Below are 72,089 nucleotides of genomic sequence, written 5' to 3' on the forward strand. Positions count from 1 at the left end.
CAATATGTCATTTATGTATAAAGATATCATTATGAACATATACAGACTTTCTGGAAAATGTCATAATTTACCACTGGGTGATAGGGCTCCAGTTTGAACAGCATTCCAAAATGCTGTTGGGGCTATGTTTCAATTATGAAGGTATTTTATTCACTAGTTATTTTATCTTCCTGAACAATTAAAAAAAAGAGCTTTGTAGAGATTGGAAGCTAGAATCAGAATTTAAAAATCAAAAATTGAAGTTCAGGTGACCACATAAGGTTCTCATTATAACTTAATGAAAGTGACACTTTGGACTGAAGAGATGGCTCAGAAGTTAAGAGCACTGACTGCTCTTGCAGAGGTCCTGAGTTCAATTCCCAGGAACCAAATGGTGGCTCACAACCATCTATAATGAGATCTGGTGCCCTCTTCTGCATACATATTAAATAAATAAATAAATAAATAAATAAATAAAATTTAAAAAAAAGTAAATTGGCACTTCTACTTCTCAGTTAAAACACAGAGAAGATTAGCTCCAAGACACTATGGTCTGAGAGGGTTGGGTTAGCATTAAGAAACTACTCCTTGATTATCAGGTGACCTAAGGCATGTGACTTTCCATAAGGAAAATTCTAAATAACAGTGGTTTAAAGATGACAGAATTTCCCCCCCCCCCTCTATCATCACAAAAGATAATTCTAGGGCTGCTATGGTGGCTCCAACTCCATGGTCATCAGGAACACAAACTGTTGTACCCTCCTTCTTCATCCTCCTGGAAAATGCTTCCATTTTCCAGTTACCTCATGATCCAGTGGCATCTGGAGCACCAGCACTGTATCAGGATACCAAGTGGTAAGCAGGTATACGGAAGAAAGGATGAAAAAGGCAACTTTTCATTGATTAAACTTTCTTCACATGGTCCAAGAAGTCTCACACAAGAGCTTGGCTTGGCTCTTGCTAGAAAAATACTAATATCATGATCATGCCTAGCTGCAAGGGGGGTAAGGGACTGTAGTCTTTTAGCTGATCACATTGTTAGCCTGAATAAACCCAGCCTTCTGATAATGAGAGAGAAGAGCTTACAAGATGGACACAGTCCCCAGAAACAGCAATGCTCATTTGAATATAGATGTGTGTGTGTGTGTGTGTGTGTGTGTGTGTGTGTGTGTGTGTGTGTGTGTGTGTGTTTGCATGTAGCCCAGATTAGCTTCGAAATTACTATGCTGCTGACAATGACCTTGATCTTTTGATCCTCTTGCCTCCACTTCCAGAATGCAACCTAGGGCTTTGTGAATGCTAGGCAAAGCACTCTACCAACTGGGTCACATCCTCAGCCCTGGACCTTGATTTAAAGTCATGTTCGTCTTACCAGTGATCAAGTTGATATTTGCATGTCTATTATTTGGACCCTGATTTAGTTTACAACTCCTCTTAAACTTGAGTAGAAAAACAGGACTGAAATGTATTAGCATCTTAATCTCCATAGATGATTATGTCTATGGATTGACTGACTTCCTTGGTGTTTTTTTTTTAAAGTGGAAAACAGAAAAAGGAGATGTATTCAATGTGGCCACATTGGGAAGACGGACAAGGAGATCCTGTGAACTAGTGAATCCCCTGTGGTTGCTTGGAAGAGAATGGCTCCCATAGGCTCTCTCTCTTCCTCTCTCAGTTTTTGTGGCTTTAATTAAGCCCAAATAAGACGTGCATGTGTACCGTGTATCCATTTTCTTTGTTTTGAAGGCTGGTGTCGGGATTGGTGACTTCGATGGCCGGCTTTGCTCTTCTCTCTATGATGGCTTTTCGGTTCTCGGAGGAAACACGAGCAAATGTCAGCACAGTAAGATTGGTTGCACATCAGCAGCACTTCCAGCTCCTTGATGCGTGGACCACGACCTTGAGGAAGCTCTTGTGCAGCATGTGCTCGGTTTTCTCCTGTAACTCATGGTGGACGTCAGGAGTCGGCCTTTCTGTTTTCTCTGCACCCTGTTGCCCACACCTCTGGTTTCTGCCAGCGTGGCTTCATTTTGCCATATCTGTCTTGTTGGTGTCGGATGAAGTTCTTGGTCCTCTATTTGATGATCATGATGTCATGAAAGAGAGAGCAACCTCCTCGAGGGCAGCGTGGAGGAAGAAGACAAGAGTGTCTTTAGAAGATCTTCGTTTTTTCTTAGGCTTTTAAACAATCCAACAAACAAAATGAGACTCTATTAATGCCAAGTTTGTGGAATGATATATTTTCAATGTTTTATGGGCTTGGCATACATTAATTATACACAATAATGAGTTTCATACATACACATTTTCCATTTATTTACCCCATTACCCTTTCTCAATTTCCCTATCCCTCTTGTTTGGAATGCTATTTTATAGCTATATTTGCTCAGTATATTTTGTTTCCTTATACAACAAACACAAAATATTCTGTCAGAATTCTCCTTTTCCAACTAGAACAAAACCCACTTTTTTCTGGAAAGATGACATAAAAGAACTGTGCTGGCAAATGTACATGATGGATTAATAGTCTTCTCTTCATAATTTGGGCAACAATGGTCTTTTGTGACCTAGAGAGACACACTATCTTCTAAGACAGAAATGACATATGTGCACGTCTACCATAAAAAGAATCTTGTGCAGGGAGTGCCACATACCCCAGGGAAAGTGGAAGGGAGTGACATAAGAGAGAGCAGCCATGCCTTTTATGGCTTCCTTTCAGAAACTTGCTTCTTATGCCCTTTGCGTTTCACTTCCTGCATAATGAGTTTCGTGCATAATGAGATTCTCTGCTACTTGTGTTGTTTCTATTTGGTAACTAGTTCTATTTCTACTGTACTTCAAAGGAAAAAAAAGACCCTTGAAATATCGTAGGAAATGGTCCTAAGCAAAAATAGAAAGGAAATTGACTACTTGTAGGGAAATGAAAAGTCGGAAAGAGCAAGTTACTATAAATGTGGCACAGGTGGGCAGGAGATGTGAGTTGGGAATCAATGATGGGCACAGTCTGCTGTGGCTTTGGCTTCCCTTTATCTATTTTCTTTTAATCTCTGTCTGTCTGTCTGTCTGTCTGTCTGTCTGCCTCCCTCCCTCCCTCCCTCTCTCCCTCCCTCCCTCCCCACCCCCATGTGTGTGTTGTGATTCATGTACGTGAATGTGTGTGCACATGTGCCACAGTACATGTGTGGAGGTCAGAAGACAACCTTGGATGTTGGTCCTTGCCTTCCATCTTCAACTTTGTTGGAGACAGGGTCTCTTGCCAGCCACAGTGTCCAGCAGGCTAGCTGGCTTGTGAGTGTCTGGGGATTCTCTTGCCCCTGCCTCCCATCTCACTATAGAGCACTGAGATTACAGACATGTGCTAACATGTCTGGCTTTATGTGCGTTCTGTGGATCTGAACTCAGGTCCTTATGCAGCAAGTGCTTTATCCACAGAGCCAGCTTTTAAAATTTTGTTTTGAGCCAGGATCTCCCTATAAAGTCCAGCCTAGCTAGCCTTGAACTCATGATCCTTCCAGAGCAGCACCCAGCTCACTTCCCTTCATTTTTAAAAGCCCAGATCCTCAACATCTTCATCGGGGGCTTTCTCTCACCATGGCTGGCAACTGATCAAAATTGATTAGGTACAGCTGCAAGTAACAGACTCTAGACTCCAAATCATAGCAGCTCAAGGAAATGAAACTTCCTCTCATGCAAAAAGTCAGAACTGGGTAACTCAGAGTCGATATGGCTATTATGCTTTATCCAGTCCTGAGGATGCAGACTCATTTCATTTTTCCAGTGTTCCCAGAGCATGACGTCTCACCTGTGGTTGAAAATCATGGTCAAGAGTCCAACTACTATGTAAGAATTCAGGGCAGCAGAAGGAAGAGATGAAGAACAATGCTTTAGTGTACATGTGCCAGCTGTCTTTCAAAGAAGCCTGGCAGCAGCCATGGGAACTTTTTGCTCACATCTCATTGGCTAGAATGTAATCACACGCCACAACTAGCAGCAAGGGGTAATGGGAAATGCAGTCTTTCCCTGTAATCAGCTTTTAAAAAGTCAGTTTTCAGTCTGATCAATTTTCAGACTTCTGGCTAAGATCAAGCATGACATCTACTCCAGTGGAAGAACATCACATAGTAGAGATAATCAAGACGAGCCAAAATTGCTCACCGTGCCTTCTTTATGTTGGTCTCCAATGCTGGTTTTTGGGATCAGTGTCAACCAGTAAGTAAGAAAGAACTTACTGTGTTCTTTTGAAATGTAAACACATCTGTGTCAATGTGGCAACCTTTAAACAGTTTTAAGCTGTCCTTCTCTATGTCAAGGCTCTATATGACTTGACTTCGTCTCAGCTTTCAGTTTCTTCTTGGGAACATAGGAATGTCCTGACATGTCTTCATTGAGATGGGCCATGGAAACTCAGCTCCCCAGGACACTGTCCATTTTCAGGTGCATGGAGACACAGGCATGCATGTTGCACCCATGCATGGCATGCCTCAGACCCTTCTTCTAGAGATCATGAGCCATGGTTTAGAAGCTTGAGGCTACAGGTCAAGTGGCTTTCATGGAGAGGTATAATTTTATGACAAGGTAGGAAGTGGACAGATTAATTCAGGTATTCAGCTCTGCTAAGCCCTCTTGGAACACTCTCTCCTGACCACCCAAAATTGGAAGGAGTGGGTCTTTGCTTTCTTTCAAGGAGGAAACTCTAGGATCATCTATCTTAAGAAGTCATCATATAGAACTGGATCACTGGATGACCATGGCTGGTTTAGAACCATCATTCCCTAGGGCTTGGAACCTTAGCATCTAATATCTGAACTGTTCTATGAGATAGGCTACAGTATTATCCCTGTTTTGAAGATCAGGAAACCGAGTCTCAGAGAGATGAAATTATCTTATTTTTCCAGTGTGACTCCTGAGTAAGATGAATGAAACCCAAGCTTTATACATTTAATGCCCATTCTATTATTTATTAGCATTCTCTTAATCTGAATGATCTCCTAGCTCCAAGGTGAAATTGATGGTTGTTTGTAAGTAGATGATGCAGTAAAGGATAAAGAGCATGAATGACGGAGTCTAGGGTCACTGGCTGTGTGATCTCAGACATATGTAACTCTACTGAACCTTTTCATGGCTTTTTAAAAAGTCCACGGACTAAAGGTTTGGTTTTCAGTGCATGGCACTGTAGGGAGATGGCAGAACTTTTAGGAGGTGAGGCCTAGTAGGAGAGAGTTAGGTTGCTGGTGTATGCATGCTTTCTTTTTGTTTCACCCTTCTCTCTCTCTCTGTCTCCTTCCTTTTTTGAGAAACAGTCTCACTATGTAACTCTGGCTGGCCTGGAACTCTTTATGTAGACTAGGTTGGCCTTGAATTCACAGAGATCAGCCTGCCTCTGCCTGGAAATAATGGCATGTGTCATCATGGCTGGCATTCTCTCTTCATCATATGATGTGAGCAGTCTTTTCTGACATAGGCTTCCACTATTGCTTCTGCCCAGAGGTCATGAGGCCAAGTGACCATATAGACTGAAATCTCTGCAACTGTAAGCTACACAGGCCTTTCCTCCTTTAAATGAATTATTTTGGGGATTTGTTGTGGTGATGCAAAGCTAACAGACACAAACTTGGTTATAGAAACCCTTGGATGGGGCTGGAGAGAAGTCTCTCTCTGAGACTCGGTTTCCTGTATAGTTAACAGCACTGATTGCTCTTTCAGAGAAACAGATCAATTCCCAGCATCCACATGGTATCTTACAACCGTCTTTAACTCCAGTTTCCAGGGCCCTTCTTCTGGTCTCCATGGGTACCAATCATATCTCTCTCTCTCTCTCCCTCTCCCTCCCTCTCTCTCTCTCTCTCTCTCTCTCTCTCTCTCTCTCACACACACACACACACACACACACACACAGAGGCATGTACACACCACATATAATGATAAATAAATAGATAAATAAGATGTTATATAAAAAATAAAGTTCAGAAGTGTTGGGGAATATTATTTTAAGGTGTGTTACTTTTGTTTATGTTGCATTTGTTTAACTCTGCGAAGCTATGTTATTTTGCCTGTCTAAAACACCTGATGGTCTAATAAAGAGCTGAATGGCCAATAGCGAGGCAGGAGAAAGGATAGGCGGGGTCGGCAGGCAGAGAGGATAAGTAAGAAGAGAAATCTGGGAGGAGAGAGCTAGGAGTGAGAGGAGGAGAGAACAAGGAGAGGAGGACATCAGGGGCCATCCACCCAGCTACACAGCAAGCCATGGAGTAAGAAAGAAAGAAAGAAAGAAAGAAAGAAAGAAAGAAAGAAAGAAAGAAAGAAAGAAAGAAAGAAAGAAAGGAAGGAAGGAAGGAAGGAAGGAAGGAAGAAAGAAAGGTATATAGAAATAGAAAAGGTAAAAGCCCAGAGGCAAAAGATAGACAGGATAATTTAAAGTTAAGAAAAGCTAACTAGAAACAAGCCAAGCTAAGGCTGAGCATTTATAATTAAGAACAAGCCTCCATGTGTGATTTATTTGGGAGCTGGGTGGCGGGCTCTCCAAAAGAGCAAAAATAACCAACAACACAGAATCCTGGTCCTCCTGGCAGACCTCTGTAATTATCATCGGGCCTGTTGTGTGACAATATTAAAAAAGTAGTGTGCATTGACATGGGACTGTGTCCCCTAGATGGGAGGGGTGCCTTGGTCTCATTTGCTTTCTGTCATGAGAGCTTGCAGCAGAACTGTTATAGCTGGCACCCAGGGGTCATAGGGAAGATACCTGAATTCAAAACAGGTTTCTCACACAGACTCTATACCTAGACTCCAGATGGGCTCAGAGAGGTTCATCACTTCTCAACTGCCTTAAAGACAGCTGCTTAAGCCCAGTGTGGTGGCACATACCTTTATTCCCAGCACTGGAGAGGCAGAGCCAGGTGGGTCTCTATGAGTTCAAGGCCAGCCTGGTCTACATAATGAGCTCTAGGACAGTCAGAGCTACATAGAGAGGTTCTGTCTCAAACTAACAAACAAACAAACAAACAAACAAACAAACAAACAAACAAACATAGCTTCTTGATTTGTATTATATTTATTATATTTATAAACATTAGAGTTTGTGTGTGTACACTGGTGGAGGTCAGAGAGCAGCTTGTGGGATTCATTTCTCTCCTTCCATCAAATGAGTACCAAGAATTGAAATCAGGCCATTAGGCTGGACGGCAAGTGCCTTAACTCTCTGAACCATCTTCATGGTCCTTGCTGTTGCTGCTTCTTTAAATATTTTAGTTTTACCATTTTAAAATTCTCTGCTTACATGTGTCTGTTTGTGGCCATGTGCATGTGAGTGCACGTGCCCCACAAGGCCAGAGGTATTAGATACCCTGGGGCTGGAGTTATAGGTGGTTGCCAGCTGCCCCATGAGGGTGCTGGGAACCAAACTCAGGTCCTCAGGAAGAGCAAGCAGCACATGCTCTTAATGGCTGTGCCATCCTGCTGGTCCCAGCTGCTTGCCTCTTGATGCAATGTTTGGTCACCAGTGCTGACTGCAAATCAGTATTGTCCAATAGAACTGGAGTTGATGATGGATGTGCTATCCACTAAGCTGCTGAACACCTGAAATCTTGCAAATGTGACCCAGAAACTGCATTCAATGATACATGTGGCTACTGGCTACCCCACTGGACTGTGGAAATATTTCCATCATTGAAGAAAGTTCTGCTGGAGAGCACTGCTTCTCTGGGAACCAGCCCTGAGCTATAACTGTAATTGATTTGGAAGCTGTTGGAGTGGGAAAATAGGCAGCTGGAAAAGGGAGTACTGAGAAGTAGGTCTGTACATGGGCAGCTGGAGCCCTATCAGCCCCCGGAGTTCTGGGAACCAGCAGAGTTCACACTTTAGGATCAGGCTGCCCCAAATGTCATGGAATTGGCATATTTCTCCAATTTCCGCTTGTCTGGTTCCTGTGACTTTTGGGGCACGTCCACCTGTCCTGAACAAGAGAAGACACTGTGGCCCTAAAGAGTCTCAGTCACAGAACAGGAACAGTCAATGCTGTCAGGGCCTACAGCATTGATACCCATGGGGTCCTGCTTCAGACCTCTATGCTCAACCATAGTGTTTTATATATGCCTTCAGAGGAATTGTCTCATATGCATTTTTTATTTCATTTAGACAAATGCCTTTATTCCATCCAGACTCTTCTACATTGCTTTTTCTACTGAATAGTATGTCTCAGAAATATTCCATTGGAGTCATTTTTTTTTAAAATTTTCTCTTCTTGGCTGTCTTTATTACAAAGAAGTTAGGCTGGAGAGAAAACGACCTTCAGGGGCATGGTGAAAGAACACAAAAGCCTCTTGTTTAGCTTATAGATTTCAAAGGCAACCGTTGTTGAGATTGCAGTTCACTCCAAGTCATTTCAGGATGGTGATTTTCCTGTTAAAAAACAAACAGCAGTTTGCTTGGTGATAAATTCAAGCAGAGTGTGGGCTGATTAGATAATGGAGTAGGCAATCAATGCATTAACCTCCCAGGATGACTACTGCAGCAGAAGGAAGCAGCCTCTTAGGCAAGGTAGCTCCCAGCATGGGTATCTGAGTTGTGAATTCAGTTCCCAACCCCACCAGTCAACAGTGTTACTTTTGATGCCCCTTGACCATCTTCTGGGTTCCTAGATTCTTTTTTTCTCCCTACCTCCATTCCAGCATTCCAGGGAGGCCTTGAAATCCCTATGTATCTTCTTGAACTTCTGAACTTAAACCTTCACCTCCTAATAACTGGAATTATAAGCATTTACCAGCTTCTCAGTTAAGTAAGAATGCATTACACATACTCCTCCTACCCTCCCATTTCCTTGACTGTTCAGTGAGGGTAGCAATGGCTGTTGAGACTAGGCTGTGCCGTGCTTGAAGTTACATGAGTTGACACCCTATAAATTTGAGTTATGTCCTGTGTTTAGAACACTTGGGCCCTGTTGTGGCTTTTTAGTCACCCTGTGGCCTCTTCAAAATCACCTCCCCCATTACCATGATCCTTTCATGCAGCAGTCATGAGCACCAACATTGCTTTGTAGGAATGACTTGAAGTTGTCCAAGAACTAAACCTTTTTTCTTGCATCCTCACTCACAGCCCAATGAAGGTCATTAGCCCGGACCTCACATCATCTAGTTCTGGTGTTTCTAGGACCCAGGGAATGGAACAGAAAGGAAGATTGTGTGCAGGTTTATAATGCGTTCTATTTGTATCTCATTGGCCAAAGCTATTCATGTGACTCATCTATCCCAAGCACAGCATGGCAGCTGGGAAAAGGACTAGAAATGGGTGCTCACAGCACTAAGGAGGGACCAGATGTTTCTTCCCTCCCTGTGGTTAGTAGATGAAAACGACTTAGAGCAGTTGCTGTCCACTGAGCCTCCTAGTTGGTTTCAGAGTACTTGGTGCCTACACTCTTACCAGAAGGAGTTATTGGCTTTCCATTCTTTCTTTTCTAGCTTCTTTTAGAAATGGAGGTCTTTACCTCAGAAATGGAGTAGGTAGGAGTGAGGATGGGTTTGTGGTCTTTTATTCTCTAGCAGTTAATATCAAACAAATGAAAGATATTCATGCACGTAATCTAAGAGTCAAGTGATCAGGAATAGGATTGTAGCTCAGTTGGTAGCAGGCTTGCCTAGCACAAATGAAGCCCCACAGTCCAGTTCAATCCTCAGTATCTGTAATCCCAGTACATGGGAGGCAGAGGTAGGAGGATCAGACGTTCCAAGGCACTCTTAGCTACATAGTGAGTTCAAGATCAATGGGGGCTTCTTGGACACTTGCTCATTTCACTTCTCCACAGAAGTTAAGAAGTTGGTAGACTGCCTAGCACTGTGATGGACAGTGGGACAAGCAGACTCACACAAAGACCAGGGCAGTCCATCCCGGGCTCCAAGGAGAAAACACAGGCCCCCTTGAGGCACCGGGCAGTTGGGCACTATTATGGTGAGCAAATGTATGGTGTGGTATGGGAGAGAGAGAGAGAGAGAGAGAGAGAGAGACAGAATGGTTTTTATATCCTGTGGACAGGGGCATATCTGAAGAGGTGAAAGTGGTGAGGAGCAGGCTGAGGTGGGTGGCCTGATTGCCACCTAGGGTCACGGTGATGTTTCAGCCTGGGTTGATACTGGGGCCCATGTCTAGGTTCATGGCCCTGAAACAACCTTGGTCTCTGTTGATGTCCATGGCTCCGATATCACCAAAGACTGAGAGAATAGGGCTGCACAGAGTTGGCTCCACCCCTCACTGGCTGCAACATTAGGAAGAACTGATGCTCTCCCTCACTGGCTGAAGCCCTAGGAAGAGCAGGTCCTACATCTGGCCTGGGCAGCACTATAGAGCTGACTCTGTTTGCAGGGGCAGGGGGCACAGGTGAGATGGCCCTGAGGGTATGAGAGTGGGACAGCTGATCCCATCCTCCTCATCTGCCATGTGGTGGCATGGGTGAGGGAAAGATGCCCTCCCCCCTCAGTGCTTCTGCCACACTGCATACTCCAGGCTAGTTGCCCCTCTAGCTTCTGGGTGGTTCTCCTGTTTCTGCTTCCCAGCTTGCTATATAAGTGGGATTACCTACACATCCAACTTTTTACATGGGTTCCAGGCATGGCTGGAGCTTGGGTCCCCGCTTGTGTGGAACTAATACCTTTACCTGGTGAGCTATCTTAATTTAGTTTCTAAGGTATGTCTTATTTTTGACACGTCATATTTGTTAAGTATTTAAGGAGTATAACATGATAGTTCAGTATATGTGTAAATATGTACTGACTGATTTGGGATAATTTCTATGTTCTAAAATATTTATCATTTTTATGAGTTGGAAACCTTCATACTTTTCTAGTTTTTTTGAACTACATCATAAACTTATAGATTGTAGTCGACCCATTGTGTTATAGAACACTAGACTAATTTCTCTTGTGTTCTGGTACCCATCATCTAGCCTCTCTAAGTGACATTTGGGTATGGTAGAGGTGTGTGTGGGGGGAATGATTTATGTGGATCTTCACCTAGAGGGTCTGTTAGTTACTTTTCTCATCACTGGGGCCAAAATACCTGACATAAACAACGGAAGGGAGGAAAGGGCTATTTTGGCTCACGGCTTCAAAGGCTCACAGTCCATCATGGTAGGAAAGGCATGGCAGAGCAGCAGCATGGTGGCAGGAAGCTGTACCAGAGTCCCTGACATGGTAGTCAGCCCAGCAAATAAGTATAGCCTTCAAGCCCATCCCCACTGGGCTACCTCTACCAGATTGGCCCCAGGTTCCATATGTACCACAACCCACCAAAAGAGGTTCAAATACATGAACCTATGGGGGACATTTTACATTCAAAACAAATCAGAGAGTTTTGTGTAGAAGAGATTAGAAGAAAGCAAGGGTGAGTAGGAAGCTATTGAAAAAACTCCTGATTTGAAATGGATAGTCGTATTTGGATAGTATGGAGGTTTGAACGAGAATGGCCCCCATAGTTCATATGCTTGAATACTTGGTCCCTCCCCAGTTAGTGGAACTGTTTGGGAAGGATTAGAAAGTGGAGTCTTGTTGGAGGAGGTATGTCACTGAGGGTAGGCTTTAAGGTCTGAAGAGCTCACATCAGGCCCAGTTTTGCCCTTTCTTTGTCTGCAGTTGGTGGATCAGATGTGAGCTCTCAGCTACTTACCCAGCACCATGCCTGTCTACCTGCCGCCTTACACTCCGACATGATGATCATGGACTAGCAATGTGAAACTATAAGCAAGCCCCCAATTAAATGCTTCCTTTTATAAAATTTCTTGATCATGGTGTCACCTCACAGCAATAGAATAGTAACTAAGGCAGGTTGGGTGACAGGGGTGTGATGTGAGATCTAAGCAGAGCCAGCCAGATTTCTGATGGATCGGTTGGAAAACTGAATGGGTTGAGTGGCTGGAACACCTAGAAAGATGGAGTTGTCATTTCTGCTCCAACTCTCACATCTGTCTTCTGTCCCCTGTTTCACTGCCGCTTTCCGTTTCAGTCCCATTGATTCTCATCGCTGTTATTTCCTTCAAACAGATCCTGTGGGAAATGGGTTTGTTCAGTTCAGGCCTTTGTAAAGACTTGAAAGTTGCTCAGAGTCCAAAGTGTAACACTGAAAACCTGCTCTACTTCAAATACGACTTGTCTCCTCTGAAATTCAGTCAGAAATTAATTCTTATATGAGATATTAAGAGATATTGGTGCTATACCCAGAGTCCCCCAAAGACCACCAAGAGACTGAATCCGTTGCAAAAGCAGAGAGTCTTTGTATTGTTACGAGCTAACTCAGGACTCTTCGTCCATCTGACACAGCAGCAGAGCAGGAGAGAGCCTGAGTAGCAATGAGGGAGGGTTTTTAAAGCAAAGGGGTCTTATGGGTCTTCAGACTCAGGATTGGTTTATGTGAGTGGCAATTGTGTTAGTAATTTTTAATTGGCTAGGGTTTGCTGGGAGTTACAGATACCATTTTGGGACAGGCCTGGACAAGTCCCAGGCTTTGTCCTTGAGCTGCCATGGGGGCTGGCTGGCCTAACACATACTGACTGTGGGGACTGACTCAGTGGCCCAGGCTCTGTCCTTGACTCATGCACATAGCTCTAAGTAGGTGAGGGGTCCCAGATAGTAAACAAGTGGCTGAACCTTGAGCAGTCAGAGTACATGCAGAAAGGGAGCTACTGCAAGGACTATGTCTTTTGTTCATGGCCCTCCCAGAAACTGCTTGCTCAAGTCTCAGGAAACTGAAATTGAGGCCTGACCTCTGAGAGAAGACTGAGCAGCCTGTTATGGCGTCTGCTCGGTCCTTTCAATTGGAACCTTAGAGAAGTGGTTAGGACTCTGAATGGATTAGACAGTGCAAGTCCACTGTAAAACCCAGTTTAGCTAGGTCTCATGTACATTCAGTGAATTTCCCCATGTGGCTCCATCACTGCTTCAGGACCCTGTCAGCAAGAGTATCACCCAATTCCCAGTCCTGGCAAACACTAACTCATTTTCTAGTTCAGTGGATTTACCTACTTTGAACATTTCATATCAATGGAATCATTCAGCGTGTGTGTGTGTGTGTGTGTGTGTGTGTGTGTGTGTGTGTGTGCGTTCTATCTTGCTTCTTTTATTGATATAATAGTTTTGAGGTTTCTGTTCCACTTATCTTCCCAGTACTGGGTCTTCTTATGTTCCACAATTGGCTCTCTTTCCTTTTAGTCTTTGTAGCCATCCTAAATGGTTTATTTTACTCATACAAAATATACCCCCACGAACAGACCCTCAGTTGACGAGTTTCTGCCTTGGCCTCAGACTTCTCCTTCAGTTCTTCAGCAAATGCCCATCCAACCACTCTGCAATCCCAGGCAATGGAGACAGACACTTATTGGTGGTAGTATTAAGGCAACTCCACGTAGTTAAAAGGGAGGTTTATTTTGTGGGGTAACTTACAAGTAAAAGGATAGGTTACAGGGTTCGGGAGAGGTGAAGTGCCGTTCAGCAGGGTTCTCTGTAGAACTCTGCTCTGTCTGCCTCCAGCGTCCAGGATCCAAGAACCAAGAGAGCAGGCACATCTGGATCTCAGGTCTTAAGGGCTCCTGTCTCGGCCCTGCCTCATAGGCATGGCAGTTACCGGAAGCCTCAATGGGGTTAGTACTTTCAGGTCAAAGCTGAAACAGCTACCCACTACAGAGACTCAGTCTCCCAAGCCAGAAATCTGGGGCTCCCTTAAATCTTTTCGTCCATCTGCAGATGAAGAGTGTAGCACAGAGACAAGAGCTCAGAGAGACTCAAAACACAGATCAACCTTCACTCCTGATGTGGCCTCATTTGCCAGCTTTGGGCAACTTTCTCTGATTTCATTTCTCTATCTGGGCAATAAAGAACTGCCCTTAAGAGGCGCGCTAGAGTCGAATCATGTAGTGTACATGAAGTGCTCAGCACACAGCATCACCAATCAATCTCACATTTCCTATCTCAGTTTCCTGCTTTGTCTTTCTGATAGATGACCACAAATGCAATGGCTTCAGCCACACAGATATATCCTCTTACACTTCCTGAGGGCATGAGTCTGCATCGAATCTCCCAGGGTTAAAATCAAGGCCTATGAAAAGTTTCATTTCTTCTAGACGCTCTTGGGAGAGAATCCATTTTCTTGACGTCTAATTTCTGGAGGCTGCAGGCGGCTGTCCTTCACTCTTTCCAGTCATGTCTTGGACTTCTGCTTCTAATATTCTTTTTTTCACTGAACCCAGCAGCCTTTCTAATTATGATGCCTGCGATGACACAGCACACGTGGAGAATACAGGATCATACCTCCCTTTATGAGATCTTTCACTTCATCATATCTGCCAAGTCTCCCATTGCTATGTAAAGGAATTGGACAAGTGCCTGAGACTAGGAAATAGTACCACAGCATCTCTGAGATCTGTGTCAATGTCCCCATTACCTGGGCTTTTCCCTTCAGTGCCTAGGGCTATCCCTCTCCAGCTCTAACTACTTCGCACTCTGTTCCCTTACTACTAATATTATCTCTTGCTCATTTTTCTATTATTATTATTACTATTATTATTATAACTTTTTGAGACAGGGTCTCTCTACATAGCCCTGACATCCTGGACCTCACTCTGTATACCAGGTTGGCCTTGAAGTCAGAGATCCACATGTCTCTGCCTCCCCAGTGCTGCACCACCACTTACAGCTCTCTTGCTCCTTCTGGACAACAGAATTGAAGAAGTTTTTGCCAGAGCAACCCTAAGCAGCATTTAGCACCCTGGTCCTTCTCTACTTGGAGCTAAAGTCCTAAAGCCCATCTCTATGCAGATACTTTTGGCTGTCTGTTCCAGACCATAAACATCTGTCTAATCTTAGGGTTGCAAACTGATCTGGATGCAAGGGAGATGGAGGCAGGAGGATCAGGAGTTCAAGGTCATCCTCTGATCCATAGAAAATGTGGTGTCAGATTGGGCTCCATGAAACTCAGCCACAAACCGCCATAAAATTAAATATAAAATCAAGAAAGTTCTATCAGACTGTGCTGGATAGTTTTATGTCAACACAAGCTTTAGTCGCCAGAGACGAGGGACCCTCGATTGAGAAAATGCCCCTCTAAGATCAGGCTGCAAGAAAGCTCATAGGGCATTATTCCTCTCCCCTTGGTTTTTTTGAGACAGCGTTTCTCTCTGTAGCCTTGGCTGTCCTGGAAGTCACTCTGTGGACCAGGTTGGCCTTACATTCACCTGCTTCTGCCTCCCAAGGACTGGGATTAAAGAAATGTGCCACCACCGCCCAGCTGTAGGGCATTTTCTTAATTAGTGATTGATGGGGGAGGGCCCAGCCCATTGTGGGTGGTGCCACTCCTGGGATGGTGGTCTTGGGTTCTATAAGAAAGCAGGCTGAGGAAGCCATGAGGGACAAGCTGTAAGCAGCATTCCATGGCCTCTGCATCAGCTTCTACCCCCAGGTCCTGAGTTCCTGTCCTGACTTTCTTCAGTGAGAACTAAGTAAGCTAAATAAACCCTTTCCTCCCCAACTTGCTCTTTGGTCATGGTGTTTCATCATAGCAGTAAAGGTAGAAGGCCCCATACTCCTTGGTAGGAGTTCCTGACTCTCTACTGCCTGGCCATACACTTGCCTATCTGAAAGGTGTGGAATGTTATCCTAATTACCATGGTTCTGATTAGCAGTGGGATAATTCATAATAGTCTTGTAAATACTCTACATGCTTCCACATTGTGATAAATTTGTTTTTTTTTTTTTTCCTTTGAGGCAAGGTTTCATACAGCCTAGGCTTGTTTCACACTCACGTAGCTGAGGATGACCTTGAACTCCTGATCTTCCTGCCTTTACCTTCCAGTGCTGGGGTTACAGGTGCACACTACCGCACCTTGTTTATGGAATGTTGGGGATAGGACCCAGGGCTTCGTGCATGCTAGGCAAGCAAGCTCACAACGGAGCTACGTTTCTGGCCCAGTCTCTGCACCTGGTTCTCAAATGAACTCCTGAAACTCTGATAGGAAGTAGCTCTAGGAGAATATTAATTCTAATGCTTGGGCTTTGATCTTCATGGTATGGGGTTGCTAAATCCCTTGGAATTTCCTGCCTAAGAGCATCTCTGGATCTAGTGAAGCAACTCTTGCTAGGCTCTAGGATGGCCTTGGTTTGGGAGCTTGCTGCTAGCAGAAACAAGCACGCAACTAAAGCTGTTGCAGCAAAATGGAATCCCTTAGGTCAATCTCTACAAAGCAACTGTTTCTTCAACTCTGACATCACTTTGGTTATTAGTCATTGTGGTAGAGGATATTGTTTCAAAATATCTGTCTTGACCCTCCTCTTTTCACCTTAAATCTTCCCCTTGTCCCAAACTCTCTGAACATGGGCATAGTTTACTATGGCACAAATATTGCCACTGCCCTAAGCTCTCTCTTTTACAGATGCCTCTAGCAGTGCATACACACAGTAATTAACATAGTGCACACGTTTGTGTCCCTGCCTAGAATGCAAGTTCCCTAAGGGAGGGGACTATGGTGTAGCTAATTGGAAGGGATACTCAATATATTCAATAATTATTTGCTGAGAAACGGATAAGCAATGGGTGCATTCTATCGTGAATTATCCTAGGAAGAAATTACAGGTGGGCATGAGGTATCCAGAAACTAAGAGTGGACAGGGAAAGATTTCTCCATATGTGGAAGTTTTATATTCTGGACCCCCTCCCTTTGACATTTTACAGCATTTTAAAAAGAGGGAATGTGTAATATAAATATTGACTATTTACTGTGCGGTCAGCACTGTGTTTTATAGGCACTGCTCAATGGTCTTCGCAACAGCAGTGAGGGGAACTCATTTCAATGAGCAAAGAGAAGCACCGAGAGGAAGGTAACGAAGTCAGCAGTGGTGGGATGGCATGGCAGCATCTCTAAGGCAGGTCTAAAAAACTGTCCTCTCAGCTCAGCACCTGCTGCTGCTGAGACAGGCTTTGGCTTGTTTGTGTCTGAGTCACATTCATTTCCATCATCGAGGCGCTAGAGTTTCTAAGAAAAAGGAGAAAGACCAAACATTGAAAAGTTTAGTCGTGTGTCACCTTCGGGGCAAGTGAATTCTGATTTCTGTCTACAGTACCTAAGCCCAAATTGCAATGCCAGTAATAAAATGAGAGCCTGGAACAAATCAACACCTGGGGCTGCCGAGAGGAATGTGTTTGTCTCGGGGCAGGGGCTGGATGGAAGCTAAGTGTGTTCCTAGGGAGAAACATGCCAATAAGAAATCTTTCCACCAACCTTTGATGGATGTGCTAATCTTCTCAGGTCAACACTGGCTCACCCCCGCAATGCACTGTAATAACTTACTTAAAAAGCAGCTGGCTTCTACAAATGGACTGCTCTGTCAATGTTCAGATTTACTTCTCACAGATGTATTTGCTTATCAAATTGGTATTTACTATATGCAGTAAGAGCTCAATTGTGCATTTTGACAACCAAAGAGGCTGCAAGAGTGACCAGATTTGGGAATTACTGTTCCTTGCTACCAGTTCTGTTTGACATCCAAGCTCTGGACAGAAAACAAGGTAACAATAATGTCAGATGGGTGATTTTCACTGTGTTAGAGCAGCAGATGTAGATCAAATCCAGTCCATGGCCTGTATTTTACAAATAAAGTTTTATTGGAATAGAGTCACATCCACTTGTTTACTCAGTATCCATGGCCGTTTTTATGCTATAAAATTAGGGTTAGGCAGTTCTGAGACAGACCACATGGCCTGCCAAGCCCAAAGCATTTACTTTCAGGCCTTTTATAGAGCATGCAGGCTGACAGCTAGCCGAGTGACAAGTGGCATTTGTCTTACTGTACACTTGCCTCCTTTTCAGAGGGAACCAAAGGCTTACAGTCAGTGAGAATATGTGGATTAGAGCCCAGAATGGGGCGCATACCTGTAAGCTAGAAGTTGGGAGGTGGAAGCAGGAGGATTTAAGAGTTTGAGGCCAGCTAGGGCTATATGAGAACTAGTCTCAAAAAAAAAAAAAGATGACATGTGCCTTAAGACTTTTGTGATATCCAGGGAGGTTTAAGGAAGGAAATTACAAATGCAAACCACTAGACAGTATCTCTAGGCAAGAATTTCAATGAACTATTGGAGAGCAAATCAAGAGCCAGTACAATATACATGATTATCGCTTTATGGCATTCCTTGTGTCGGTAACAGTACACCTCCTGCTGACAGAATTCTAAGTGGCTGACAGACTGTATCCACTGTGTCAGTGTATAGGCCTCTTTCTCTGAAAAATGCCCAGGAGAGATGAAGAGAACACATCCAAAAGTAAGAGGGTTCTGGAGGCATTCCCTAGGGTCCCTGTGCCCAGGACTCAGAACTTCAGGGGAATGACAGGCCAGTATTTTGGCTGCTTTTTGTCACAGTACTTGTCAAAGCTCAGCTGCACAGCAGCCTCCATGGCCAGGATCTTGGGGGCACTGTCCCCATACAGGCGCTTCATCTCTGCTTGGCGCCGCTCCCCAGGCTTCTCAGATGGGGGCTCCGCTGACCGGTGGTGGTTGTAGTACAGGCCGTGGTCAGCATTCACATAGTTTTCCAGGCGCTCTGCGTCTAATTGCTGTTGTCGCCCTGGGAATGGATAAGACCATGACCATAAAATTTATGCAAATGCAGGAGGGAGAGGATCTGATGAATGCTGCCACCACTGCTACCACAATTCACATGCCACTACAACTCACATGCTGCCCGTGGCCCCTAAGGTCTTTCTGTTGCCCTTCCCAATGGTAAATATGGACCCTGTTGGGCAGCTGAGGTAGTCTTCAGATCCTGAGGCATGACCTACAGATTCCCATTATCTATTAGTAGCCACAAAGCTCACTGTTCACTTCTTAGGGGCCACTAGCCACTGACAGAAATGGCAAAATGCCACCAAGAAAGCCATCATTCCAATCTGCCAATCCTCTGCAGCAGACCTTGAAAATACAAGAGAAAAAATGAAAACACGTGACTTTCTCTTATCATCTGCTGGGCCACGAACAGCAGTCCTCGTTTACTTTCATGCAATGCTCCCCCATGAGGGGGATGTTTTCCTTCAACGTCCAGTGTTTCAAGAAGCACATCTCTAAAGGTTACATCGATCTGGGGTGTGCCTACATTGTGCCACGTGTGGAGGTCAGAGGACAACTCTCGGGAGTCCTGGGGATCAAACTCCGCTCATCAGGCTCGGCAGCAAGTGCCTTTCTCCACTGAGCTGTCTGTCTCGCCAGCCCCACTTCCTTTCTTTCCTTTTGCACATGCGTGTGGTGTGCCTGCCCACATGTGAACATGGAGGCCAGAGGTTGATGTTAGGAGTCTTCCTCAATTACTATCCACTTTATATACTGAGGCAGGCTCAGTCATTTGAACCCAGAGCTCACTGACGCAGCTAGTCTGCTTAGCCAGCTTGCTCCTGAGACCTTGTCTCCATTTCTCAAATGCTGGGATTACAGGTGGACTGCCACGCACATCTGGGATTTTAGGTGCTGAGGTCCTAATTCTGATCCTCACACTTGTATGACAAGCGCTTTACCCAGAGCATCTACTCAAGCCCCCAAGAAGCAGTTCTTACTACCACAAATGAGGTATGGACGTGGGCTGACCTCTCTGCATCTGACTCAGTGTCTTCCTGCTACATAAGGAATCTGCTTTTCCAGCTGTGGAGTTTCACTTGTCATTTCACAGCTCAGCCCAGGTGAAACCTGCAAGTCTACTAATTTAGTAAATCCCTGTCAAATGAGCATTTATTCAATGTGTGCCCCCTTTCTACTTTTGTTTAAACCACATCGAGTCCCAATAGTATAATTTTTATTCCTATGTAAATAGCCACATAAAAATGTCAGCAGAGCGATGCTGCAGAGGGTAAAATGGAGCCGGCTCCCACAGATTTTGCAAGTGACTCTGTCAAGAGGGAAATGGATAGCAGAAAGCACATTATCTGTAGCTGCTATTGTTACCAAGAGGAATGCCTCAAGATAAGGAGTCAAGATGGCTACAGGGGAATAAAACAATGGCATAAATCACTCTTCCCTTGTTGGGCAGTTCTCTGCTAGTATCTGGAAGGAAAGACAGCGGTGAGCTAATCAAGTGTGAAGGGAAGACATTTATACAGCTATTCGCAGTCACCCTTGTAAATCCAGTTCTTTATCACTAACACCTTGGAGTTGGCAAGAAGGAGTTCTACAAACTTGAAACCATTATTAAGAACAGATAGAGCTAGGCCTGATAGCACATGCCTTTAATGCTAGCACTCCGGAGGCAGAGGCAGGGGGATAGCTGGGAGTTCCAGACCACACTGGTCTACATCGTGAGTCCAGGACAGCCAGAACTGCATGAGGAGACCCTGGGGAGCACATACTGCTGTTGCAGAGGATACACATTTCAATCCAGCCCCCGAGTGGGGCAGCTCACATTTACCTGTAACTTGAGCTCCAAAGGGTCTGATGCTCTGAGAGCACCCCCACACATCTGGCACTCACATAGACATACACACAGATAGATTGATAGATAGACTGATAGATAGATAGATAGATAGATAGATAGATAGACAGACAGATAGACAAACAGATAGATAGACAGACAGATAGATAGACAGATAGATGATAGATAGATAGATAGATAGATAGATAGACAAACAGATAGATAGACAGATAGATATGGCTTGTCCACACATATCTGGTCACTGTTGTCTTAGAACATCTGCATTTTACTGTCACATGGGGAAGTAAAAGATAATAAGGCAAAAGACTGTGACACCACAGAAAAGAGATGTGTATTGATCTTTACTGGAAGATGCACATAAGAGGCCCTAATGCACAAATGAACCGGAGGTCACCAAGAATTTGCTTGAAAACTCTGCTCTTTCTGCCAACTTTAAAACATCAGCATTTCTGCTGCTCAGTCCTCAGAGGTGTGCACATTCTACACCCTTAAACCTGAGTTCTGGTAGAGGAGTTTGACGGTGAATGAACTGGGCCAGGGGAAATGGCCATTTCACCTCTGACCTCACTTCTACTGGAACAACAACAACAACAACAACAACAAAAACCCAACAAAACAAAACAAAACAAAACAAAAAACCTGAGTCAAGGAAAAACACTCGACAGTTCTCCATCTGCTTCTTATTGCTATAGATTGCTGTGTTTTTGATGTGGGAGATCGGGTGGAAGCCTAGCTGGGGACTGTCTTTGCCCTGGGCTCGTCCCCACCGCAGTCCTGGAATCACTCACCTCTGGTTCTTCTGGCAGAACGCTGAAGTAACCTTAGATTGCCCGGTGAGGCACAAAGTGTTAACAAGCACTGGGATCTTCACTTAGCCCAGGCTGGCTACGTAGCCAAGGTGACCTCAAACTTCTTATTTTATGGTCTGCACCTCTGAGGTATGGGATTATAGTAGAGTGCTACCATGCCTGGTTTAGACAGTGCTGAGGATGGATCTTCAGGCTCTGGGCAGGCTAGGCAAGCACTTGAGCAACTGGGCCATATCACAGACTCAATAATTTAGTTCGAAATTAAATACTCTCTGACCAACAGGCTGTGTACTTATGACCAGTTGGTGTCTGAAAATACTATAAAACAGCGGTTCTCAACCTGTGACACCGGACCCTTTTTTTTTTTTTTTTGGTTTTTCGAGACAGGGTTTCTCTGTGTAGCTTTGCGCCTTTCCTGGAACTCACTTGGTAGTCCAGGCTGGCCTCGAACTCACAGAGATCCGCCTGGCTCTGCCTCCCGAGTGCTGGGATTAAAGGCGTGCGCCACCACCGCCCGGCAACACCGGACCCTTTTACAGGGGTCACCTAAGACCATTGTAAAGCACAGATACTTATATTGCAATTCGTAACAGTAGCAAAATTAGAGTTATGAAGTAGCAACAAAGAAAATTTTACAGTTGGGGTCAGCACAACATGAACTGTGTTAAAGGGTCACAGCATAAGGAAAGTTGCAAACCACTGCTTTAGAATACACTGATTTAGAGAACCAAGAACTGTAGGATACAAGGGGCTTGAAGGCCTCTAATTAGTCTGTTTATTAGTCATTGCTTTCTTCCTTTCTCCCAAGGAAAGAAAGGATCCTTAAACCCTCCACATTTTCTTTGTCAAGGTAAGGTGAAGGCTCAGACCACTGGATAGTGAATGATCCAACTGAAGCCGAGTAACATCAACATCACACTGGAGACAGCTGCATGGTTGCCTTGCATGGAAAACAGGCTGGGTCATCTTAAAACTGCAAACAACGCTAGCACTCAATGTTACCGAACACTGTTTTCTCCTAGGGTTCTAATAGTGAGTCTTGATTAACAACATGACCGCACTGAGGGACACCTACGATACAGTAAAGCACACCTCTGCATGTGTGGAGTATTTTTCTAGACGATCAACCAAGGAAGAAAGACCTGTCATGAATGTGGGTGGTGATACTCAAAAGCCTGGGGCCCAGAGAGAATAAAAGGATTAGCAGGAGGAAGCCCATCAGCACAGGCATATTCTCTCTGCTCCCACCTGATGCTCTGCCATGATTCCATCCGACTATCTTGGAATAAAACTTCTGAAACTCTGAGCCAAAATCAATCTTTCCTTCCTGGTTGACAGGTATTTTGTCACAGCCACGGAAAGCCTGACTAACTTAAGGGCATCTGGCCAACGGAATTGACTAACTACAAATCAAAACAGCACTCAGAGGTCCATCCCCGCTTCAACACAGGGCTGAAGCAGGCTGTGCAGCATTTCCTTACCACCGCAGCATCAAAACGGGAGCTTACTTGGAAAGAGGGTTTTCGCAGACAGTTAAAGATAATGGGGGCATTGTCCGAGATTAGGGCAGACCCTAAATCTAATGAGAGTGACCTTCCATGAGACAGAAAAGGACACAGAGACACACAGGGAAAGCCATGTACAGACAGAGCCCGTGAAAATGCTCCAAGTGAAGGGATGCTGGGAGACAACAGAAGCTGCCAGAAGCAAGGTATTGGAGCCTTTATCAGAAGGCAGCCCTGAGGATACCTTGATTTGGGATTTGAAAAGATAAACCTCTACCATTTCACCATTAAATTTTCTGTAATTTTCTACAGCAACCCTATAAAGCAAATACAATCATTTTCATGTGGGGTCAAAATAAACATACCCCATCTCCAATCAGCAATATATTTTAAAGGAAAAATATCACTGGACTCCATCTAAGCTTAGGGTACATGGTTTTGACATGTTTCTGCCTCAAGTCTATGCATCTATATGCATATATATGAGATAGCTCAGTGGTTAAGAGTTCTGACTGCTCTCGCAGAAGATCCAGGTTTGGTTCCCAGTACCCACAGCAGGGGACTTACAAATGCCTATAATTCCAGGCTCCTCTGGCCTCTATAGGCATTGTACTAACACTCTTATAACCTTCCCCACCTCCCCACACCTAATTAAACATGATTTTTAAAAAGAGATATTACTAGTGTAGAATTACAATCCATAATGGGAAAAAATAACCACAGGAAGCTACTTGGACTTTAGGGAAATTTTACACAGCAGGAAAACACTCATTAAATATTCCACAGATAATTAGCTCAAAGGCAGAACCGTTTGAGAGACAAAGCACTACAATAATGAGTATTAAAGAATGTTATTTCCCCTCATTTTTTAAAGATTAGCATGTCTTTCTGATGAGATTTTTCTGCTATGTTGCCAAAGTTAATGATGATAGCACAACCAAGGGACAGCACAAACTTGAATACATTAAGAATGCCTTTCTGGCTCATCTGCAACAGACTCAAAACACAGGTGCCTGCCAAGCAGAGTCATTTGAGTGGTCTCCTCGTTCTGTGTCCACTGTTCCACGTTAAATGGAACCCTGACGTTAGTGGACAATCACCATTTCAGCTTTTACAAGGAAAGTGCATTTACCCAGCCCCTTCCATTTTCTCTGACCTTCCACATCCATCATCTCGATAGCTGCTTTTTTTTTCTTCTGCACATCTGTACTGATGAGATGAATACAGATGGAGGAAAGGCGCATAGTCAGTGTGATTTCATACTTTAATCACATTACCTAAACCAAACAGCTCAGGAACACTGCACTGTAAGCCTTGCTATATGCTCTAGGTTTTCTAGACCGAGGGAGAAAGTGGTGGGTTTTCAGTGCACTGACTATGGACACAGCAGAGGAAACCCTCAGAATGGGATATACAGAACATAATGGAGCCAATGTTTCCCATGAGATGCACAAACACATCTGGGCTCTTTAGTAAAAATACCACAGTAGTCTAAGCACCAAGTGAACTTACCTTTTCTCTCATTCCCAACAGATGGTACTGGTCAAAGTCCAGAGCCCGCTCCATTTCTCCACAGCTACCTGTCAACGGCCATCCTTCCACTGCGTGGACACTGGCTCTAGCATTTGTTTGTACCAGTAACTGTGTGGGGGCTGTATACCACAGACACTCTTCTACAGTTCATTGGAAATAGGATTTTATTTCAACTTCATTTAAGAATACCATGTTCTCTGAGAACATGTCCTTGTTTTGAGCCAACAACCACCCTTGAATCACATCTAATAAAGACCTGACTGGCACCAAGACCACAGGGGCAATATTTGTTTTGGAGGGCGCACTTTCCTATGGGGGATGTTAACTTTCATTCATATTCCTTCTAAGTATCAGGGAAATAATCATGCAGTTTCAATTGATGGCCATTTATGACTAAAATTTCCCCTTCTGAAAGCTAAACGTATTTTTCCTAGTAACTGAAACTACAGCTGACTTTTAAAATGTTACAAGTGTCTATTTTCTCATAAGTAGTATTTGGAGGAAGTATGTTAAGAGGAAAGGATGACATAACATAATGGAAAGCATAGGTAGTCCCAACACACAAAAGGAATTTTTTCTTTTTGCTCTGCTGGGGATGCACATGCTAGGCAATTACCTCAGCACTGAGCTACAGCCCTATCTTCAGAACTTGTGTGTACGCGAGTGCCTGCAGACGCCCGAAGTCGGTGTTGGGGGGCTCCCTTGATTGCTCTCTACCTTAAAAAAATTTATTTTTATTGAGGCAGGGTCTTCTCAATGAACATGGAGCTTCCTGGAAGGCCACTCTAGAAAGCCAGCTTGCCCTGGGGATCAAATCTCTACCTCCCAAGTACTGGGATTACAGGTAGATGCCATGGCTGGCCCGTTTTTGTGTCAGTACCAGGATACGATCCTTGGTCTTTCCACTTGTGAGACAAGCACTTTATCAGGTGAGTCATCTCCATAAAACCCTCCGGGGTTCCTTATCCTACTTCATGTTTTGCGTTTTTATCAGTTAACGATGTAAATCACTGGGAAGGGTAGACGACACAGACAAGAACATGCTGGCAGTCCAGGCTGAACAACTGTAGCAAACAACTCACTGATGGCGACGGGCTGTCTAACTCACAGTGGCTGACTACTTCTGAAATGTTAAGTTTTAAAAATTCAGATATGTAGCAGGGTAGTTGTACTCCATGCCTTTAATTCCAGCACTCAGGAGACAGAGGCAGGCAGATCTCTATGAGTTCAAGGCAAGCCTGGTCTACAGAGTGAGTTCCAGGACAGCTGAGGCTACCCAGAGAAAGCCTGTCTCCAAAAACAAAACAAAATCCAGATATGCCTTTCTTTGGCAGTAATATTTTACAAAATCCTATTAGTTCTCTATCTAACCCATGCTGTAACTCATAGCGTTACAAGTACACGTGAACATGCTCCACACCTTACCTCTTCATTTGTGGTATATGTCTTAAATAAGACTAATTACCATTTTATATGAATTTTGAGAAAAGCTAAAATTTATTTCTGGGGATCAAGGAAAGAAATGTACTCTATGGGCCTCATGAAATGGATTGGTGGGTTAGGGCACTTATCATCAAGACCAATGACAAGTTCAATTCCTGTGACCCATATGGTGGAAGGAGAGAACCAACTCTGGCAAGCATGTCCTTTGACCTGTAGTCCCCCCCATAAATAAATAAACATAACAAAAAAATGTACTTTGTGCAAAATACAAAGTATTGTTTTCATACAGTTGTTTGGATACACTTTCTTTTTTAATTATTATTTTTTAATTGAATATTCATGAGTGTTTTGCCTGCATATATGTTTGGGCACCATGTTCATGTCTTGTGTCCCTGAAGGTGAGAAAAAGGCATTAGATACCCTAGAACTGGAGTTACAGGTGGTTGTGAGCTGCCATGTGGATGCTGGGAATGGAACCTGGGTCCTCTGGAAGAACAGTCAGTGCTCTTAACTGCTGAGCCATTAATCTAGCCCCTGGATATATTTTCTAATATGCATCAAAGAAATCAACAGTTTAATCAGAAGAAAACTGGTAAAAATAACAGAACAAATGGTTTAGTGAAGACTCACTAAAGGAAATAATACTTCATCCAAAGTCTGCTGCTCAGTTCCTCATCCATTGGGGACCAATAAATGCTAATCTATTGTTAAGAGGGCACAGATATTTTAAAATGGAAATGAAACTTTTCTACTTTGAAGCTTCTAGGTTTCTGTTTATCAAAAACTTCTGGGCAAGGAGCTGGCCTCAGTGGTGCATATCTTTACTCCCAGTATTCAGGAGGCTGAGGCAGGAGGATCATAAGTTCTAGGTTAGCCTGGGCCATACAGGAAGGCTCTGTCTTAAAATCAACCAACCAAATGAAAACTCTGCATAAACTACACAATGAAACCCTACTGAAAAGGTCTATTGAGACTGAATACTAGTTTTAATAGGAAAGAAATATCTGTAAATTTTCAAGGGCACTTATAACAATAATAAATAGTCTAGTGAACACTGGCAATGTTAAACAGAAAAATTCCTGCTTTTGGATGTATGGTGGTAAGACCTTTATTGCAATGCTCTAACCTGTAGTATGGACCAAACAGGAAAGCTGTACATGTGAGGCATTTTGTTATTCTGTGTAGGTTCACACTGACTCTACATTGCAGGGAACTGTATAGGACCAGCTCTGAGCTGTGTCCCAGAAAAGTGTTCAGATTCATAGTACAGTATTTGGGAAATCTAGCAGTGTCAAGAAGCATGGCCGAGGGAAAGATGCATGGTAGAGTGCAGTCTGGAAGAGTTAAATCCTAACAGTAAATGAGTAGCTGTGTAATTAACCTCCTTAAGCCTCACTTTTCTCATTTGTAAAATGAGTTCCATGCCTTGAGGGACTGTTGCGTGGATTAGAGAGGGCATGCATGCGCGCGCGCACGCACACACACACACACACACTCTATCTGGTTCAGTGTCTAATGCTCAAAAAAAGTGGCGGAGGTATTATTAGGAACTCAAATGAACAGTCCTATATAAAAACTCTGAGGACCAATATAATTTAGGTACAACATCAGCATACTTTTTCTGGGCTCAAGACCAGATTTAGATTATTAACTGTACCTAAATGGAAAGTTCTAAAATAACTTGGTGTGTTAGAGAAGAAAGCACATGAAAATGTCAGGGCAGTGGAAAGAGTACAAGGTAACAGGCCTGCAACTTACGCCGCTCCTCTCGGTGCCTCTCGGTCTCTGCAAAGTACTGGCGGAGCTCCTCGGTGATTTCCATATTGCTCAAGTCGCATTCTACTTCGTTATCTGAATCGGACTCCATCTCTTCGTCTTCATTTGGGGCTTCGTCTTCTCTCATGGAGGCCTGGGTTCTACTGCTATCACACAGAGGTAGCCCAGAGCTTTGGAGATGTGAAACTCTGTAGGGAGGCTCCTGCCAGGCCGTGTGCTGGCCTTGAAAATTCCAAGGATGCCTAGCCTCATAAGCAAGAGAGTTCCATGGAAGAACTCCATGAGGGGAGAACCACGGGGACATGAAATGGGAATCCCTGGACTTTCTGTAGGCATTCTGGTGGCTTCGCATCCAAAACATTGCATGATGATAATGTTGCCAGTATCTTGCATATACTGGGTGAGAATACCAAGATGCAGTAGCTCTCCATTTTGATGTCTATGGAATGGACATATAAGACAGACATCAAATGGACATATAAGACAGACATGGTTCATCTTTCAGAGAATCTTCAAATGTTTAAGCAACTAACCAACAGCTATTTACTGAGTGTTATCAGTTACTTTTCTGTTATTGTGATAAAAATATAGAAGCAAGAACAGTTTATAGAAGAAAGTGTTAAAGAGGGGTTTGCACTTTCAAAGGGTTAGAGTCCATTATGGCCGGGTGTTTTGTTTGTGCTCTAACAAATACAGCTTGCTTGGAGATCAGAGTGTGGGAGCTAGCCACTAGAGGCCAGGCAGTGGTGGCACACACCTTTAATCTCAGCACTTGGAATCTCATGCCTTTGATCCCAGTACTTGGGAGATACATGCCTTTAATCCCAGCATTGGGAGGTGAAAACAGGAAGTGATGAGGCAGGGGTGGAGAGAGGAGCTTGGCTCCCTTCAGTCTGAGGATTTCTTAGAGGTAAGAAGTCTTTCTAGTGGCTGGCTGTTTTGCCTCTGATCTTTCAGTTTTCACCCTGATATCTGACTCCGGTTTTTTTATTATTCAGACCAATTAGAATTTGCGCTACATCTGGGAGGTATGGCAGCAAGCAGCAGACACAGTAGCCTGAGCAGAAAGCTGAGATCACATCTTCAACCATAAACTTGAAGGAGAGAGTGAACTGGAAGTGGGACAAGGCTATAAATTCTCAAAGCCCCCTCCAAGTGATGTACTTTCTCCAGCAAGGCTACACTCTCTCATAACCTCCCCAAACAGTGTCACCAAACTGGGGATCAAGTGATCAATTGCATCAGCCTAGAGGGAACATTGCTCATTCAAACCACTACACTAATCTACCGAAGAATACCTACTTCTCCTGATGACGCTACTAAGCTTAAAAAAAAGAAAGGAAGAAAGAAAAAGTGTAAAATAGGTTTGTACCCACGCCAGGGGGCAAATGTAATATATTTCCTAAGTTACCCACAGGGCTATAGCTGAAGGTTATGGAGGTTTATATGACATGATGGTTAGTGTTGACAACGTCACCGGATCTAGAATCAGTTGAGAGGCAGCTTTAGATTCTCCTGGGGGGGATTATCTTGATTACGTTAATTGAGTCAGGAAGGCCTGTCCAGTAGGTGGCACCATTTCCTGGCAAGGATTCTAGACTGTATAAATGGAACAGAAGCATGCATGCTCCTGACTGTATATGCAACATTACTGCCATGATGAATTGGATCTTTGAACTGGGAGCCAAAATTATTTTTTTCTCCCTTAAGTAGCTTTTATCTGAGTATTTTATCACAACAACAGGAAAAGAAACCATGACATTGAGGACAGAGACAAATATTGTTTTCTTTAAAAATCCTTTCATATGAGTCACAATATTTCTCGTAAGAGTTCATTTTAAGTTTTTTATTAGTATATGTAATAACAGTTTCAAGGACAACAACTTCATACTTGTACGTAATGTATTTTGATCATATTCACCCCATTACCCTCTTTCACCCCCTCTCACTCCTAATGCTGTTCTTCTCAACTAGTCCCATTTCTACTTTCCTGGTTGTTTTTGTTTTTTTTTTGTAAGACAAGAAAGAGTTCCTGACATTTGTCATTTTGGCTATCTGTACTTCTAATGACCACACTAGCCTCTGGTTCCTTTTCTTGTTTCCTACTAATCTTCTGGCTTACTCCACTCCTCGATGTCTGAGAAATATATCTAAGACATATAAGACGGTGCTTTAATTTTTAGTTGTCTGATAGACAGGATGAGTGTCCCTTACCTGAAATGCTGGGGCCAGAAGGTGTTTCAGATTTCAGTGGCGGTTGGAATGTCTGCATATATTTTTTTTTTACTGGAAATCCACAATCTGCACTACCTCAAAATCTGAAATATTTAGTGTGTTGTGTTGGTGTACAAACACTTTTGAACTCTGAGTGTTTGGATCTGTGATACTCAGACTCCTTTTCCTTGGCTCAGCATTGTAAAACGGGCCCATCAAGGACTGCTAGGAGTTGAACATAGGGGTGCTGTGCATGCTGGGCAAGTGCTCTACCACTGAGCTCTATCCCCATCCTAAATGTCAATAAAGACTACCTTTATCAAATTCCTAAGAAAACTAGGTAATCTTACCATTGCTGCTATCTCTGACTGCCAAAGTCCAAGTGGGCACTGAAAGACAAACACAGCATGAACATTTGATCAGCACTGCTATAAGACAGTCACAGCTATTTCATGGTCTTCAGAATAGCTCTTAAGAGGTTGCCCCTTGCCAGCATCACACCTGATCTTCATGCAACAAGAACCTGTCATCTGGCTTGTGATCTCGTGGTCTGGGGAAGAGCAATCCCCTTAGGTATAACTGAGTCAAAGACCATGCCTGGTCGTGTACTCAGCTACTTGTTTACTGAAAGAAAAGTCTATAAAAATAACTACATAACTTAGTATGTGTATACAAATAATGTATGGAGCATGGGCTCCAAGCCTACAATATTATTTTACTAGTTTTAAGCACAGGCTAATGTCTATTTAAAATAACTTTGGTTTCTCTTTTTCCTTTTGAACACTTATTTCTTATTTATTATGAATGTGGGTGTGCTGTCTGTGCCATGGCACGTGTGTGTGCAAGTCACATGTGAGTGAGTTAGTTCTCTTTTTTTCTGTGGGCTCCGGGATTGACTCAGGTTGTCAGGTGTGGTGCTATGTAGGCACCTTGACCCATGGGGCCATCTTGCCAGCCCAATCTTGAGGCATGAGAAAAGACTATCTTTCCAACTGACTGGAAGCCTCTGTTAGGTCTTGTCTTAAGTTTGGGACTTGTAAAAGCCTCTTCAAACAAGAGGGTTCTCCAGCCTCCACTTTGATTTTGGTTTCATAAGATATTCTTTCCCTAATCATCCTGCTTCCTTGCAAGAGGCTCCCGAGGCATGGCCTGATCTAACAGCTTCTGCCCAAGAAGAGCTCCGCCCTGCCAGTACTGTTCCTTTTCCTACCACTTAGCCACCGATGTACTTGTGTCCACTCACTCATCCACTGAATGACCTACCTAAAAAGTGAGGTCTCAGCTCCACCTGCACATCTTTTACAACCCATTTAAAATAAAGGTTCGGGCGGGTGGGACCGCTCAGCAGGTAGAAGTGCTTACCATACAAGACTGATGACCTGGAACCCGCAGTGGACAGAAAGATTTCCAAAAGTTGTCCTCTGACCTCGGCCTGTACACACCACATACACACACACACAAATAATGAATTAAAAGTTAATTTCCTCTCCTTGGTTAGAGTTTCTAAAATGTCTGGCAACACCAGAAAGTACTTCTAAAATAGTTACATCAGGCGTGGTGGTACATGCCTGTAATTCCAAGACTCGGGAGGCTGAGGCAGGAGGATTATCATGAGGTCAAGGTCAGTCTGGACTATAGAGATCTTGTGTCAAAACAAACAAACAGATAAACAATTAAAATCTTAAAATGCACATAACTTTAAGATCGTATGAAACAAAATCACAAACAATGTGATACTTAAGTTTTTAGAACCTTTAGAAATCAGATCCCGAAGAAACCCCATTTGTCTTACTTAACTAGAAGACAAGACTCCAAAAAAGCCCCAAACTATTCAAAATAAAGCTGACCTATTTTGTGACTTCAGTGAAATGTTTTCATGAGTATGTTAAAAAACTAAGACGTCACACTGTCTATCCTTGCTTTCAGATTTATCTTAAAGAGAATCATTCACAATGAAATGTAACAAGCTTTCAAGTAGGGCATTGCTAAGAGAGTTGCCATGACCTTCTGCAGACTTCTCTTAAACACACATACCTCCCTGCATTCAGGGATATGCACACACGCAGTGGATGGAAACCGAGAGAAAGTTATCAAATGCAGTGAGGGTGTAAGCTGAATTGATCTTTTCAACTCTAATTTAAAGGTTTCAAACAGGGTCCATTTCCTGGAAACACAGCTAGCAGCTAATGCTCTTTATAGGCTATGGAGGAAATAGAAAATAGTCCGTAATTGGGTATGTTACCATCCAACAAAATAAAATGCAAATACAATTATGGTAGAAATCAGTGCACACCTAAGTGCTCAACTGCAAGGAAGCCTGTAAGTGGCTAATTCACTAAAGCCAGGTTTCATATTTCCATCAATGAAGCCTGAAGAGCTTTCAGTGTCTGCAGCACACAATGACATCGACATGAACTCCATGAGTGTCTTAATCAAATCTGTTTTCTAGGTTAACAAAGAGCATAGGAATTAAATACGAGAAGTCCAAGAGTCAGCATGTGTCATCTGGAAATAAAGAGCTTTGCATCTCCTAGTTGGGTGTGGCGAGGCAGTACATGCCTGTGATCCCAGTTCTCATGAGTCTGAAGCAGAATAGCAAGTTTGAGGCCAGAATTGGCTACATTAGCAAGTTCCAGACCAGCCTGAGCTATATAGGTGTCAAACAAAAAGTAAAACAAAGCAAACTGCTTGGGATCTAGACTTTATTCCATGTCTTACAAATTATAGAAGTGGGTCAAGTCTGATAATCTCAAATGTAATGTAAACCTCATTGTGAATGAATATTTATTATAGGTCAAATCTTGTTTTGACTTATAATTGGGAAGATCCAATCTGGCCTTAAGGGTACTCGCATATTCTGAAAATCTATGAGACAGATGAGGCTCTTCTGCTACAGCTAGATGTTTAGGTAGTATGGGAAAGCAAGTAACCCTTGAAGAGGTTTAAGGGTAATTAGTGACATTTTCCCAGCAGCTAAAATGTCAATGGCTATGATTAAAAGGGGCTTCAAACGAGTTCGAGGTTGCTTATGATTTGGGTTCAACAAATAATTAGGTAGCAGGGTTGTAGTGATACTATGCTCACTCTAAGCATTTCTGCAAGCCAGAAGCCAGGAAAACCATCTTTGCTCACTAAAGACATTGAGTTTTAGCTTCCCAACCAGAAATGGTTCATGTTGAGCCTGGTGTCCTACCACCTAGAAGATAACGTAAGATAACTAATCAAATTCTGTAATTCATGCTGAGGAGAGAGCCATGGTCCCTGTGCAAGCTAAGCAAGCACTCTACAGAGCTCTAGGCCCGGTCCAGCTCCCAGACACTTTGAAGACTTAGGCTATAAAGGAAAGAGACAATTTATGTCAATGATGGACTATAGGAACTTTGCTAGCAATTTTGTTTGGTTTTGAATACCAAGTAGAAAAGGAATTCAATTCATTTTGGCCACTGGAATACTTAAAATCAAAATGCTGCCATCCTTCAGAGTAGTATCACTGGGGCTGGATATCAGAAATGCTCACATCACCCTAGGCTTTCCTTCCTGAATTCCCAAACCATATTCTTTTACATGTTAGGATCCCTAAGATCCTATAGATAGTCAAATGAATAATTTTGAAGAGTTTGAAGATTTGCATTTACAAATTAATCTTTCAGACTCAAATAAGGCCAGGCAGTGGTGGTGCATGCCTTTAATCCCAGTACTCAGGAGGCAGAGGCAGGTGGATCTCCATGAGTTCAAGACCAGCCTGGTCTACAGAGCGAGATCCAGGACAGGCACCAAAACTACACAGAGAAACCCTGTCTTTAAAAACCAAAACCAAAACCAAACCAAAACAAAACAAAAACAAAAAACTCAAATAAGATAAAGCACAGAGAAACACGTTGAAGGAATAGCAATTTGCACTGAGCTTTATATAATTATTAGCTCAGTATTTCTAGTATCACTCTTCGTATTTTATGCTAGCATTTTCCAGGTCCAGATAGGAAATATTTTAGGGTTGTGGGCCACATATAATCATTTTTATATAATGTTCATTTTTGCTTAAAAAAATCCAACAAAACAAGTGCCCTCCCACATTTTTAAAATATTAAAATCAATTCCTAGCATCCTGTTGACTACAGTTTTAGGTTAATATGATAATATTATGTTCTAACCCTAATATATTGAGCATTCCAAATGTTCTTCACTTTCTACTTGGAAGTCAGTGGAGGAATCATGTAATTCTTATATATCTCACAAATTATTAGGCTCTACATAAGACTAGCAGAAACAAGAAAGAAATTAGGATCAACTCTAATCTTGGTAAGTGATTTCTACTATTTGGGGCAAAAGAAAAATGTTTCCATGAATAAGTAAGGAAATTGGAACATTTATTAAAGCTCTTCATAGATATTGAAGCCCCAACAAGGGCTGGAGAGATGGCTCAGGGGTTAAGAGCACTTGCTGCTCTTGCAGAGAATGGGGTCGATTGATTCCCAGAACCCACATAGTAGCTCACAACCATCTGTAACTCCAGCTCCAGGGGAATCCCATGTGTCTTCTGGCTTCCTTGGGCACTATAGGAATGTAGTGCACTTACATACATGCGGGCAAAACACCTATGCATGTAAAACAAAAATAAATAAATCTTTTCTAAAAAGCGATAACAAAAGAGACCAGTGAAATAGTATCAATCAACAGTGGAAAGCATGGGGAGGCCCATGATTTCTGACGTAGACAGCTAACTTGCCAATGCTAGACAGCAACATGAAGAAGCAGGTATGGCAGGGTTTTGAGTAGATAGACACAGTCTTCCTTGCAAATGGGCATGTGCTCCTAAAAACACCTCCTCTCCAAATGAGTCTGGTAACATTTTTAAAGCTGGCTAAGAATTTAATACTAATAACTTGGCATCCCTGGCAAAGCCAACACTGCAACACGCCCAGGCATTACAGCAGCATTCTCATCTCAAGAAAAGCAAGTGTACGGGGAAATGGGAGGGGGGGCACAGCGGGTCTTAAAGTCTTCCATTTTACCTTTCACCCACCCCCCACCCCCGCCCCTGTCCCGAATTCTCCTACTCCCTTCTGGAACAAGCCTTCAGGGACTGAACAAGTTTTCTTCTGAAGGGCTGGTAGCACTGAGAGAAAAGGGATTGGCAATGTCAGGGAAGGCCGGATCCACACAGCTCTGCAAACTGGGCAGCCCTCCACAGCCGACACAATGGCATCATGGTCACCACCCAGCTGAGCTTTGGGGAATAGAGAGACCATTCATTGTCCTCAACCACCAAAGAAGGGAGGAAAAAAAACACACCAGCATTGAGGTCATTCACTAAACACTGCTGAGGCCTACAGACAAGACAGAGCCTCCTAGTCTTGAATGATATATTTTCCCATACAGCCTTTCTAAGGCAAAAAAAAAAAAAAGAAAGAAAGAAAAAGAAAAAAGGAAAAAAAACAAAGACAAACAAACAAAACCACCCAGCAACCTATTTGCTCTGCAGTCTTTGCTTGCTCTGAAACATATAGTTTTAAATGCATAACTATACATGAAGAACAAGTTAAAAACTTTGTCATTTTTCCACAGATAAAATGTGACTATTTTCACTAAATTACTAAAAAACTCCATTTATAAATGACTTTGTTGAAAGCACCTGTAGTGCTTTGTTGAAAACTCTGTTGAAAGTATGTATTCTTTTTATTGCATATTTATAGACTTCCTTTTTTTTCTGGAATATATTTCTTATAAATATAGGATGAAAACCAGAGAGTGAAGACCACAAACTCCCTCCAAAACTACAATGGTGTATTCTAGAACAGGAATTTTCTCTCTGCCTTTTCTTCTTTTCACACAATTTTGAAAATTAAAACCGTGAAAGCTCATCTGCTTTCACTTTTGCAAAGGAAGATAGTCAAAATCAATTATTGGATTAGTCTGTGTGGCTACAGCCTGGAGGATCAACACTTTCCTATTGAGGTTCCCACCGATTTGGCTCCGAGGCAGACTGATAGTTTGGGGATGTAATTAAGACCCTCAGGACACACTGCCACAAAGAAGGAGTATGCTGAAGACTAAAACAAAGCAAATGAAGGTGCCCTGAGTAACGGAAGTTAAGTCTCATGTGATTCTAAGAACTGTGCTTGAATGAACATATAATGCGAACCCCATCAGAGATGCCTTTCAATTGTACATATACCAACAGTTAGCTCAACGAGGAAAAATAATAACATGCCGACTTCTGACCATTTGCTTCCTGCCCTCCTACTCTGGGTGTCTCCATGCCACCCCTGGCTGGTTGTGGTAGCTGGCTGAGCACATCAGGTTCGACGCCTCATGGATTTCTTCCTACGGCTTTGTATGGTCCCTACTCTGTCATTTAGACACTAAAGATGGCCTAATTCCAAGCTCCATTTTAAAAACAAGAACATTTGTTTATTGTGTGCATGTGTCAGGTTTGATGATAAGTGCCTTTACCCACCGAGCCACCTTGCCACCCCCCCCCCCCAAACTCCATCTTTAGCTGGACACAGGGCCTGCTTACAGGCACACATCTTACTATGTTTCCATCTGTAACAGCTCCCTTTAAAGCTGAAGATGGAGGGAGACAAGTACTATTTAATTCCTTTTCATTCTCTCAAGCCCAGGTTTACATTTGTCTGGGCGTGGCAGTAAGTGTTGTCACAAGGAAGGCGTGGGGAGTGGGGGAGAAGACCGAAAGAAGACAGTTAACAACTCTTGCCCCTCTCCTCTCATACAAATCACATTCCACCCACAGAAAGGCATTGTTTAATTTCCCAGCAAGGGTGGTAAACATTTGTGAATGGTTTTATTTGCAAGTCCACTGAACCCTTATGTGGCTAGTGTCAATCAGAAATGAACTACGAGGCCATGACAGGGCAGGGTACTGAGTCAGGAACATCACAGGCAACGGGAGAACAGAAAACGGGGACAACAGAGATCGGCAATGAGAATCCAGTTCAAAAGGAACAGATGGCGTTCGTTCCATTTCAGGCATGTGTCTTTCATACAACATAGCCTGGTGTGACCATGAAAGAATGGGGGCCCAATAGAGCACACACTCCAAACAACTGGTACAGCAGTGAAAATCTTTAGTTTAAGCAGTTAAAGCCACTTTTAGATTTCCACAGACTTATTTCAAATTTCTTTCTATAGAAAGAAACATATTCCTAAAAATTCCATGCTAATTTCTTTTTCTGAATACTGTACTTGCTCTGGGCACTTATTTGGAGGGATAGATCCTACAATTTATTCCTTTTAGAGTTCCCATTTTTCTTTCTTTTCTTTTTCTTTCTTCCCTTTCTTTTCTTTCTTTTTTTTTATTTAATTTTTCTAGACAGGGTTTCTCTGTATAGCTTTGGAGCCTGTCCTGGATCTCGCTCTGTAGACCAGGCTGGCCTTGAACTCACAGAGATCCACCTGCCTCTGCCTCCTGAGTGCTGGGATTAAAGGCGTGCGCCATCGCCTGGCCATTCCATTTTTCTTCCAACAGAGAGAATAACAGGTATTATCTCCTGCCTTTGGAGGCTACTGGAATTGTTGAAATTGTCTGTTGTATCCTGATAATATTCTCTCCTACCTTTGCTCCCCCAAATTATTAAGGGTGCAGTAACTTAAACAGTAAAAAGCTCCAAATGTTCTCCGCAGTACATTTAAATACATTAATATATTTTCAATTTATCTGGCCTTAATCAAACAGTTATAATTTGCATTCACTGTCCAAGTGCTTTATCAGTGGATTTCCTAACGTAAAGAAGTAATTCTGAATGTTCCGTATTGTGATTGTGAACTCTCTTATCTAGCTATACTCCAGCAATGTTTAATTTCCTGCAGTCTGTCTTATCTCAACTTCTCCTTAAACGTTGGATTTTAAGAAACACAAAATATTTCTCTGCCAGCTGTAAAATAGTTTTAGAATGAAAATATCTCTCTGCAACTTTAGTTTGTATACTTTCCCAGTGCAGCAGTCAACAGAGGGGATTATACACTTCACTGTGAACTTGCCTGTTAGGTAATTTCCACTGAGAGCCCTGACCTACAGAGCTCAAAGCTTCAAGGGAGATGAAAGAAAACTTTTTTTAAAAATGAGCCAATATCTTAGACATCCCTCCAAGGATGTGTCCCAAGCTAGGGTTGGAGAGGCAAAATCAAATTCACTTATAGACCTACTGCAAAACGATGATTTACAGCACATTGGAATTACACATTTGAATCACAACTTAAAAAAAGTTCCCATGCTTGTGCCTCACTTCTAAAGATTTGGATGGAAATTGTCTGAGGTGGGGGCTTGAGCATCAGAATTCTTAGCAGGCATCCAAGGATTAGGAAGCACGATGGGGTTGAGAGCATAAATTAGAACTAGGCTTCTTTAAACAATATGTTAGAGTTTGGAACTCTCATGGGTCTCTTCAACCACCTCGTGCCGCCGGATGATGGTAATTAGAGCCACAACATCACCGCCAAGACAGTACTCCAGGCTGGGGCCTCCAGGCTACTCCCTTACTCCCCCAAAGCAACCCATCAGTCCCCGAAGTCACCTCGTGGGCATGCAGCTTGCAGATCTCAGGCGGCGGGCAACCACGGGCCCAGTTCTCGGCGAAGGGGGGGCATGGGGGGGGAGAGAGGAGACACAAAGAGGGAGGGAGGTGTTGCCTGGACAACTAGGAACGCGCTTCCGGTTCGAGTCCAGGAGAACGGAAGTCCCGCCTTGGCGGCTGACGTCACCTCGCGTCCGGGGCTACAGAGAGCGGGAGGGCGACGCGGGAAGGAAATTCGCCTGTCCCGGAGTGGCGAAGGCGGTTAGAGGGCGGTCCCGGCCGAGAACTGAGTGCCTATTGGGTTCCAGGGCGCAGCCAGAGCCGAAGCGGGACCGTTAGCTCCCATTTTTGTTCTGTTTTCTTTAGCTTTCACTTTCTTCCTACTTAACTAAAATGGAGGGTGAGAAATGCCACTGCTTTGAAAATATAGATTCACTCAGATCTGAGCCCTGTGTATTTAACTGCCTCAGTCTGCTATTTTTCAACCTTAACTTGTACCTAGCCTGATATACTGTGCACTACCTCAGACAAAAAAAAGTACCAACAGTTCTGTCATCATAATCATCAGCAGTACACGCTCTGCTAGAGTCGCAGGAGATTCCTTAATAACCAGATATAAACTACTAGAAGTCTAAGTGGAATTTGTTGGCAAAATGTGCCATATCTTGTGGGAATTTGTTCCTATGAAAACTGGATTTGGATCAGATGCTTATTGCATGGTTATTCCAAAAACTGAAAACTGGGGACAATTTAAACTCCAAACAAAAGGCCAAGACAATTAGGCAGTGTCAATAGTTATTCTTGTAATATGGACGAATCAAAGTAGAATTGATGAATATTTAACAAATATATACCAACTGCCTACTGTGTGCTATGTGTCTGCATTGTCTTATAGCGTCTAGGCACATGTGGCTTTGAGATATTGAAATGTGAGAGTTTTTGATGTGCTGAAGTAAATTCCATAGTATATTTTAAAGAGTTAATATTGAAAAAAGTATGTAAAATATCTAGTTGTTGTTGACACAATCTCACTTTTGGTTGGCTTGAAACTCACCATGTAGCCCAGGCTGGCTTGAACTCACAAGAGATTCACCTGCCCCTTCTGTGCTGGGATTAAAGGCATGTATCACCAAGTCTGGCTTAACTATCTCAAATTTTAAGCAATCTTCTACCAGGCAGTGATATAGGTCAATTGACAGAATGTTTGCCTAGCATGCCTGATGCCCTGGATTATACCCTTAGTGCAGCTTAAAACTGACCATGGTGACACACCTGTAACCCCAGAATTCTGGAGATGGAGACAAGGTTGTCTTTGGCTGCACAGTGAATCTGAGGCCAGCCACATGAAGCTCTGTTCCAGGGAAAAAATCCTTGCCCTAGGAAAGGAGAATTTACCTTCAATAAGAGTAAGATTAAAAAAATTTAAAAAAAAATAAATTAAAAAAGACATTATCTCTTAAAAAAAGAGTAAGATTAATTTCATCTTTATATTTTCACTTTATTAATGTGTCCAGTAGAACATGAAATTGTATATGTGGGGTAAATAATGATTCTAATGGAGAGCAGTATTTTATCTACTCAATATACACTGGTGAACAAGACAGTTTTTTGACTTCATAAAATTGACAGTTAGTTGGGTAGAAAGCATAGACAGTAAATGAAAGTGCAATTATGTTTCCTTTTTGTTGTTGTTTGTTTGTTTTAGAAAGAGTCTATGTAGCCTGGGATAGAACTCACTATGTAGCCGAGGGTGAACTGGAATTCCTCATTTTCTTGCTTCTATTTTCCAGGTGGGAAAGTGCTCACTACCATACCTGGCATAGTGTAGTAAATTATATGAATAATATGTTACAGAAAGGGACAGTGCACACCTTCCCCCGCACGCAGTTTGATTTAGGCAAGAAATGACTTGTCTGTGGGTAGAAAGGACTGTGATGTGTGTATTTATAGGAATGTGAGCATCTTCTGGGAAAAGTCAGGTATATCTTGAAGCAGGCAAGTCAGTTGGTGCCTCAGGGAAGAAAAGAAGGAAAGAAAAGAGGGTAATATAATGAGAAAGAGCTGGGGTACTCTTAGGAAAGGCAGAACAAGGTGGGACTTAGAGTAAATTTATTTCAAATATCCTGAAATACTGTGATATCTACACACACACAAACACACCAGTATATATGTGTACACTATATTGTTATATTACTATTGCTTTGACTTTTTTCTTTTTCTTTTTTTTAATTAATTTTTTCATTTATTTTACATAACCACAGTTTCCTCTCCCTCCTCTCTTCTTGTTCCTTACCCCCACCTCCTGTCTACCCTCCCCACATCCACTTCTCCTCTGTTCAGAAAGGGGCAGGCCTCCCATGAGAGTCAACAAAGCATGGCATATCAAGTTGAGGCAGGACCAAGCTCCTCTCCTCTGTGTCAAGGCTGGGCAAGGCATCCCAACATGGGGAAAAGCTTCCAAAATGCCAGCTCATGTGCCGGGTCCTGATCCCACTGTTAAGGGCCCCACAAACAGACCAAGCTACACAACTGTCATTTGCATGCAGAGGCTCCCTAGCTGTTGGTCCAGAGTCCATGAGCCCCCAAGAGCTCAGTTCAGCTGTCTCTGTGGGTTTCCCCGTCATGATGATCTTGAGCTCCCTTTGTAGTACGAATATTAAAAGGTCTTATTAATGAAAACAAACCCGGGGCCAGATACTGGGTGAATGCTGAAAGATCAGAGAAACAGAACCAGCCACAGCCGACCTCACCTTGCCAATTCCTCAGCTGATCCTGTTTCCCCAGACTGGAAGCCTCTGAGTCCTCATCCAAGAGGATCTCAGCTGAACTGCTGCTCAAAAGCCTAAAAGCTTAACCAGCTCTAGTTCCTGGTTTTCACACCTTATATACCTTTCTGCTTCCTGCCATCACTTCCTGGGATTAAAGGCGTGTGTCACCATGCCTGGCTGTTTCCAGTGTGGCTTTGAACTCACAGAGATCCGGATGGATCTCTGCCTCCAGAATGCTAGGATTAAGGGTATGTGTGCCACCATTTTCTGGCCTCTATGTCTAATCTAGTGGCTGTTCTGTTCTCTGACCACACATAAGTTTATTAGGATGCACAATATATTGGGAAACACAATATCACCACACCCCCTAATTCCTCTTCCTTGTCTTCAACTGGACTCCCAGAGCTTGTCCCAGTGCTTGGCTGTGGATCTCTGCATCTGCTTCCATCAGTTACTGGATGAAGGCTCTATGATGACAGTTAGGGTATTCACCAATCTGATTACAGGAGAAGGCCAGTTCAGGCACCCTCTCCACTATTGCCAGGAGTCTTAGCTGGGGTCATGGCTTTTGTTTCAGAGATCCAGATGAGTGGTTCAAAGTGATAAGATGTAGGTTTCTCTCTCATAATAGTGAGTGTGAAGAGTCCAGAATAATGTGGCAACTCCATGGGATGAGAAATTCATCCTCTACCTGTCTTTTAGCTTCATCCATCATCCAGCCTTCCTGACTCTGAGAGCTTAGTCCGATTTGACTTACCATGGCACCTTTTTTTTTTTTTCTGTTCAGTGGGAGGGGGAAAGGGAAACCCCTTTGCATACCCCTTCCTACCAGATACAATTTCTCAGCATTAGTCACATCTGAGGCTGAATTATTCTGTGTTCTGAAGACTGCCCTATATAAGATATCTAGCAGCATATCTGTCCTCTACCTGCTACACGCTAGTAGCATCCCTCACAAGTGACAACTAAAAAAAAAGTGTCCCAACATATTGCCAAATGTCTCCTGGGGGCAAAGTCACCCTCAGTTGAGACTTATTGGCTTAGGACTTGCCCACAGCACTGCTCAGTAGTGGTTCGAATGTCACAACTCATCCATCATAAAGACAAATCACTTTTGGAATTTTCTGTCTTTCAGGTGGCCAAGGTGCCCAGCAAAAAGTTAGCTGAAGACGAAGTCAAGAATCTAGCAGATTTTCTCACCCCCCCCCCCCAATCTCTGATTGAGGTGGTTGTCTTCTTGGCTGAATTTTAGTTGCTGTTTATTTTAAATTAGTTGCATAAAAACATTGGTGGTGTTTAACAGTGAGCACCTAATATGTGAGAACCCAACCCTTCCAATCCTTAGTGCAGAAATTAATGCTGTCCACAGAAGCAAAAATGTATGGATGGCATGTGATACATTTGCTTATGAATAAAGGGGAAATTACCGTGAATGAAATAAAAGGTGAGAATTCTGTTTAAGAAACTGGTCATTCTCCACAGGGGGGAGAAAAGGGTGAGAGGACTTGGAAATGATGGGGGAGGTTGGATTACTTGTCTTGTAGCGCCACCTGGTGGGAATGCATAATTTGATCAGTCCTCATCTAGCATTTTCTTTCTTTTGCTCTGGTTTAAACTTCAGATTATGCGAACATTTAAAAGGTTACCCATGATGAGGAATGTTAAAGTACTGTGTTCTCACACTTGAGACCATTGGCATTTGGGGCTGTGTAACACATGTGGGGGCTGTCCGATGCATCGTAGGGTATTTAGAAACATACCTGGTGTCTCATGTTGCCCCTCATTCCTAAGAGATAGAAATCTTGTCAAATGTTCCCTGTGGCACAGGATTGCTTCTGGCTGTGAACCACTCCTTTAAGCAAGTCATGTACATTTTTCTGTTTTTACAGTTTGCATAGCACAGTAGTCTGGGAGCAGTAGTTCTCAACCTGTAGGTTGTGACCCCTTTGGCAAACCTCTGTCTCCAAAAATATTTATATGATGATTCACAACAGGAGCAAAATTACAGTTATGAAGTAACAAAATAATTTTATGGTTAGAGGCCACTACAACCTGAGGAACTGTAACAAAGGGCCCCAACACTAAGAAGGTTGAGAACCACTGCCTTAGACCATCCTGGGAATGGCTTGCATGGTAAGGATAGGAAGACGTGCACCTAAGAAGTGAGGTTCCAGCTATGCCCTCCTTTCCACAGTTTGCAAAATCTCACTCCTGCTCATCCCAGCAGTAGAAGGAGAGATATACAGAACTTAGTGGCAAGGTAAGACGAGTGTAGTGTTAAGTTCCACATGCCAAGGCTGGTAATCTACAGCAGAAGTAGCACAGAGTAACCCTAGGCTATGCCCCCAAATGGGATGTACAGGTGTGGATGATTCAGCGGAGCTGAGGAGTCCATAGCTAATCTTACGGGTTCTATGGACCTCCCTATCCCACCCTAGAACCCACGAGTCACGGAATTAGTGGTGGGAGTGCGCATTCCTGTAGCAGCAGCACTTGGGAGGTGGTGGCAGGAGGGTCAGAAATTCAAGGTCATTCTTGATTACATAACAAGGTTGAGGCCAGCCTCTGCTACATGACACACCTTCTCAAAAGACCCAGGGCAGCTTTCTAGGAACACCTCGGCCTATCCTCAGCTCCTGTCTCTCTTAGGTCCTCTCCTATGCTCTCTCCTTGTCCTGGGATTCGGGACCCACCAGCCAAGGCCCTCTCAATGGCCGGTTGCCCCGCTACTGACAAGATCAGGCGCTCATGTCATCACTCCAAGATGCCTTGCCATCCAAGCCCTGCTCCTTGTTCCTTTCTCCTGCCTGGGCCGCTGCAGTCACGGTCTTTCCTGGATCTTTCCCAGAGCCTCAGAGGCTCTCCATTCTCGTACAAATGCACCTCCCTCCTCCATTATCACTTCCTTTTTCTTCTACTCCCTTCCCTCAGAGCGTCAAACTTGTTTGGCTTCTCTGATCCTTCCAATACCTTGATGGGTCTTCCAGTCCATTCTCGTTGGTGGTCTTCCTTCCCGGTTCTCTCTTTCGGTCCCCCTTCTGTCAAAATCGGCCTGCCTTTATTTCTTCACCATCTCTAGGCTCACTGTTCTTTCTTTCAGTCTCTCTCTCGGACACCACTGCAGACTTTCCCTGGTGTACTGTTTACCATTCATCCACTTCTCTGCACTGCTTTTCATACATTGACTGTGCCTTCTTTTTCTGTTTGCAATTAGAACATCCATCTCATATTACAAAAGTAACATGTGCTTAATACAGCAGATAATGAGAGAGGGGAGGGAGGGAGGGAGGGAGGGAGGAAGGGAGGAAGGGAGGAAGGAGGAGCAGGAAGAGACAACAACTACAACAATAAAATACAAGTCTTGGAAAACCCGGTAGTTGAAGCACAAAGGAAAATACTAGGAATCACTTGCTCTGTCTGTGATCTAGTACCAGGGAGGTGAGATATGAGCATTGAGAGTTTGAAGCCAGCCTGTCTCAAAAAAATCCAAACCAAGGCTGTTGGGATGGCTTCTGTGAGTAAAAGCACTTGCTGTGCAAGCCTGATGATCTGAGTTCAATCCCTGAGTCTCCACAATTGCTCCCTGGAGTTCATTCTCTCTCTCTCTCTCTCTCTCTCTCTCTCTCTCTCTCTCTCTCTCTCTCTCTCTGTCTGTCTCTCTCTCTCTCTGTCTCTCTGTCTCTCTCTCTGTCTCTCTCTCTCTCTCTCTCTCTCTCTCTCTCTCACACACACACACACACACACACACACACACACACACACACACACCCCAATTGTAGAAGCAAACGTAAGAGTAACTGTCAGCATCATTACTAAGCACTCTTTACACTTAGTGTCAGTCTTTCCAGTTTGGTTTTGCGCTCTTTTAATCCTCTATTTTAAATTTTCTAAATTTACGAATGGATGCAATAACCTCTCTCTTACACATGTAAAACCCAATGGTCTCTTATTGGAGATGTTACTGTGTAACTGTTCTTAGTGAGCTGACTGTTAGGATGGAGTTTAGAGTATAGGGCAGTTAGTAAAGAAATGACCTTGGGACCATGCCTAGGAAAGGTGGAGGAAGACCCAGGGTTGGGTAGAGCAGAAACCCTCAGCGGTGGCCGACTGACATACTGGGCAGGGTAGTACTTTGTGGTCGAGGCTCTCCAGCACACTTTAAGGGGCTTAGCAGCATCCTTGGTCTCTATCCTCTAGATGCCAGTAGCAACACCCTTCCCCCACTTCAACACTGCCAAACACTAGTGTATAGGTATCAGACCACCCCCAGTTAAAAACCCCTGGAGTAGCAAGAAGGGTTTTGATTGGATGGGAGCCTAACAGTAGGACCTTGTGTCAATCCCAGGAACCAGAATGGCTACTCTGACTTGTAGGAAGGAGGGCTGAGGTGGCAGGGCCTTTATTCTCAGACATGGACCAGTCATTGGATCCAGGCCCCTGGAGAGGGGTGTGATGTTGAAAGCAGTGGCTCTCTTCTACTGGAGCCTTTTGTTGAAGGATAATCTAGTGTTTACAACACGGGGAACTCTACAACTGTTCATCTACCTCTTACTGCCTGCCACTCAATGTAGGGATTCCTGAGAACTGGACCACATCTTATTTGGCTATTATCAAAATCTAGTATACTATGAGGGAATAAGTTGTGGTGAAATGAAATAGTAAAAATAAAATGGAACGGTACTTGTGGTTATTTGGTTATTTACAAACTTAAATTTTATGGTCAAAAGCTTAATTTTCAGCCGGGCAGTTGTGGCACACACCTTTAACCCCAGTACTTTAATCCGAAGCAGAGGCAGACTCTGTGAGTTCGAGGCCAGCCTGGTCTACAGGCCAGCTTGGTGAGTTCCAGGACAGTCAAGGCAACACAGTGAAACCCTGTCTCTAAAAACCAAAGCCCTAAACAAACAAACAATAAAAGCTTAATTTTAATTTTACTGAGTTGTGGGGAACTCTCAAGAGACTAATTCACATCCATATTGTTGTTATTTTAATGTATGGGTTTGAAAGGACCAAGCAGCCACCATAACAGGTGCTCAGTCTGTTGGTTAAGCAGTGGCGCTCGAGGCGGCCATGCCGAGGGAAGAGAGCACTGGATGTATCGGTGACTGAAGAACCACGAGCCATGGTTACCTTTCTAGAGCTTTATTGGGGGGGGGGAGAGAGAGAGAGAGAGAGAGAGAGAGAGAGAGAGAGAGAGAGAGAAACCGTGCAGAGGGGAGAGAGTGAGGAAGGAGAGAGCAGAGAGGGCACGCCCACTCTTTAGGCTGGGACACCATCACAGGCTGGTGATGTAATTAAGGACATAATCCTTACACAGTCTTCTCTCATAGATCAGGCCTCAATTTCAGTTTCCTGAGACTTGAGCAAGCAGTCTCTGGGAGGGCCATGAACAAAAGACATTGTCCTTGCAGTAGCTCCCTTTCTGCATGTACTGTGACTGCTCAAGGTTCAGCCAGTTGTTTACTGTCTGGGACCCCTCACCTACTTAGAGCTATGTGCATGGGTCAATGTGAACGTGCTAGGCCAGCCAGCCTCCATGGCAGCTCAAGGACAGAGCCTGGGCCACTGAGTCATCCCCCACAGTCAATATGTGCTACGCCAGCCAGCCTCCATGGCAGCTCAAGGACAAAGCCTGGGAATTGTCCAGGCCTGCCCCAAATGGATAATTGTAACCCCCAACTAACCCTAGCCAATTAAAAGTTACTAACATGATTGCCACTGGCATAAACCAATCCTGAGTCTGTTCCTATGTAGTCTATAGACCCCCCAACCCCCCTTGCTTTAAAAATCCTGCCCCATTGCTACTTAGGGTCTCTCCTGCTCTGCTGCTTTGTCAGATGGACGGAGAGTCCCAAGTTAACTCGTAACAATACAAAGACTCTTTGCTTTTGCATCGGATTTGGCCTCTTGGTGGTCTTTAGGGGACTCTGGGTACAACAGGTTCTTTTTAAAGAAATACCAAGTGTAACTTAGTAACAAGCTGATCTTCACTAATGACCTGAATCTACTGTACATGAGAGTACTACTAATTTGAAAAGAGTATTAAAAAGTTGGAGTGGGAGAGAACCAACTAATTTCTGATATGCACCTCAGTGTTTGGGTAGGAGCTCCACCTCAACCCCTGGCACCTTGGCGCCCCTATACCCAAAGAGTCTGGAATGTTCTGGTGGAAGATCCATCTCAACTCCCCTCCCCCATCTCTTTCTCTAAACCCGCCCCTTCAAAGCCGGTCAAACACAGCTCCTCCCCCAGAGAGGCTCAAGACCATTCCCATAGGGTATTTAAGCTGCATCCCAGAAAATAGACACATGGTTTTTCTGGTCTCTCTTCCCTATCTCTTCTCTCGGAGGCCAGAGAACCACCCGGGAATGCTTTACCCATTAAACTGGGCCTTTTCTAATTTGGTTTGATTTGGTTTGATTTGGGTTGTTACATTGGCAGAGAGACTTAAAAAAACTTATCATCTGGAGGTCCCACCAAGGTGGGGCTGATTTTCCCTCACTGGTCCAGGGCCATGTGGTGGGAAAACACCCCTCTCCCCCACACCTACTCTCCGCCAGACTAAGATCGGCTTTTTTTTTTTTTTTTTTTTTTTTTTTTTGGTTTTTTCGAGACAGGGTTTCTCTGTGTAGCTTTGCGCCTTTCCTGGAACTCACTTGGTAGCCCAGGCTGGCCTCGAACTCACAGAGATCCGCCTGGCTCTGCCTCCCGAGTGCTGGGATTAAAGGCGTGAGCCACCACCGCCCGGCAAGATCGGCTTTTGACTGGGGAAGTTGTCCTTTCCAAGTCATTGCCTAGGAGGCCCAGGGTCTCTTCATTTTTTGGGGTGTGCTGCCAAAGACACAGCCATGCCAGGCCTCTGACCCATTCCAGAGTAAAGGGCTGCCTTTGTTCCGTGGGACCTCTTCTCCAGAAGACATTCTGTTGAAGGGAATTTCCCATACCTCCCTGTTTTTGACACAAGACTGACCACAGGGTTGGGGTTTTAGCTCAGTGGTAGAGTGCTTGCCAAGCAAGTGCAAGGCCCTGGGTTCGATCCTCAGCTCCAAAAAACAAAACAAAACAAAACAAACAAACAAACAAACAAAAAGACCACAGTGAATGCAATGTACTAGGCTTCGGGTCCCTGGCACAGACTTGTGAAATGGGCACTTGTCATTCAAAGTTGGATCCCCAAGTGCCTCTGTGGGGTCTTTTACAAAATCTATTCAAATTGGGACTATCTGATACCATCTGTCCTGAATGCTTGATTTCTCTGAGCACTAAGGCCTGACCACAGTACGCTAAATGTTAGAATTTTCCATCCTCCGAGATCTTAAACATTTTTGTCAGCTTGGAGACAGAACTGCCCTTCATCCACGATTTTTGGGTTCTGCATTCGCACCCTCCCTACAGAGGCCAATGTCCCACAGCACCAGTCTTGTTGGCCAGGATCATGGTGCCTCCAGATTCCCACCTATCTGGGATCTGGGATCTGGGATCTGGGATCCTGAAAATTCCACTCTGACCATGCTGCCAGGGACACTGGCCTCTCCCCCACCTCCCCCAAACTCTACCTACCCAATCCCCTCCTACAGGGCCACATGTTCCATTCATTGGTGAAAACAGTGGTTCCTCTCCCACTCCCACCACCTCTACTTACCCAACCCACCTTCCTGTCCATCCCTCCCCACTTCTTTTCCCTCCAGGATAAATTCCTCCTTCTTACTCACCTTCCTGTTCTCCCCTCCCGCCACCGATCCCCCAATGCCCCAACTTACATCCAGATCCCCTTTTACACACTGGCCTAACACCCCTGAATCTTCCCCAGTTTCTTCTCATACTCAGCTTTGCCAGATGCCTGCCTTCCTCTGCCCTCTCTGAGAGGTAGCTGGAGCCCATGGAATTGTTCGAGTTCTCAGAGAAGAACCTCATTGTTTGTTGACTCCTCCAAGGTATGAAAATGGTCTCAGACAAACTTGTTAATTTTGATGAACTCCAAGAGATTACACAGCTAGCTGACGAACACCCAGCCATTTTTCTGAACCGGTTACAAGAGACCATGGTTCAGTATACTCCCCTTGACCCAGCCTCCCCAGCATCAACAGACCCAACTGCCCCTAAGCCTGCCCCACTCTCCCCAGGGGACAGAGTACTCCTCAAACAGCTAGCTCCTAAGTATTGGAGCCCCGATAGATAGCACCTTGTACTGTGATCCTTACCTCCCCCTTGGCTGCCAAACTCCTGGGACATCCATGCTGGTACCATCTCTCCAGGCTCAAGTGGGCACCTATTCAGAATACTTGGTCTGTCCAGCAGCTGGGACCCTCTACCCTCCGATTTTCCAACATTTCCCAATGAAGGGCCCATCTGCTCTTCTGCCCTGTGCATTGGTCTTTGCCAGTACAGCTAGGACAGCTGTTAATAATCTATTCTTTCCTAGAAACTTGCCTTCTCTGCTCCCTCAAGAAACAGATGCCTGAGGTCTCCAGGCTGACAATTAACCTGATTCTCCTTCACTCACACCTCCTGATGAATGTGAGCCCACCAACTCCTGACTCCCCCCTTCCTCACGTCATCCCATGCCCGCAGGAAGTAGTCAGACTTGAACCAGCGCCCCTATACCCAAAGAGTCTGGAATGTTTGGGTGGGAGCTCCACCTCAACCCCTGGTACTCTGGCATCCCTATACCCAAAGAGTCTGGAATGTTCTGGTGGAAGATCCACCTCAACTCCCCTCCCCCATCTCTTTCCCCAAACCCGCTCCCTCAAAGCCCACCAAACACAGCTCCTCCCCCAGAGAGGCTCAAGACCATTCCCACAGGGTATTTAAGCTGCATCCCAGACTCGTGGTTTTCAGGTCTCTCTTTCCTGTCTGTCGGGGAACGCTTTACCCATTAAACCGGGGCTTTTTCTAATTTGGTCTGATTTGTTCTGATTTGGATTGCTGTGTAATCGAAAAGGCTTATCAGGATGAAAAACTTATCACTCAGAATCCCAGCATCAGAAATTGTATTTTCATTAATTATTTTTTTTGAGACAGGGTCTCACTATGTAGCCCTGGCTGTCCTGGAACTCACTATGTAGACTAGGCTGGCCTCAAATTCACAGAGCTCCGCCTGCCTCTGCCTCCCAAGTGCTGGGGGATTAAAAGCATGGGGCACTACACCTGACTCTGTATTTTATTTTTATTTATTTGTTTTTGAGCTAGTATTTTATCAGTTCTTTGAGAACTTCATATAGTACATTTTGATGAAAATTTGCATTTTATTATTTCTTTGTCAATTTTAAATATTTCTGTTTAAGAAATTGCATTTTCACTTAGGATACAGTGCTTATAAAGTGCAATGTTATTTCCTCTCCTTGTGCACATGAAAATTGTGTGTGCATGTCCACTGTGTGTGCTAGAATCATTTAGGGAGAGGGAAACTCAATTGAGAAGATGTTCCCACCAGATTGGCCTATGAAGAGGTCTGTGGTACATTTTCTTGATTGATAATTGACATGGGAGGGTCCATCTTGCTACAGGTGATGACACCCTGGGGGTTGGGGGTGGTCCTGGGTTCCATAAGAAAGCAGGCTGAGCAAGCCACGAGGAGCTAGCCAGTAAACAGCACCCCTCCGTGTTCTCTGCATCAGCTCCTGCCTCCAGGTGCCTGCTCTGTTTGAATTCCTGCCCTGACTTCTCTCACCAATGGGGTGTGACCTGAGAGTTGTAAGTTAAAATAAACCCTTTCCTCCCCAAGTTGTTTACAGTCATAGTGTTTTATCAACAGTAATAGAAACCTCAACTAAGCAAAATATTACCCATTTTCATCCAGCAGAGGGCATAGTTGTACGTGATTATTCCTGGAGAAATGCTGTCCTTGTAAAGTTGAAACAAGTATATTAATTTGGCTTCCCCTGTGGTGACATGTATCACAGGTAAATTAGTTTAACTTTACATCTAAAATTCAGCAATGTATTGTTTCTACATATTCCATTAATATATTTCCAACTCTATTTTATCATGTTATTGCATCTTCAACAGACTCAGAATTGGGTTCAAATTATTCTCTAGCAGCTAATTCCCATGGGCTATTGATGTTTGAGACTCACAATGTGTAAGGCTTTTGTAGAGCACCGGCTTCTACATGGTTTCTGTCCTCACAAGATGCTGTATTACGACAGAGGGAAAGCTCATCTCCATGTACTGCATAGTGTCTAAGATGCCTTAGGGATTAAGAACAGATCACTTTAACAGCACCTCTTCTGCCCTTTTTTTTTTTTTGGCCTGGATAGTATACATAGTGAACTGGCCTTGTGTAATGGATGAACTGGTCTAGGTTTGTCTTTGAATTTTCCTGGGGTGGCGATCAGTGATGACTGCTTGGTCCTCTTTGCAGGTAAGGGCTGTGTACGTACAGGGCATGGGGGTTTACCCCTTCATCTGTGCCACAGAGTAGAGGAACTTGAAGCAACAGCAGCCACTGTGACGTAACTGAAGGAGATCACATTCTCTAGTTTCCCTCCTGCAAAGACTTCACATGAATGAATTTCTGAGTTCTGGGGCAAGTCAGAGAAATCCCGGAGAGAATATAGAACTCTGCTAGCTTGAGGAGGAGGGCCTTGGGTAATATTACAAAATATTTTCACCTTTCAAGCAGGCCAAAAACGTTTTGTACTTTACTTTAGATATGTTTTGATGCCTCATTGGATAATTTATTCAAAACTATAAAAGGACCAAGTGGCTATATATGTGAAGATGTTAAGGCATTATTTATGGACAATTAGTTACATTTGAACATGGTTAGGGACATGGATTATTAGGCAGCCATCAAAATGCAAACTATAAATATTCTCTAGGTATGTGTAAAGGGAGTGAAGTAAGTCAAATGAAAACAGAATAAATTATACATTGTGTTAAGAGTTGTGCTGAGATCAAGAGCAGTGTGGCTGGGGGAAAGATGTCAGGAAAGATGGAATTGCTGTGATTCTTGACATGTCCACGCCTGGGAGCTGGAGCTAGCTCTCTGTGTCCCTCTGTCTCCTTCCCTTTTGAAATCTCATCATTGCTGCAGTAGTTGTGTTTCTGGAAGAGAGGCTTCTAAAGAGCTCGTCATGTTTAGTTTCAGATCAAGTAGTGCCCATTTATCCAGTATGCTAGAGAAGGGGAGTGTATTTAATAACCTTTGAGTCTGTTTTTCCTTATGGATTGATGTTTGCTCCTCTCCACACACACACACACACACACACACACACACACACACACACACACACACATCTGTTTTGACTAGAAATCTTTCTAAAATGTGATTTTGGCTTTCTTGTCATTGCCAGTGGTTACCCAAGTACTTTCTCTTCTTTTCCTCGTGTCTCAGGCTTACCAAGGTAAATATCAATCGCTCTCTGAAACGAGACTACAATGATGTCCTTATGTGAAGTTCAAGTATAGGCTTGTTCGCTTCTGTCTGGAGTGATCAAATGTCTTTGACTTTTGATGGCTTGGTTTTTATTTTTTGCAGGTTTCACGTTTTGTCGTTGGTCTTTTTCTCTCTTGCAGTCAGTTTTATCAGGGGCTATTTTCATGACTGCTGGTGTCTCAGCCTTTGGCAGCCTTGTTTCCTAACTTCTCAACCAATTTGATGCCTCTAATGTGCTTTGTGAGAAAAGTCACACAACTGTGTTTACTAGAATCCTACCCAGAGTGCTCCCATGGTTATTCTGCTTTTGGGGAGTATCTTGCTACTGGAGAGATGTCTGTCTTGGTTGCTCAGAGGTACATTTTGCTTACTTCTCAGCTCTTGGCTGTTTATGGTATAGTTGAGGTCTCTGGAAGACCTCTGTGCATGAGGGACATGCTGCTGCTGCAGGGGAAATAGAATACTGGCTCACTGAATCTCAGCATAGCCCTAGTAAGTCCAGTCCACACCAACAAATCAATGGGAACTGAAAGCAGAGTCCAGCAATCAATAGCTATAAAAAAAAGTTCACGGTGCCTCTGCTCCCTTCTCTTTCCTGGTCACTTCATCTTTTCCCTTCACACACTTCATCCTCGTCTGCTGTACCGCCAGTTGAGAAAGGAGTAATGCAACAAGGAAAATCAGAAAGTCTACAAAAATACAGCAGAGAATCCTATTTTATGCCATTTAAGAATCTTTTTATTTCTAGGCTGGGGATATAGCTCATTTCGTGGAGTGCTTGTCTAGCATCCCTGGAGCCCTGGATTGAACCCAGCACCGCATAAACCGAGGGTGGTCGTGCTCACCTGCAATACCAACACTTGCAAGATGAACATAGACTAGAAAGTCAAGGTCCTCCTCAGCTACACAGACAGTTTGAGGTGAACCTGGGCTACATGAGACCCTGTCTAAATAAAGTAATTATTTTCCTTTATATAAACAGTGCATGCCACATGAGGGAGATAGCTCAGATAGAAAGAGTGCTTGCTGCTCAAGCATGAGGACCTGACTTCAAATCTCTAGCACACAGCTAACAAAACAAAACAAAACACTGTTTTCTTCTGGCTCCCATACATGCCTATACCACACACACACACACACACACACACACACACACACACACACACACACACACACACACACACAGAGAGAGAGAGAGACAGAGAGAGAGAGAGAGAGAGAGAGAGAGAGAGAGAGAGAGAGAGAGAGAGAGAGAGAGAGAGAGAGATGGAGAGCTACTAAATCCCCCAAAGATTAAAAAAAAACCAAACAGCATATTTGTGCTCCCTGCCCTCCTTTTTTTTTTTTAAACAGAAGAATTAATTGTTGAAGCAGAGAGGACTATTTGTGCAATTAAAATATAATTAAATTGTACACAATTTTCTGTGAACATATACATATATAAATAAATATAATGCCAGTGAGTTACCAGACTCACTGGCATTTTTTTGTAGTTCTCATGTGTAAAGAAAAATTCTAGCTTAAGCCTGGTCTAGTGGATGTACTGTTGCTCTTCTGAAGAGTTCCTCTTCTAAACATCTGTTAACATCAACTCCATGCTTCGGGTGATGTACTTATAGAACTTGGAAAAACCTAGTATGAGTTCAGGCATTTGCTTTCTTCCTAAGGTTTTTGCTATATTGGCAAAACAAAATATATAAACTTACTCCCTAAGTTTTAGAGCAGTGATTGAAATAACTTGTAATAGGACACAATGGTGGGTGTGGTGATATATTGTTTACCCTAATAAACTTGCCTGGGGATTGGAGGACAGAGCCAGCCACTAGATTAGACATAGAGGCCAGACAGTGGTGGCACACACCCTTAATACTATCACTCAGGAGGCAGAGATCTGTCTAGATCTCTGTGAGTTCAAGGCCACACTAGAAACAGAGCCTGGCAGTGGTGGCACACACCTTTAATCCCAGTGCTGGGAAGCACACATGCCTTTAATCCCAGGAAGTAATATGGCAGGACACAGAAAGGTATATAAAGTGTGAGGAAACAGGAACTCACTCTCTTTAGGCTGAGGATTTCATAGACATAAACTAGTGGCTGGCTGTTCTGCTTCTCTGGTCTTTTAGCTTCCATCCCAATATCTGGCTCTGGGTTTTTTTTTTTATAAGACCTTTTAAGATTTGTGTTACAGTTGGGTGTTCCTTGATTCTCAAGAACCTCTCAGATTCCATGCACCACTTTGTGAAAAGTACCCTATTCTTTGGAAGGGAGAAGATACTCTTTTCTTACTTATTATAAGACTTGTGACTGATACTTCATATGAAAAACATGATTAACAAATTGATTGAATATATATTCTTTCATATTTTTGAGACAAGATCTCATGTAGCCCAGACTGGCTTTGAACTTATGTAGATGAGGATGACCTGAACTTCTGATCCTCTTGTTTCTACCTTCAAAGTGCTGGGATTATAGGCATGTGCCACCACACCCAACATTTTTGTTTAACATATTAAAAACATTTATTACTTTATTAATTACTTGATTTATCTGTGTGTATGTGTGCGAGCACATATGTGCCACGTATGGGGTCTGGAGATCAGAAGACAACTTGTGGGAGTCAGCTACGTTTTTCCAGTATATGGGTCCTGAGGTTCAAATTCAAGTCTTTGAGCTTGGCAGAAAGTTTGATACTTGCTGAGCCATCTCATCAATTCTGGTAGAAACGTTAAATGCCGTTCAGGAGCCTTCAGAAATGAATACTCAGAGATTTTGGGAAAACTGTACAGGTTAATGGGCAGTGGAGTGGGAGGATGTTGGAGGACAAAGTGTGTAAGCTTGTGGTTATAAACTGGGCGAGCTCAGCAAGGCCTACTTGCTTGGATTCTTGGCCTTTGTATGAAATTTTTTCTTCCCTCCATGAATAGGGTAGGTCATGAATCACATGGGGTCAATTAGGGAGAAAGAGGATGAGGGTCTGAGCAAGTACCTTCTTAGGTTTTGTGGCCTGCCTCTGGAGAGCAGCAGGAGAAGGTCAGAGGGATGTCTTGCTCCTGCTGTTTTCTCAGTTGCTAAACTGCCATATTTTGGGAGTACTGTGTCCCAAGCCCCACCAACTTAGAGTGATGTTTGAAATGTTACCCATCTTGGAAGAATCAACTTAGGGGATCTGGTAGCTTAGTGTAAAGAGTGTACCCCACAAGCATAAGACCTGAGTTCAGATTCCCAACATCCATGTAAAAAGCTGGGTATAGTAATACACACCCTTAATCTGAGAATTGAGGAGGCAGAGACAGTCAGAACCTAGCAGATTGCTGGCCATCCAGTCTATCTGAACCAGAAAACTTGTCTCAAAAAATAAAGCGGAGAGCAATAGAGGAAACAGCCAATGTTAACTTCCAATCACACATGCACTTACATATCTGTGCACACGTACAAAAACCACACACTCATATGTATTACACACACACACACACACACACACACACACACACACACACACACACACACACACACGTGGTTGTGTGGTGGTGGAATTTTTGTTCAGTGTGACAGAAACAATCATTAGTACTGAAGAAATCGTTGAAGGCTATAGTCATGAGTACCTAAAATGTCTTATTGTCTCCTGAATAAAGAACATACTGGAAACTGATAGACCCAGTGAATTCTGGTTTATTCACAGTGGTAGAGTCAAGGTTAACTTTTAAGAAAATCATCTAATCGGACATTTTGGAACAATTTTACATACAGTGTTGGAAGCTCCAAACCCATTCCAAATCCCATTTCATCTAGTAATTAAAAAGTTCTCTCATCACATTTTGTAGTGCTGTGAAAAATTCTGAAATAACCAATATTCTTTCTCTCATTTTTGCTCATTTTCTGTTGAGAATATTAATGGGAGACAAGATGGTCCAAAATTAGAGATTACTTTCGTTTCTGACTGAAAGATGCTATGAATACCTATACATCTGCTAATTAACAGTCCAGTAAGTGTTAAGGATAATGGGTATACTTTATTATTGATATTCATTTAGTTTTCTATGGCAATAAACATGCAATCACTTTAATACCCCCAACTGATAAGATCATGGAGATAAAGCACCAATTTGGTCCTTTACCACAGTACTTCTTAGCTAAGGATTCATATTAGAAACACTTGGCAAGCTTAAAATAACCCCAAACCCAGGCCACATTGCAGACCAATTAAACTCCAGTCTCTAGGGAATGAGGCCTAGATCCCAGTGTTTAAAAATTCACTAGATGATTTTCATCTGTATCTGAGTTTTTGGATACACTGCTTTAGAGAACATCCTCGCTTGGTCTTATTTAAGCTTAAGTCCTTTAGAGACTCTAACAATATTTAACAGCCCTTTCTGTTAAGTCTTTCGGGACCATGTCTGTGTCTTTAGCTTTAAACAAAAAGCGACTCATTCCAAATGAATAATCTTACCCATTTTCGTTTAATCTGTCACTCTGTTTCTTTGCTGTAGCTTTTTTTCTCTGCTGTATTGATCAAAACTGTAATGGCACATGGAGTCAGGTCATTCTTGGTTTGAATACAGGGTGGACTATTTACTAATTGCCATGGATTGGTGATTTAGCTAGTATCTAAGTTGATTTCTCCAACTTGCACCATAGTTTTTCCTCTGATGGAGGTGACTTTACTCACTATGAAATATTTGGGAGTAGAGAAGATGTTTTTGACTGTCACCACTATTCTGACATTCACTAGGTAGATGCCATGGGTAGGTCCCGTAGCACTAGTGCTAAAGTGAAGGAACCTTGGCTTATAAAGGAAGGACAGAGTTTGGGCATCTGAGTTCAGTATCTGTAACATGAATCTTAAAAGGTCTTATTAATAAAAAACACCTGGAGCCAGATATTGGGGTGAATGCTGAAAGATCAGAGAAGCAGAACAAGCCACAGCCAACCTCACCTCGACAACTCCTCAGCCGATCCTGTTTCCACGAATCTCCAGATTGAAAGCCTCTGAGTCCTCACCTGAATGGATCCCAGCTGAACTGCTTAAAAACTTCTAGTTTCTGGTCCTCATGCCTTATATATCTTTCTGATTCCTCAATCACTTCCTGGGATTAAAGTCATGTGTCCTTTCCAAGCAAAGACATGAGATCTCAAATGCTGGGATTAAAGGTGTGTGCCACCATGCCTGGCTCTGTTCCCAGTGTAGCCTTGAACTCACAGAGATCCAAATGGATCTCTGCCTCCTGAGTGATAGGATTAAAGGTGTGTGCCACCACTGTCTGGCCTCTACATCTAATCTAGTGGCTGGCTCTGCCCTCTGATACCCAGATAATTTTTTGTTGTTGTTGTTAGAACACAAATAAAATATCACCAGAAGTATCGTTCCACTAATTTCCAGCTGGGTGACCTTGAGCAACTTAGTATGTCTCTGCCTGAATCCCATTTAGATGTGCCCTTTGCCTTAACACTGGTCTTGGACTTGTTGTGGGCTTTACATAGGATAATAAGTTTATCATATTAACACAGTGTTAATCATTATCAAAATGTGTCTCCCTCTGCTCTGGAGAATGTATGGTCTTTTGTCTGCACCCCTGATAATATCATAGCTACTTTTTATGACTGAAGAGATTGGACGGCGGTATTGTCTTTAACCACACATATGCTTTGGATCCTAAGTGGAAATCCAACAAATATAGTGGCATAGAACACCAGCAAATCCCTGCCCCACCCCCGTTTACATTCCTCTTTGACCTTACCTCTAGCTGGATGCTTGTGCTGAAATACAGCCTTCCAGTACACAAGCTTGTATGGGGCCTGATAAACAGTAAGACATGCTTCCAAGTGCTTATTTTAAAGGCAGAGGCTTTAATGATAATGAACATGGTTTGTTAATAAACTTTATTGTTAACCAGAGGCAGATAGTTATAGGAGCTTGAAGTTCAGGGAAGAGCTCAGTGCTAAAAACAGGGATTTGGGAGTCATAACTACAGAAGGATTCTAAGTTATGGGAGAAAATGCAATTGTAAGGGATGGTGTAGGGCAAGAGTGGAACTCAGGATGTAACCGGAGAAATAACATTTAGTTTATTGTCCTTGCAAGCCTACCATAGCTTCCAGCTCCCTTTCCCCTATTACACCAAATTTGGACATTAGGGAGGATCACTGCCACTCCCTTGTCCTTGTCTACCAGTGAGATAAGTCTGGCTTGTAAAATAAATTGATCTCCACTGAAGAAAAAAGGGAGTGCTCCCCAAACTAGATAGGAAATCTCTGTATTGATTGCTCCCCATTAACAAGGTTCATTTAAAGTTTTTTTTTTTTGTTGTTGTTGTACAATAGACATGCCAAAATGGATGGGAGAACTATCATGAGACCACAACCCTGGACAAAAAACCACAGGCAACTAAGGAATGCTGAGACGGGGAAATGGTCTCCGGGGAAGACACATCAAGTAGTTACTCAATACTAAATGGTCAGCCCTGAAAACATACGTGCAAGTAACATTGTACAGACAGAGCAGGCGATATTTAGGAATATATATGTGTACACACACATACACACACATACATACACACACATACACACACATACACACACATTTAATGAAAAAAGAGACCACCGATTTGAAAGAGAACAAGGAAGGGGAGGGAGGATTTTAGAGGGAGGAACAAGAAGGGAGAAATAATGTAATCCTAATCTCAAAAATAAAAAATAAAACAAAAACAAAGCATTGTTGTAATTACTTAATTATATTACAAAACAGAATATTTGAACCTTTTCTATGTACATGCCTATCTTTAGTGATAGTGTTATGTAACTATGCTAATAAACTATGTTAATAAACACTTTATCACAAGATAATTAACATACCATACAATTCACCCACACAAAGTATCAGTGGTTTATATCATTGTCACAGAATTACACAATCACCAGCAAAATCGACTTTAGAACATGTGTATCTATTACCCTCTGAAGTAACACTATACTTGTTCTCAGTCATTCTTCTTTCTTACTTTTTAATAATTTTTTAAAAATTGTGTGTGTGTGTGTGTATGTGTGTGTGTGTGTGTGTGTGTGTGTGTGTGTGTGTGTGTGTGCGCGCGCGTGCGCGCGCGCTCGCGTGTGGTGTGCAGTTATGAGTGCAGATGCCCAGAGAGTTGGGAAGAGGGTGTTGGGTTCCCCGAAGGTGGAGTTACAAGTGGTTTGGAGCTGCCCAAAGACGGTGCTGGACGCTGAGCCCCAGTCCTTTGCAAAAGTGTTAGACCCTCTTCCCATTAGGCCTCCTCCCCAACTCCATCATTTCCTCTCCCCACAGCCAACAGATCCAGCTATAAATTTGCCTGTTTTCTACAAAATGTGGTCCTTCCTGTCTGACTTCTTTCACAAAACACAGTATTTTTGAAGTTTGCCCATGTTACAGTACTCACCAGCATTTTATGCCTTTCTTGCAGAATAATATTCCATTGTAAGGATATAGCATATTTTGTGTATTTATTCACTAGTTAATGGCTCTTTTACATTTTGGCTATTTGAGTACTTCAGTGAATAGTTTTGAACAAGGAATGCCTGTTCTCCATTCTTTTGGTCATATACTTTGAAGCATTTACTGGATTATATAGTAACTTTATGTTTAATCTTTTTAGGAAATGGCAGGGTCTGCCATTTTACATTCCTATCAACACCTGGTATGGGTATTCAGATCTCTCTACATCCTCACCAACACTTGTTATTGTCTGTCTTTTTGGTTGTAGTCACCATAGTGGGTATGAAGTGGCATATTATTTCAGTCTTAATTGTACATTATTTTAAAATAATATTCTTTGGCTGGGTGGTGCACTCAGGAGGTAGACGCAGGTGGGTCTCTGTGAATTCGAGGCCAGCCTGGTCTACAAAGCGAATTCCAGCACAGCCAGGGCTATACAGAGAAACCCTGCCACGAAAAATCCAAAACAAAAAAAGAGAGTTGTTATTTGATATTAATTTCCAGGTTACTATCTGCCTTTCAAAACCTACATTTAAACTGGTTACAAAATATTCCTTCAAATAAGGACATCATAATTTTCTAGGTCATTCTTGTATCTAAGGGCATTTAAATTGTTTCCAAGTTATTACCATTATAAGCAGATCTTCCTGTTCTGTATAGAAGATTAATATTTGTATTGTTTCATTAAACTATATTCAAAATCATTTTGATGTCTTTAAAAAATATTTCATTTTTATTTTTAATTATGTGCATTTGTATGTGTTTGTGTTGGTACGTGCCCATGTGTACAGGGGTGGGTGGAGGCCAGAAAAGAGTGTCAGATCCCTTGGAGCTGCAGTCAGCTTGTTGGGAGCTCCCTGATGGGGATGCTGGGAACCCAACTCAGATTTTCTACAAGAGCAGTGTATAATCTTAACTGCTGAGCCACCTTTCTAGCCCATGAAGTAATATTTTAATCCATGAAGGAAGCATAAGGAAATACCTAACTAGGAAATTTTGTGTGGTAGAGAGGCTATGATGGAGTAACATTTATTATTAAAGATTTAAATGGTCAAGTAGTCAGCAATGAACTTCATCTCATCTTTGCACAGAGATGAAAATTGCTCTAACTTTTACCTGAAGGCATCTGAACAAGTGTCCTTGTACATTTAGAGTTAGGTGTATGTGTGTTTCTTGCGGTGATATATTGTGTACCCTAATAAACTTGCATGAGGATCAGAGCCAGCCACTAGATTAGACACAGAGGTCAGGCAGTGGTGGCACACACCCTTAATCCCAGTACCGAGAAGCATACATGCCTTTAATCCCAGGAAGTGACATGGCAGGACACAGAAAGGTATATAAGGTGTGAGGAAACAAGCACTAAGGCAGTTCAGCTGAGACCCTTTCAGGTGAGGACTCAGAGGATTTCAGTCAGAGGAAACAGGATCGGCTGAGGAGTTGTTGAGGTGAGGTTGGCTGTGGCTTGCTCTGCTTCTCTGATCTTTCATCGTTCACCCCAATATCCGGCTCCAGGTTTTTATTATAAGACCATTTATGATTCGAACAACAGTTTATAGTTGTTTTTTGTTTGTTTGTTTGTTTGTTTTTTGAGACGAGAGCCCATGTTGGCCTCCAATTCACTATGTGTTGAGAATGACTTTGAACTCCTTATCCTTCTGCCAGTACTTCCTGGGATTATAGGCAGGTACACCTGTTGCTAAATATACACATTTGTGTAAAATTTGTGTGTGTGTTTATGAGTGTGAGTACGTGTGTGTTTTGAGGTGTGCATGCATGTGCATACACATGTGAACGGAGGCCAGAAGACAACCTTGCTGTTATTCTTGGGTATTCTCCATATTGTTTTTATTTTTTTGTCTCTCACTAGCCTGGGGCTTGCCAATTTGGTTAGGCTGGTCGAGCAGGGCCAGGGAGTGTCAGGGATCTGCTAGTTCTTCCCTCCCCAGTGCTGAGATTACTCTGGTTGTCACCACTGCCAGCTTTTGTAATGTGAGTTCTGGGGGTTGTACTGAGCTTCTCAAGCTTTGCAAGACAAGCACTTTACCAACTGGCACATCTACCCAGCCCACTCACTTCTTTTGATTGCGTCTAAAACAAGGAATATAAACATAAAAGGAAAGAACTTCCTCTGCCGGAATCCAACGTTCTCACTGCTACTTTTGGTGGGGTTCCTCCTTGAGCCTCTTGGGATCACATCCAGGTGCTAACAGCCATTGATGGTTGAGCCCTAGGTAAACCACCTACAGGCAGTTCTAGTAAATGCCCTGCAGGCCCTGCAGGAAATCCCCTCAGAGAAAAGCAACGCTTTCCATTGCCTTTGGTCTTCTTGTTAGTTTAAATACATTTAAGAGCACAAGTCATACAAATACAAGGAAGAAAATTCCATGGGTTCTTCCATTGACTTCAGAAAATGGAGCGGAGTGACAGTAATTCCCTATGCATTAATTAGACAGCATGCAGGGTGCATCACCTGCTAATTTTAATAATTTCCCCAAGTTTTACTCTATCTCTGTATGCAAAGATGTGCCTCAGATGTAAGTGGATTGTCACAAAAATGGACTATTCCCCCCCCCCCCAGGATAAGTAAAAAGGCCGTTTTTACTTTGAATATCAAACTCTAATCTAGGCATACTTCTACACACTGGTCATCCCCTTTCATACATTTATTGGGTATCCACTGCACATATGGAGGGCACCAAGTCTGTGGACTCAGTTGCAAGGGACTAGGTGCTAGGGAGAAAGAAGGCTTATCTTGAGGCGAAAGAGAAAAGGATCGCGGCCCACCGGTTGTCAACCTGAACATTTTTTTCTAGACCTGAGGTTTATTTATTTAGTTTCCCTTTCAGAAAGTAGAGCTAAACCCCAAACTCAAAATTGCCTGGGAGGGCTCTGGAGGCACTTGGAGAGTTGAGGGAAGTGGGTGGAACTGAGGCTTAAGGGAATCTACTATGTTGTGTTGAAGCCTCAGAAGAGCAGATTTATCTCACTTGGCCATTTTGCTATGGTCCCTGAATGATGATGACAAGTACCCTCAGGCATGTGTTTACAAAGCTGTCTTCTCTTGGAAATCCCTTGTGTTTTATTAGAAAAATACAAGTAGTTTAGCCCAAAGCCCAGAGATTGAGCACTGTTGGTGAGGGGCCTGAGAATCTACTTTTTTTTCTTTTTAAAACCAAGCATCCCCCTGGCAGCGCTTATGCATAGCCAGGTTTTGGCATCTCTATAGCACCGTCATTCTGTTTAAGGCTTGGGCCTGGCACTTCTGAACATGGGAATCATTTGGGGGAATGTCAACAATGTTCCAGCCCCACTGCTGGAGTCTGCCTGAGATCTTACTGTCCGTCAGTGGGCCTTGCCATCCATTTCCCAAGCTTCCCAGGAGAGTTCAGGGCAGGCACATAGAGATCCCCTGGCTTACAGTCTTTCCACCCTGCTATCCAAGCTGAAAGGGAAGAAATGTTGGCAGTTTGAATGCCAGAAGCTGATCCTTCAAGAGAGTTCAGGTTTCGGAGGGACTGTGACATAGGGGCCCATTATTAATACAAAGCCAATACGAGCAGTCTTCCTGGACTGGTTACTTGGTTAACTTGATTGGTAGAGTGCTTTGCCTAACATGTGGGAAGCCCTGGATTCAAGCACATAAACAGGGTCTAAGTAACCCACACCTTTAATCCCAACACTCTGGAGGAAGAATCAGGAGGATCAGAAGTTCAAGGTCATTCTCGGTTACAAAGCAAATTCGAGGTTAGCCTGGGATACACGAGAACTTGTCTCAGCAAGAAGAGAGATACTGCATCTTAGAGATGGTTGTGCTTTAGCATTCAAAGGAGAGGCCAGGAGAACAGGGAAGCAAGCACTCTTTAAAAGACTTGCTGCTTCTAGAAGGTTCATCAAGCAGCTGGTGCCTTGATTATGAAATGAAGCTTTTGGCTTCCAGCAATAAGCCATCTCAACAGGTCTCTAGAGTAAGTAGAAACCTGACTGAGCACAGTGTGACCATTCTTCGGGGATACCCATACTAGCAAGAGACTGCCTTCTCATGGCTAGTACAAAAAAAAAAAAATCACCAGCTTTGTTCACGGTCTTTTTACTCCAAACAATGCCATGTCTTTTTGTTCTTTACAAATGGCACAGCAGATGGCAGTCCAACATAAAAAGAACGAGAGGAACATGCCACCACCTCTAATGGTGACACACAAGCAAGAGCTAGCAACATTTGGGAACCCCCTGAGCAGTGAAGAAGTACCACTGCCTAATGAGACTCTCAGCCTGCCAGAACAGTCCTCCATCTGCGATGTCCAGTACAATTCTTGCAGCCATGTGGGCTCTTGAGCCCTTGAAATGTGGTGCCCGAGACTGAATAAGTGAAAAAAAACCTGTGTGTTCACTAAAAATGTACAGAGTATGATGGAATGGAAATGAAAAAAAAAACATGGAATAATCAGACACTAAGCTACACCAATTCAGTGAGAGCGCCACTCACAGGCATAGACAGCCATGAGAAAGTAAGCCCCTAAAGGAGGTTTCCTAAAATGGGGCTTCACACCCAGTTCATGGAGATCTATAAAGAAGGGTTCTCACCACTGGAGCTGGAGCCTACCTGAGGGGTTGCTGTGAAGATAAAATGAGATGATGCTCACAAAGGGCTTGTGCAGAGCACTATGTGATAATTAATGGTGGCTGAGCTTTACTTTCCTGTTTTGAAAGCGAATATAATAATCTTCCAGTCTTCTTTGCAAGACTAAGGGAATCAGCGCGCAGAGCTCCTGGGTCACAGTAAGCGTAGTTCTCCAATGCCGTGCTTGCTCCTTCTGAGGGAAGAGGCTTTTCTTCCACATCTTTGGTAGTGATACCATTTTATATTGCAGAGCCAGACAGGCCCTGGAGATTTGTTGGAAATATTAAGCCTTTCTTTCTGTCCTTATTCTCAATTACATGAGTATTGCTTTTAGAAAACTTTATTGTGACACTGTAGCACTTATTTCAGGCCATTATCTAATGTCCTTCATCTTAATCCACATTAATTCATCTCTTCATCCATCCCTCAGGTTTGTACCCTCTTACAATTTACACAGATATATTATGACTGAGCTCAACTTTTATCTATTTTCACCAATTTAGCAGTCATATTTACCCTATTAGTTGTCCCTAGCTCTTCCACAAGGCTGTTCCTTTCTAATTACTTTATTAATGGTGCTTTCTAAATGCAATGAATTGTGTATGTACCAAGCACACTCAGCCTTTGGATGAAATATGTCACTGTCAGCTTTCTTTTTTCTTTTTTTTTTTTTTTAGTCTTTCTTAGTTAGCCTAGCCTTTTTGCTGAGTACTTGTAGATCATGCTTGTGCATATGAATCAATTATTTCTGACAGTAGTGTGGAGAAATGTCTAGAACTTTTGGATTTTGATTACAGCTTCTGAAAAACTCAAATAGTACAAGACTACCTTGGAGGCAGCCTGGCAGATATCTGAGTTTCATCATGGATTATGTAATAACTTAAAATTTTAAGGTTCAATTTAAAAGGGTTTCATTCATCCTTAAACAAAACAAAACGTAAGCACCACCCGCTTTACCTCTAGGTGGTGGTGATAGTGTTCTTTGGCCCAGCGATACGTGGGTAATTACCTGAAAGCATGTTGATTGAAATAAACATGCCTTGTATCTCTCACAATATATGCTTCTGATTAAAAGAGGTTAGTGCGACATGGCATAATCGATCAACTTTATTACTCGTGTTTTCGGCTGCCACTTCAATTCAAGTTATGGAGAACTGCAGTGGAATGCTTTTGCAGACTCTGGCACTGAGTAGTTAGTGATTGGAGGCTCCGAGAATCTCATGTTTTGCAGTATGCTTAGTTTTTTAATGCAGGGGCTCAGGTGTCCCGAGGAAAGACAATTGCAGCTCCACTTCTGGAGCGCAATAGTGGAATGAAAAGCCAGGCAAAGCTGTGGCCCACATACGATGACTAAAGGGAAGTCTCATTTTGTAGTCATATCATTTCAGCTGCTGATGCTCCATGGTGAATAATAAACAAAGCCATAAAGCGTGAAAAGATACTTTCTTTTCTAGGAGATGGAACTGCCTAGAAAATCCTAGAACTAAAAACACCTCACAAAACCCTGCATATAAATCTTGTCAGATCTGATAATGAATGCTTCGGATCTTTATCTACTCTAAGTGGTTAGTGTTGCCAAAGAGTATATTAGGAGAAACATTCTGGCTAGTCTCTGAATAGAGAGGGTGTTTATCAGTCAGTGATCTATTTGAAGAATTCCTCCGCAGACTTACCACATCCCATCAAGCTCTCTTATTTTACTGTGTTTGTAAATCACAGAGTGTGCTGGAAATATCGAGTAACGGTGAGCTGTGATATGTGGTAAAGACTTGCCATTAGTGTCAATTTTTGTCTTTCTCTACCTTTCCCTAGAGCTCCTGCAAAGAAAATACTAGTGGGTAAAGGGAGTGTCTTCTGAGGAATGGGAACGTGCCTGAAAACTGCTTTTTGACATCTAAGGAGGGACTCTTTAGAGCCTGGGGCACAGTTTTTGAAGGTTGGTAGATTGCTTAAAGTGCAGCCAGGAGACAGAAATCACACACGTTATCTCTCAGTGGAATAGCTTGTGAAATTCCACGTTTCCACAAAAGCCACTTGGTATTTCCTTACCATCTCTATGATGCTGCCAACCAGACAGTCATCCTAATTGTGTAAGAGAACTGAAAGGTAACTGTGTTAGCAATCTCCATGCTTCAGACACAAAGAAGTTTATTTGAAAAGTTATGCTTGATCTGAAAACTTCTATAGCAGCAAAAGAAAACTGTACAGGAACACGTTGAAGCTAAATTGTTACGCGGACAAAGCAAGTTACCAAGCCACTTGAGGAGACGAAATCTGGTTTTAGTTACTGCTGCATAGTTCAGATTGGTCTTGCTTCCCATAAACATAAATTATATATGCTTGAAATAATAGTAGCACAGTGTTGAAAAGATAAGTATTAATTACTTTTCTCTCTACAGAGACAAAAGACCCAACAAAAGCAACTTATGAGACGAGGAGTCTATTTCATCTTCTAGTTTGAGGGTAGAGTCCATCGGGGCAGGGAAGGCATTGCAGCAGGAGCACATGATGTCTACATTTAGGAAGCAAAGAGGAGACCGGAAGGGGGCCTGTGCTATAAAGCCTCAAGGTCACTCCCCTCCCCCAGACTCACTTTCTCCAGAAAGGTGCTACCTCTTAAAGTTTCCAGTCTTCCCAAAGATTGCAAACAACTGAGGACCAAGTATTCCAACACATGAGTTGAATCTATGTGGGACAGTTCCCATCCAAACCATGGTAAGGCAGAAGAGTGACAAAAGAAGACAGACATTAGATTTGATTCTCCAGGACAGTAACTGCATTGAGAAAAGACAAATACACACAGCTTTCTCCTGAAGCATTCTTCAGTCAAGGCTAAAACTCAGTCTGAAAGCTGATGTCACCAGTTAAAGGCAACAGAAGAAGGCTGGACAGTAAGAGCAAGGACCCTGTCCACAAGAGATACTGGGTTTAGAATTTGAATCATTCTGTGACATTGGTAAGCACTTGGGGATTTCTTTTGAAACACCAGAAAAGCTACTATGCCTGAGCCATTAAGACATTGTTACAGGACTGGGATTAGCCTTGAGACTAAGGATGAAACAGATCCACCCTGATGAAGTGTAAAATCAAGCCTTCACAAGTTCAAGGTTATAAGCTAGTCATTTATGTATCTGCTAACACACACAAAAAAACCCAATAGTATTTCATAGAGGATAAAAGAATGCAGAATCTTTAAACCATACTGTCTACAATATATAGTAGAAAATTTCATCTGTCTGTGAAAACAAAAATGGCCAGGAAGATGGCTAAGTGGGTAAAAATGCTTGTCTCACAAGCGTGATGACTTGAGTTTGATTTCTGGAACTCACATATAAAAGTCAGATTCAATAAGGAAAGATGAGAGGTAGATACAGGAGAATTTACAGACTCTTCTAAGGCAACTAGCATGGTGTACACAGCCCTAGGGGCAGAAATAGTGAGAGATATCCACCCCAAAACAAGGTGGAAGGAGAGACCAGCTCCCAACAAGTTGTGCTCTGACCTCCACACGTGTGCTGTGGCGTATACATGCATGCTTGCACACACACACATACACACAAATAGATTTTTTTTCAAAAAGCAGAAACACATGATCTAAGGCAGGAAAGAAATAGGGAATAGAAACAGACTTGAGTTCACAAACAGAAATTCTGCAGGAACTATTAATCACACCCAAGAATGTTAATGAAAAGAATCATAATAATAAAAAGATGAGGAACAAAGGTATAGAAATAAAAACTACAAAAAAACTCCACATGAAAATCTAAAACTGTAAAATACAAGGGGAGAAGTAATAATTTGCTGAATAGGTTTAAAGGCAGCATGGAATTGGGAGACAAAAGGATCAAGAGTTTTCAAGGCAACTCAACAGAAATTATCCAAAATAAAAAGACTAGGAGGGAAAAGAAGTTGAAATAAAACAAACAGTTCTCACTGATGGGTGGGACAATATCAAGTGACCTTACTTATATATGTGTAATTGGTATTTAAGAAGACTAGGAGAGAAAGGGACAGATGAAAAAGAATATGAAGAAATAATGGCTACAAGATTTCCAGTGGCTAAGATCATCAATTTGTGGATGTAGGAAACTAAGTCATCATTAAACAGGAAAAATGCCTTGAAGACCATATGTAGTCACATCATGGTCAAACTACCAAGAGGTGAAGGTGGAGGAAATTTTCAAAGCGGCTGATGAGGAGAGGGACACGTCGGGAACAATGTCATGAAGGATGACTTCTCATCAGAAACAAAGGCCTAGAGACAATGGAATGGCATATTTCTTGTTTTCATATGTGTGTATATCCAAGTTTGCATGAGTGTAGGCACACGTGGGTTTGTAGGTACGTGTGTGTGTGTGTGTGTGTGTGTGTGTGTGTGTGTGTGTGTGTGTGCATGTGGACCCCTAAGGTTGATATTGGGATTCATATTCAATTACTCTTCTACTTTATTCAATGAAGCAGGGTCTCAAGAAAATCTAGAGCTTATCTTTCCAGCCAGTTTGCTTTGGGGATGCCCTGCCTCTACCTTTGGAAGCTGGAATTACAGGTTGGCTACCATGCCCATTTTGTAGTTATCTTGGTTCTGAAGATTGGAATTGCAGTCCTGATGCTTGCATAGCAAGTCCTTCCCCACTAAACCATCTCCCCAGCCCCACAGTGTCATTTTGGGGTGAGGGACATGGCATCTCAGTAATTCAGGTTGTCTTCAGACTCAAAAATCATCCTAACTCAGTCTCCTGAATGCAAGGATCACAGATGTGTGCTACCACACCTAGCTTGGAATGACATTTTTAAATTGCTGAAAGAAAAAAAATCAAAATTTCTATATGTAGTAAAAAACAACAAACTAAATAATTCCAAATGGACACCAATATCTATATCTAGAACGTGTGTTTCTTTAGACACAAACACAAATTAAAACTGTGTTTTAAGATGAACAAAAAAGTTTAAAGACTGTGTTCCAGGAAGAACTTCAAAAGAAAAAGGCATTTAATGATATCTCAAATACAAAAGAAGGAATTAAAAGCACTGGAAATGGTAACTATTTGGATAAATATAAGACTTTCTTTTTGTTTTTAATCATAGTGTCTTTAGACTACAAATGATTCTCTAAAGTAAAAATAATATTTCATTTTAGGATATCTAACGTCTTAGTGACAAGAGAGTGGGTTAATAGAATTAAACTCTTACAGGCTCTTTCATTTCCTATGAATTCATAGAAAGTTAAGTCTATATAGTTTTAAAGTCAGGATTCATATAATCTTGTTTAGAATAACTGACTAGTAAAGGAAAGACAAGGAGGAATGGAGAAAAAGTCATTGGAGTAATTAAATGGAATAGAAAAACTTTATTTGATTAACCAAAGAGAACATAGAAATCAAAACAACAATGACAAAAGTGTATGGAATAAATATAAAATGATATTCTAACATTTATCTAGAAGAGAGCTGGGGATGTAGTACCAAGGGAAGGTTAGCAAGTGAATACCACGGTCTTCACCTAGCACAAGTCCCAGTACTGCGGAACTCCATTATGGTGATGCACACCTGTAACCTCAGTACATGGGATGTAGAAGGAAGAGAATCATAATGGTCCTTCTTGGCTGCATAGAGAATTCAAGGCCAGCCTGGGATATACTATTTCAAACAACAACAATAACAACAACAACTACAACAACAAAGTTTATCTAGAAGAGTAAACAAGTGGAGCAAACCCAAGAAAACAACTCACTCCCTTTTGTACACTTGTTTGAGGCAGGGTCTTACTATACCTCTCAGGCTGGCCCCAAATTTGTAATCCTTCTGCCTCAGCCTCCCACAGTGTGAAGATTACAGGTATGCACCATCATGCCTGTCTAAGAAAAATTCATTCTAACATTATTTAAGAATGCTTACAAAACTACAGTGGTTAAAACCTGTGGTACTAATTCAGAAGTGACAGATGAATACAGAGAGGGTAACTGATATGGAGGAATTTGACATTTCCATTTGGTGTTCCTAATGAGAGATACATGAGCCAACACATCATATAGGTGGAAGACCAAACATTTCCACCAACGATTGGAAAGAAAGCAAAGTTATCTGATTTTGCAACTTCATTACACTGTTGTGTAAAAGTAGTGTAGGTATTTTCTTCATTTGTAGATGTAGTGTGGATATTTTCTTCATTTGTAGATGTCATGCTAAGGCAGTTTTATAGGGTAAATGAGACTCTTTTAAACACATAATCCTAGAATAAATGGATATCCATATGGAAAGTGGCCAGCCTTAACCCCAAGTTGATCTACAGATCTTATACAAGCCCGGTCCAAAAATCCAATGGTTTCTTTGATAGAAATGAACACACTGATCTAGCATTTTTAAATTAACATAAAAGAACCGGAGTTATCAAAAGCCCAGTGAAACAGGTGAATAAGGTGGGAGAACTGTGTCTGACTTGCTCACTGTGGGTCAGATTCTATTGGGAAAAGTTCTAGCAACTGTGACCCTTACATGCAGAATATGTACTGAGAATGCTGTCAGGAGCAACTTCCTGAGGGTCAAAGGGAGTATGATAATGGCAGAGGGAGACCTTGAATACAAAGGAATTCTAGCCCATTGTTCAGGCAATTCTGCATTTCACATAGCCCTTCAGATTTGTCCTTCTTTGAGGCGAAAATGGTGGTGCTGACTTTTATATTCGCAATTTGACCAGAGAGAGGCTGTGGTTGTTGCCAATCAGCATTCTTTCACTCACAGCCACTAGTTACCTCCACTTCCCAGAAGTTGGAGAAAAGAGTGCTTCAGTCTTTAAAGGGACTTTTGCTGGTGACCTGGAGCAGTTACAACCACCTACTCTTTCTGCCACTCAGGTGTTCTTATGTCTTAGGAAAAGTTATGAGAACAATTCTTCCAGAAACCTGGTTGGTTTCTTTTCTTGCAATACTATAGTGGAAGAAAGGTAGTAAGTACTCCAACCTTCACCTCTTCCGTTATTCCATATTCCCGAAGGATACTTATTGGCTTGCTACTACTCATTCTAGATTCTACTCAATATTGACACAAGAGTTTGGGAAAACAAAATGTGGGCTAGCCATATAGTGGAATACCATTGTATTCAGATTGTGGAAAATGACTCTGCAATAAAAATGAGTAAACTACAATGACATGCCCAGCAAAAATGCATTCTAACAATGTTACTGTGTGATTCCACTTTCAGGAAGTTTAAGAATATGCAAGACTTACAACAATAGAAACAAGAATAGTGGTTACCTACTGTGGATGGGAATGACATTGAAGGAGACATAAAGGATCGTTGTTCGCAGTGAAGGAATTCTTGTTTTTGGATCCAGGTAGTTTGTTAGTGCACATATGCTGTGTATACAGGTCATAATCCATCCAATTGTACAGTAAAACATAAGCCAAAATGCTAACCGCATTGAAGTTGAATGTTTCCTCTTGGAAATGCCCATGTTTTCCAAGTTTCCTCCAATGAACATTTATTTCTTGAATAAGTAGAACTCACTTTTAAGAAATAAGTCATTTTGTTGTTTGAGCTAATAAGGTTCTTTTATTTATAATAATTTGGCCATTTACAAATTTATGTGTAGCAAGGTCACATTTTCCCTGGATGTACTTAATGCTCTAACATT

At 42.8% G+C, this 72,089-nt stretch overlaps 1 protein-coding gene across 1 annotated transcript; it reads right to left on the reverse strand.

Moving 5' to 3' along the window:
* Positions 1-17,584: 17,584 nt before the first annotated feature.
* Gemin8 (gem nuclear organelle associated protein 8) lies at positions 17,585-38,349 on the reverse strand. Its single transcript, XM_052716054.1, has 5 exons — positions 38,227-38,349; positions 31,055-31,124; positions 30,043-30,081; positions 27,461-27,917; positions 17,585-18,564 (listed from the first exon to the last, which is right to left on the reverse strand). Exons 1-5 carry the CDS (start codon positions 38,235-38,237, stop codon positions 18,308-18,310), a joined length of 834 nt encoding a protein of 277 aa, XP_052572014.1. The 5' UTR covers positions 38,238-38,349; the 3' UTR covers positions 17,585-18,307.
* Between the last annotated feature and the right edge of the window lie 33,740 nt (positions 38,350-72,089).

Source organism: Peromyscus californicus, unplaced genomic scaffold (assembly GCF_007827085.1).
Source record: "Peromyscus californicus insignis strain IS unplaced genomic scaffold, ASM782708v3 Scaffold_10__1_contigs__length_136768540, whole genome shotgun sequence".
Lineage (NCBI taxonomy): Eukaryota > Metazoa > Chordata > Mammalia > Rodentia > Cricetidae > Peromyscus > Peromyscus californicus.

Excerpts from the sequence above, each read along its gene's own strand:
- Gemin8 (XM_052716054.1), bottom strand. Across the intron at positions 30,082-31,054 it reads CAGGTCATCAGTCTTGTATG|TGCCCACTTGGACTTTGGCA; the intron begins GTAAGCACTTCT and ends TTTGTCTTTCAG. Across the intron at positions 27,918-30,042 it reads AGTCAGAGATAGCAGCAATG|ACATCAAAATGGAGAGCTAC; the intron begins GTAAGATTACCT and ends TCCATTCCATAG.